General features: G+C 44.8%; 1 protein-coding gene across 1 annotated transcript; it reads right to left on the bottom strand.

The window, feature by feature from the left end:
* Positions 1 to 16,250: 16,250 nt before the first annotated feature.
* On the bottom strand, positions 16,251 to 58,961 carry DCN (decorin). Its single transcript, XM_054386580.1, has 8 exons — positions 58,936 to 58,961; positions 54,271 to 54,505; positions 34,370 to 34,482; positions 25,458 to 25,671; positions 24,079 to 24,192; positions 22,136 to 22,229; positions 18,125 to 18,263; positions 16,251 to 16,455 (listed from the first exon to the last, which is right to left on the bottom strand). The coding sequence occupies exons 2-8, from the start codon at positions 54,473 to 54,475 to the stop codon at positions 16,261 to 16,263; spliced, it is 1,074 nt and encodes a 357-aa protein (XP_054242555.1). The 5' UTR covers positions 54,476 to 54,505; positions 58,936 to 58,961; the 3' UTR covers positions 16,251 to 16,260.
* Positions 58,962 to 71,251: the final 12,290 nt, after the last annotated feature.

Here is a 71,251-nt window from a genome sequence, read left to right as displayed (position 1 = left end):
GGCAGGTCCTGCCTCACCAACCTGATCTCCTTCTATGACCAGGTGACCGCCTGGTGGATGTGGGGCAGGCTGTGGATGTAGTCTACCTGGACTTCAGCAAGGCCTTTGACACTGTCCCCCACAGCAAACTCCTGGCCAAGCTGTCAGCCTGTGCCTTGGACAGCAGCACTCTGCGCTGGGTTAGGAACTGGCTGGAGGGCAGGACCCAGAGAGTGGTGGTGAATGGTGCCACATCCAGCTGGCAGCCTGTCACTAGTGGTGTCCCCCAGGGATCAGTGCTGGGCCCCATCCTGTTCAATATCTTTATTGATGATCTGGATGAGGGGATTGAGTCCATCATCAGTAAATTTGCAGATGACAGCAAGCTGGGAGCAGGTGTTGATCTGTTAGAAGGCAGAAGGGCTCTGCAGAGGGACCTTGACAGGCTGGACAGATGGGCAGAGTCCAACAGGATGGCATTCAACAAGTCCAAGTGCCAGGTGCTGCACTTTGGCCACAACAACCCCATGCAGAGCTACAGGCTGGGGTCAGAGTGGCTGGAGAGCAGCCAGGCGGAAAGGGACCTGGGGGTACTGGTTGACAGCAGCTGAACATGAGCCAGCAGTGTGCCCAGGTGGCCAAGAGAGCCAATGGCATCCTGGCCTGCATCAGGCATAGTGTGGCCAGCAGGAGCAGGGAGGTCATTGTACCCCTGTACACAGCACTGGTTAGGCCACACCTTGAGTCCTGTGTCCAGTTCTGGGCCCCTCAGTTTAGAATAGAATAGAATAGAATAGAATAGAATAGAATAGAATAGAATAGAATAGAATAGAATAGAATAGAATAGAATAGAATAGAATAGAATAGAATAGAATAGAATAGAATAGAATAGAATAGAATAGAATAGAATAGAATAGAATAGAATAGAATAGAATAGAATAGAATAGAATAGAATAGAATAGAATAGAATAGAATAGAATGGAATCAAGGTTGGAAGAGACCTCAAAGATCATCGAGTCCAACCTGTCACCCTACACCTCATGCCTATCTAAACCATGGCACCAAGTGCCACGTCCAATCCCCTCTTGAACACCTCCAGGGATGGTGACTCCACCACCTCCCTGGGCAGCACATCCCAATGGCCAACCACTCTCTCTGGGAAGAACTTTCTCCTCACCTCCAGCCTAAACCTCCCCTGGTGCAGCTTGAGACTGTGTCCTCTTGTTCTGGTGCTGATTGCCTGGGAGAAGAGACCAACCCCTCCTGGCTACAACCTCCCTTCAGGTAGTTGTAGACAGCAATGAGGTCTCCCCTGAGCCTTCTCTTCTCCAGGCTAAACAGTCCCAGCTCCCTCAGCCTCTCCTCATAGGGCTTGTGCTCAAGGCCTCTCCCCAGCCTCGTTGCCCTTCTCTGGACATGCTCCAGCAATTCAACATCTTTCCTAAACTGAGGGGCCCAGAACTGGACACAGTACTCCAGGTGTGGCCTAACCAGTGCTGTGTACAGGGGTACAATGACCTCCCTGCTCCTGCTGGCCACACTATTGCTGATGCAGGCCAGGATGCCATTGGCTCTCTTGGCCACCTGGGCACACTGCTGGCTCATGTTCAGCTGCTGTCAACCAGTACCCCCAGGTCCCTTTCCGCCTGGCTGCTCTCCAGCCACTCTGACCCCAGCCTGTAGCTCTGCATGGGCTTGTTGTGGCCAAAGTGCAGCACCTGGCACTTGGACTTGTTGAATGCCATCCTGTTGGACTCTGCCCATCTGTCCAGCCTGTCAAGGTCCCTCTGCAGAGCCCTTCTACCTTCTAACACCTGCTCCCAGCTTGCTGTCATCTGCAAATTTACTGATGATGGACTCAATCCCCTCATCCAGATCATCAATAAAGATATTGAACAGGATGGGGCCCAGCACTGATCCCTGGGGGACACCACTAGTGACAGGCTGCCAGCTGGATGTGGCACCATTCACCACCACTCTCTGGGCTCGGCCCTCCAGCCAGTTCCTAACCCAGCACAGTGCTGCTGTCCAAGCCACAGGCTGACAGCTTGGCCAGGAGTTTGCTGTGGGGGACAGTGTCAAAGGCCTTGCTGAAGTCCAGGCAGACTACATCCACAGCCTTTCCCACATCCACCAGGCGGTCACCTGATCATAGAAGGAGATCAGGTTGGTGAGGCAGGACCTGCCCTTCCTAAATCCATGTTGGCTGGGCCTGATTCCTTGGCCATCCTTCAGGTGCGCAGTGATTGCCCCCAAGACAATCTGCTCCATGATTTTCCCTGGCACTGAGGTCAGGCTGACAGGCCTGGAGTTCCCAGGTTCTTCTGTCCGTCCCTTCTTGTGGATGGGTGTCACATTGGCCAGTTTCCAGTCTTCTGGGACCTCTCCAGTGAGCCAGGACTGGTGGAAAATGATGGACAGAGGCTTGGCCAGCTCATCTGCCAGCTCTTTCAGCACCCTAGGATGAATCCCATCAGGTCCCATGGACTTGTGAATATCCAAGTGACTCAACAAGTCTCGAACTAATTCCACATGGATTTCAGGAGTACAGCACTGCTCCTTGACCCCATCAACCAGCTCAGGAGGCCAGTTATCCTGAAGTCCTCCTGCCTTACTGTTGAAAATGGAGGCAAAGAAGGTATTTAGAATCTCAGCCTTCTCCTCATCCTTAGTTACAATGTTACCCTCCATGTCCAACAAAGAGTGGAGGCTCCTCTTGCCCCTCTTTTTAGCATTAATATATTTATAAAAATGCTTTTTGTTGTCTTTCACAGAAGCGGCCAGTTTAATTTCTAACTGTGCTTTTGCCTCTCTAATTTTTCTTCTACATGATCTAGCAACATCCTTAAACATATCACTAGTTGCCTCCCCCCCTTTCCAAAGGCGATAAACCCTCTTTTTTTCCCTTGAATCCTTCAGGAGCTCCTTGCTCATCCAGGCCAGTCGTCTTCCCCGCCGGCTCGTCTTACGGCATGTGGGAACTGCCAGTTAAAAGTTAGGAAAGATGTTGAATTGCTGGAGCATGTCCAGAGAAGGGCAAGGAGGCTGGGGAGAGGCCTTGAGCACAAGCCCTGTGAGGAGAGGCTGAGGGAGCTGGGGGTGTTTAGCCTGGAGAAGAGGAGGCTCAGGGGAGACCTCATTGCTGTCTACAACTACCTGAAGGGAGGTTGTAGCCAGGAGGGGGTTGGTCTCTTCTCCCAGGCAACCAGCACCAGAACAAGAGGACACAGTCTCAAGCTGCGCCAGGGGAGGTTTAGGCTGGAGGTGAGGAGAAAGTTCTTCCCAGAGAGAGTGGTTGGCCATTGGAATGGGCTGCCCAGGGAGGTGGTGGAGTCACCATCCCTGGAGGTGTTCAAGAGGGGATTGGACGTGGCACTTGGTGCCATGGTTTAGATGGTCATGAGGTTTAGGGTGACAGGTTGGACTCGATGATCTTTGAGGTCTCTTCCAGCCTTCTTGATTCTATGATTCTATGATTCTATAATTAAAGATGATAAATCATAAAATAACATATAAAAAAGATTATATATTTATATTTTGATAAAACATACCTTGATTTAATTGATAAAACATGACACTGACTCAAGTCTGCAAATTATTATTATTATTATTGTTCTTGTTGTTGTTGTTGAATTATATTGAATAATAACAATTGTTATTGATGTTATTATTCTTCATTATTATTATTCATTATTATCATATAACTATTATTATATTAATTATAACAATAATTGTTATTGTTGCTGTTGTTGTTGTTTTTGTTATTAATTTCTTTTTCAGCTGAAACCCTTCCATTCCTCCACATTGAGCTGTTGTTTGTTCAGCCTCTAGGCTGCACTTTTGCCTGTCAAATGGAAAGTGTTCCAGCACGTACTGCAGGCATTACAAAATTGGTGGTGATCCCAAGTCCTTTATTCCTAAAAAGGAAAGAAGAACCTTGGAAATTTACAAAAATGGTAAAAGTGGCTACAACCTCTGAGCAGACCACAGCAGATCCTGCAGCTGAGCATAAACCCTTGGGTTTGTCATGCTGAAGGGTTGCTCCCTGCTTTGTTTCAAGCTTGACAGGGTCCACAGCACCAAGAATCCTAGAATGGGTTGGGTTGGAAGGGACCTTAAACCTCATCCAGTTCCAAACCCCTGCCATGGGCAGGGACACCTCCCACCAGCCCAGGCTGCTCAAAGCCTCATCCAGCCTGGCCTTGAACACCTCCAGGGAGGGGACATCCACAGCCTCCCTGGGCAACCTGTGCCAATGTCTCCCCACCCTCACTGGAAAGAATTTCTTCCTAATCTCCAGTCTAAATCTGCCCTCCTCAAGCTTCAATCTATTCCCTCTTGTCCTATCACCACAAACCCTTGTGGAAAGTTCCTTCTCAGCTGTACCTTCAGGGACTGGAAGCCTGCTCTAAAGTCTCCCCAAATCTTTCTCTTCTCCAGCATGAGGAGCCCCAACTCTCTCAGCCTGAATCCTTTCCCTGCAGTGTGTCAGCTGCACCACACTCTGTGGTGTCTTGAGAAGAGAAGACTGAGAAGAGAAGATCTGATCAATGTCTATCAATATCTGAGGGGTGGGTGTCAAGGGGAGGGGGCCAGGCTCTTTTGGGTGGTGCACAGTGATCAGACAAGGAACAATGTGTTCAAACTTGAACAGAGAAGATTTCAGCTCAACATGAGGAGAAACTTCTTTATCGTGAGGGTGACAGAGTCCTGGAGCAGGCTGCCCAGGGGGGTTGTGGAGTCTCCTTCTCTGGAGACTTTCCAAGCCCACCTGGATGCATTCCTGTGTGGACTACCCTAAGTGCTCCTGCTCTGGCAGGGGGGTTGGTCCTGATGATCTCTTGAGGTCCCTTCCAACCTCTGATACACTGTGAGACTGTGATCCACAAACCAGCTGGAGGTGCCTCTGTCCACGTCTCTGACACTTGATTCAAATTGTCAATGGCAAAATACCTTTGAGCTGATTCAAAGCTTGCCCAAATCTCTTTTGTAAGGAGTGCCCAGACAAAGGCAAGCTGCTGTTTGTAGGACAGATCCTCATACACCAGACTTTGTGCTACAGCATTTAAAACATCTGATCTACATATAAAACTGTGTGGTCCTAGAATATGAACCAATTCCAATCATTCCCAATCATCATTTGGTGGACAAGAAGTTCTCCACGGGACAGCAATATGCCCCTGTGGCCAACAAGGCCAATGGGATCCTGGGATGCATTAAGGAGTGTGGTCAGCAGGTCAAGGGAGGTTCTCCTGCCCCTCTACTCTGCCCTGGTGAAACCACATCTGGAGTATTGTGTCCAGTTTTGGGCTTCCCAGTACAAGAGGGACAGGGAACTACTGGAGAGAATCCAATGGAGGCTGCAAGGATGCTGAAGGGACTGGGACATCTGTGTGAGGAGGAAAGGCTGAGAGACCTGGGGCTGGTTAGCCTGGAGAGGAGAAGGCTGAGAGGGGATCTGAGCAGTGCTTACAAATACCTGAGGGGTGGGGGGCAAGAATCAGGGGCCAGGATCTTTTCACTGGTGTCCTGTGACAGGCAATGGACACAAACTGGACCAGAGGAGGTTCCACCTCAACATGAAGAAAAACTTCTTTGGTGTGAGGGTGCTGGAGCCCTGGAGCAGGCTGCCCAGAGAGGTTGTAGAGTCTCTTTCTCTGGAGACTTTTAAGACTCTCCTGGATGTGTTCCTGTGTGACCTGCCCTAGGTGACCCTGCTCTGGCAGAGGGGTTGGTCTTCATGATCTCCAGAGGTGCCTTCAACCCCTACCATTTGTGGTTCTGATGTAAGAAATGTGAGAGGACCTCAAAGAGTTGTTGGATTTGTGGGAAAGTTGTGGGTACAGGTGACAATTATAGGAACAGTTCTGTACTTGGAACAGGAGAGATTATTTATGGGTAAAGAACTCAGACTTGGCAAGCCTGAGTAACTCAGTGCCTGTTGTTTGTATGTAGAGCAATGCTTTAAAATCATTAGGTGCTAACCCTCTTCCCATAATCTAAACATTAGCAATGCCTGGCTGCTTGCAGATCACTGCTGCTGAAGGTTAAAAGGGATGTTGCATGCCCTGCCTTGACCTGCTGTGTGACACAAACTGTTCCATCTAATCCTCTTGCTGCTGTACTGAGTTCAGCAAAACACTTTCAACCACTTATGCCCCAGACAGCACATAACCATCACCTAAGCCATGAAAAATTAGAGAGCTTTCCAGTTTGCTGCAAAACTCTGTGATTTTTGCCCAGGCTGGTTTCAGGATCTGCCAGCTCGTGATGGACACTCAGTACTTTCCTGTCTGTGGGCAGGTGGTGGCATCTTGCTGTAGCAGCCCAACTTCCTCAGTCTGTCCCCATAGGGGAGGTGCTGCAGCCCCATCATCATCTTCATAACCCTCCTCTGGACCTGCTCCAGCAGTTCAATGTCTTCTCCTACTGAAGCAAGCAAGCTTCTGGCTATATTTGGCCCTTTTTTGGGGTTGCAAAATCAATGGGGGGAAAAAGCAAACTGAGGACAACCTCTTAAATTCTTTTTAAAGCATAGTTACTCTCATTTTTCTTCTAAGTTTTTCCTCCCAGACAAAATTCCTCATCCTTTTCCTGTTTGAGGACATTGAGCTCCTCTGAAATAATGACTGCAAATATGCTTTTGACCAAATGAAATGGTCTCCTTTGGCTACCACCAGATTCCAGTCCAGTGATGAACTTGTCTTTATTCATCATAAGGAGGCCAGGAGAGGATTTTCCTTGGGTTGCACTCAGTATCTTTTCTGTTAGCAATTGTGCGGTGTTGACAATCTCTACTACCAGTTTGTTCTGGGCTGTGTGTCACTGCTAGCAGCACCTCACCAGACACAGTTTCCCATTAGGAAAGCTGTTTATGTGATAGTTTGTTCCATCTTGTATCACATTAAGTTTAGCTTCACTTGTCTGAGATGCAGATCATCTTTATATAAAGGGTCGCAGTTGCTGCAGCTCATAGAATCATAGAATTGTTCTGGTTGGAAAGGACCTCCAAGATCACTGAGTCCAACCAGCAACCCAACCACACCATGGCCACTAAACCCTGGCCCCAGGTGCCATGGTCACACATTTCTTGAACACCTCCAGGGACGGGGACTCCACCACCTCCCTGGGTAGCCTCTTCCAATCCCTGACCACTCTGGCACCAAAGACATTTTTCCTTCTCTCCAACCTAACCTTTCCCTGGCACAATTTCAGGCCATTTCCTCTCCTCCTATCACCTGAGACTAGGGAGCAGAGCCCAATCCCCACCTCACTGCAACCTCCTCTCAGGGAGCTGTAGAGAGCAATGAGGTCTCCCCTCAGCCTCCTCTTCTCCAGATTAAATGACCCCAATTCCCTCAGCTGCTCCTCAGAAGTATGGACCACTATAAGAAAATAAGAATTCAGCTCCTAAGAACTGCTGGCATCAGCTCATCCACACTTTGCACTTGATCAAATTACACTTGCACTCTTCTCACCATTCTCCCAACATTTCTGTGTGTGCATGACTCACTTGAGCTTTACACTGAACCTTCTCTCACCCAGTATCAGCTCACTGAATGAGAGGAACTGGCCTGAAATTGTGCCAGGGGAGGTTTAGGTTGGAGATGAGGAACAATTTCTTTGCTGCAAGAGTAGTCAGGGATTGGCACAGGCTGCCCAGGGAGGTGGTGGAGTCCCCATCCCTGGAGGTGTTCAAGAAACCTGTGGCCATGGCACTTGGGGCCATGGTTTGATGACCACAGTGGTGTTGGGTTGAAGGTTGGACTCAATGACCTTGGAGGCCACTCCAACCAAGGCAGTTCTGTGATTTTGTATATGTTTGGGGTTTTTTTTTATTATTTTCAAAAGAGAAGCAAAGGTTCCAGAATAGTTGAAGCTTGGAATCAGATCACAGAATATTAATTTAGAAGTGGAACTGTTGGTTTTGCACAGAACTGCTGACACAAACTTGGCTGCAGCTTTGGGGCCTCCAACACAAGAGAGACATGGACCTGATGGAGCAGGTCCAGAGGATGCAATAAAGACCATCAGAGGGCTGGAGAACCTCTGCTGTGGGGACAGGCTGAGAGAGTTGGGGCTGTTCAGCCTGGAGAAGAGAAGGCTCCAGGGAGACCTTAGAGACCTTTGAAGGGAACCTACAGGCAGGCTGGGGAGGGACTGTTCAGAAGGGGCTGTGGGGATAGGGTGAGAGGCAATGGTTTGGAATTGGAGCAGGGCAGAGTTAGGTTGGACATCAGGAGGAAGTTCTGCACAGTGAGGGTGGGGAGACACTGGAACAGGCTGCCCAGGGATGTGGTGGGGGCTCCATCCCTGCAGACATTCAAGATCAGCCTTGATGAGTCCCTGGGCAGCCTGCTCTAGCTGGAGCTGTCCCTGCTGAGTACAGGGGGGTTGGACAAGGTGACCTTTGAGGGTCTCTTCAGATCTGATGGGATCTGTGACAAAACTCTGAAGGATTACTCTGAGAAATAAATAAATCTTTGGAAGGACTTCAGCTGTCTAGAGACAAACAATATTTAGCATGGTTCTGCCTTTCATGTCAAGCTCATTTTATGCACTGTGAAAATCCTTTTTTACTTTTTCCCCTGAAATTTGTCTTATTCGTTATAGTCTTTTGATGTCCTACACAGATTCAATACCTTGACATGAAAAGATGAAAGGCTTCATCAGCAGAATGCTGCATGATTACCTCAATTGCTTCTGAGTTTTCTTGTTGAAAGGGCTGCCCAACGTGGGTTTAGCAGCAGACACAGGGCCCCTATTTTCCAGGGCTTTAGGTGGGGATTTGAGTGCTGCCACACAGTTATTGTATGGATCAGGCCCAGCCTAATGCATCTCAATTAAAGTCTTCATCTGGAAGCAGTAATGGAACTTGTCCAAACCTGAAGTTTGCACAGCTATCAGCAAAATCCTGAAGGCTTTTTCATTTGGGTATAATATGTTGTTTAAAATATTCCTTCAAAGCTGATAAAAGCAGTGAGAATGACTGATCACAAATTCACTGCTTCACAGATTGCACTGCTTTGGAAGGGAGTCTCAAAGGGCATCTTGTCCAACTCCCCTCTATTCAGCAGGGACACCTCCAACTGAATCAGGCTGCCCAGGGCCATATCAAGTCTGATTTAGAATGTCTCCAGGGATGGGGTCTCCACTACATCCCTGGGCAGCCTGTTCCAGTGTCTCACCACCCTCACTGTGCAGAACTTCCTCCTCATGTCCAACCTGAATCTGTCCTGCTCCAGTTTCAAACCATTGCCCTTCATCCTGTCCCTACAGACCCTTCTGAAAAGTCCCTCCCCAGCCTTCCTGTAGGTCCCCTGCAGATATTGAAATGTACTTACAAGGTCTCCCTGACTCCTTTGCTTCTCCAGGCTGAACAACTCCAACTCTCTCAGCCTGAGAAAAAACCCAAACCAAATCAACCAACCAAACAGAGCCCCCTGGAATTTTGCTGGATTTTATGTTAGATATGAAACCAAAAAGTTTCTGAATTGTAACAATTGATACAAAATAAAGCTGGACATATTCTGCTGCTCATTCTGCCAGCTGCTAGGAGCAACAGAAGCTGCCCAGCCCATCAATATCTGAGCCTATCAACCATTTAGCACCAGAAATCATCATTTGCAAGTCTTTCTTTCCTCTCCATCTAAGTGTGAACCAAGGACAACTCTTTGGATGAAACTGTTCTGGATGGAGGTGGCTTAGGAAGGCTTTTCATGTGTTTGTAGACAGTGGATGGCATCTTTTGTTTAATTCCCCTTCCAAATTAAGTGTCCCTCTGTAGTTTTCATTTCCTCTGTCTGAAAACATTGGAACCTTCCATGTGTGTAAAAGTTTGGTCAAGCATTGGGGATTGGTCTCTTCTCCCTAGTATCAGGTGACAGAACAAGAGGAAATGGCCTGAAACTGTGCCAGAGGAGGGTTGGGTTGGAGATTAGGAACAATTTATTTGCTGCATGAGAGATCAGGGATTGGAATAGGATGCCCAGGGAGGTGGTGGAGTCCCTATCCCTGGAGGTGTTCAAGAAATGTGTGGCCATGGCACTTTGGGGCATGGTTTGATGGTCATGGTGGTGCTGGGTTGATGGTTGGACTGGATGATCTTAGAAGTCTTCTTCAACCAAAACAATTCTATGATTCTGTGAAAGAAAATGTGTGGCCATGGTAGTTGAGGACATGGTTTAGTGGCCATGGTAGTCTTTGGAGTTGATGATCTTGGAGGTTTTATCCAACTGAAACTATTCTATGATTTTGAGTTTGCAGGTCCAAGCTCTATTGCCCAAAATCTTTGCTGTGTTGCTTGCTGAAGCCACAGATGTGGATTCAGAAGCCTGATCCTCACAGTGCAGATTCTCTGATTATGTTAGAATCTCGTTTTTTTCTTTTCTTTTTTTTTTTTTTTAAGTATGAAGTGATGATCTACAAAGCTGTGTGCATGTAGTTCTATCCATATATATCATTCAATCAATCCTATTTCTCAGAGCTTTGCCCCTTCTTTTTTTCCCACTGATTTAAATCCCACTTGAAGCAGGCAGGAACAGACCATTAACATTCTTCTGCTCTGCTGATTTAAGACACCCACATAGAGGTAATCCCCAAAGCTTTCCAGCAGCATAATGTACACACTGAGGAAGGGAAGAGCCTGACAAAGCAGTTTTAAGGAAGCCACATCTCTGTATGTCTCAGAAAGGACAATGTGGAGTTTGACAACCTCTGGAGTGCCTGAATCCAGGCTGATCCTCAAGGTCTTGTTGACAGCCCTGAACTTCCAGAGCAGGAGACCAAAGGCAGATTGATGCCACCTTTAAAAATGCCTTTTGCTGAATCCAGCTTTTTGAGTGTTTGTGTCAGTTTAATTCAAATATTAAACCAGCTCTTGGGCCTTTTTCAGGAGGTACACAGAAAAGAAAAAAAAGGAGGGGGGGAGGCATCTGGGGGGAGGAAGAAAGAAAGGAAAAAAGAAAGAAAGAAAGAATAAAAAAGAAAAAGGGAAGAAAAATAGGAAAAACAGGGGGAAAGGAGAAAATTTTAAAAGGAAAAAGAGGGGAATGGAGGAAAAAAGGAAAAAAGAAAATGGAAAAATGAAAAAATGGGGGAAAATGAAAAAATAAGGAAAAAGGGGGAAAGGGAAAAAAGAAAATATGAAATAAAAAATAAAAAAAGAAAAAAGGGGGAAATGAAAAAATAAAAAATAAAATAATTTTTAAAAGAGAAACAGAAGAAAGAAAAAAGAAGAAAATCAGGAAAAGGGGAGGGAAAGAAGAAAAAAAGAAGAAAAGGGGAAAGGGAACAATGAAAAAGGTGAAATAGGAAGAAAAAAATTAAAGGGAGAAAAGGAAGAATAAAGATGAAAAGGGGAAAAGGGAAAAATAAAAAGGGAAAAATAGAAAGGAAAAATTTTTAAAGGAAAAAAGGAAAAAAAAGAAGAAAAGGGGAAAAGGGAAAAATAGAAAGGGTAAAATAGGAAGGAAAAAAATTAAAAAGATAAAAGAGAGGGAAAAGAGGAAAACTAAAAGAAGGGGGGAAAGGAAAAAGTAGAAAAAAATTTAAAAGGGAGGGGAAAGCAAAAAAAAAGATGGGGGAAAGAGAAAAAATATTTTTTAAAAGGAGGAAAAAAAAAAGAAGGAAAAATTAAAGAGGGAAAAAACAGCGGGGAAAAGGGGGAAAATAGTAGCGAAAAAAGAGAGAGAGAGAGAAGTGAAGCAGCAGAGGAAGGATGTGAATTTATGTCACCTTTTTGCTTCCTAAGAGATCTTTGCTCCTGGCTTTTTGCAGGAGCAGCGAAGGTCGTTGCTGCCCCTCGGCGCCACCAGATGGCGCTCGGGAGTAGCGATGACACCAGCGAGGCTGCTGTGAAGCGTCCCCAGCGCTCCCGGAGCTGGCGCGGAGGGGAGGGATGAAATCAACGCTCGCAGAGAACAAAAACACTCAGCTCTCTGCTGATTCGGATGACTGCGACCTGCTTTAAAAAAGCAACGATCGAGCAGAAAGATTAAAGTGGTTCACTGCTAGGTCAAAAAAAAAAAAAAAAGAGGTGATGAGCTAAAGGCTTGTTGCTACGTGTTGTGTGTAGAGGATTTGAGAAGAAGTTTGTGGAAGGAACTGGGAAAAAATAATAATCTATAAGCCTGGAAATCAGAGCAATAGGTTAAACCCAGAGATTAAAAGTTGATCTTTTCTTGGAAATGGAATTAGATTTGCTGCAATTTATCCAGCAGCAATCAAAGCTGACTGGCCAGGACCTGGTGCACTCTGAGGGAAGCCAGGCAGTTCCCTTCTGACCTGAAAATGTTGACAAGGATCATTAAGGGGCCTGGTGGATTTGTAGTCAAGGGTTGGAAACTAACATTCTTCAGGAGTATAGAATTTTGCTAAGAAAATAAAAAGTGTATGCACTTTGGGGAAGCCTAAACCTCAGGCGTAGCAGTGATTTAAGAAATTAAAGTAAAATAAAATAAAATAAAGTAAAATAATAGTAAAGTAAATTAAAACAGAACAAATCATAACAAAACAGAGAAGCACAGAAAAGGAGGAGGGAAGGGGGAAAGAGATCAAGAGGGGAGGGGAGGGGAGAGGGGAAGGGAAGAGAAGGGAGAAGAAGGAGAAGGGAGAGGAGAGGGGAGGGGAGGGAAAAGGGAGATGGAGAGGGAGGAGAAGGAGAGATTCTATCCTCATACCCAAGAGATGGTTCCCACCCTTGCTTACAGTGACCCCTCTGTGGCCCAGGGATGTGGGAAGGGATGAGATGCCTTAGGCTGCACCAGGGAACAGTGATTTTAATGATTCTATTTATTTTATCAGCTCTGTAGTGTTTTTACACTTCATGGACATGCAGTGTTGGGTCCAAAAGCTTTCTGCTTTAACCTTCATTTCTTTCTGCTCGACTGTTTATGGTTTGTTTGGGTTGGGTTTCTCTTCTCTTGTTCCTCCTTCCTCCCTCCCTCCTTCCTTCTTTTATTCTTTCTTTTCTTGCCTCCTCCTTCCTCCCTCCCTCCTTCCTTCTTTTATTCTCTCTTTCTTTTCTCCCTCCTTTCCTCCCTTCCTTCCTTCCTCCCTCCTCCTTTTATTGTTTTTCTCCCTCCCTCCCTTCTTCTCTCCCTTCCTTGCTTTCTTTTAGTCTCTCTTCCCCTTTTTCTTCTTTCTTTCTCTCTCTCTTTCATTCTCTCTCTCTCTTCCTTTCTTCTCCTGTCTCCTTTCCTTCTCCTCTCTCTTTTTTTGCCCCTCTGTTTTTGGTTGGGTTGTTTTCAGGAGGCAGAGCCATCTGTTCTGCATTTACATGAGAAGCTGCCTTGAAGTCCTTGTAGATAACTGTGTGTGGATGGGGTCCTGTCAGTCAGACACTGCAGGTATGGCTGCAGAGTTTAGGGAAATCCAGCAGTGTGTTCACCTTTGGAATGTGCCGTGGTCCTGCTGAGCTCTCATCTTGCAGGGTTTGCTTCTTCTGTGTTGTTGGACAGGCCTGGGTATAAGCAAAGTCCTGAGATCTCTGCAGCCCTTGGTTGTTACTGGGAGTGCATTTCATGAGGAATAGCTTCTGCTTTAGCACAGAAGACAGAAAGTTTGGTATGGGACACACCATGGGGATTACAAAGGAGGACCAAGCTCAGCTCTTTTCTTCTGGACATGAAGTTGCTTCTGATTTGAAAGAGAAGACTCAACAGGAAGAGGTTTAAAGCCACGGCTGGAGAAATGGGAAGTGAAGTTGCTTCTGATTGGAAAGGAAAGCCTCAGCATGGAGAGATTTAAAAGCCATGGCTGGAGAAATGTGAAGTTGGGGGTTATGTTTAGATGAAGCTTTACGTAACAAGCAATTGCTCTTACTCATTTTGTAAACCTCTCTCCCTCTGTAAGCTGCCTCTGTAGCTGCTAATCTGCACCTTTGTGTGCACACAAACCCTGTGGAGCTGCCCAAGCTAAGGCAGTGCCTTTCTTCCCTTACTAAACTACCAATCTTTAGCTTTCACACGAAACCTCTCTCAGAATAATAGCAGCTACTCAACCAAGACCCCAAAAAGACCAAACTCTAACTGCTAAGGTTCTGGAGGATTTTCCTCCAGGGTCTCAAGTATCACAGCATCACATCAGAGGTTGGAAGGGACCTCAAGAGATCAAGGACTGACAGTTTAGTTTCAAAATGACCCTCAGAAGATGTAAGACCCAGAAGGAAAACACAGATGCAAACAGGGGAAGGAAATCATTGAGTCTATAAAGACAGATAAAAAATAAACGCTCCAGACACCTTTTCTGTGCAAGGCATTTAGTAATTCATAAGAATTTCCAGTTATTTATTACCTAAATAAATGACAGCTATAAACAGAATATAATAATTTCCTTTTTTAAAAAAACAAATACCTGTGGGTGCTAAGCATGAAAAGCTTCCTTAAGGCAAGAGAATTCCACACAACTTTATCTGCCCCCCCTGCCAAAAATGGTCAGTTTTGAAGGCTGAATCAGAACCCAAGGTTTTTGCTAGGTCATGCTGTGCTATCATCAAAAAAAGAGTAACACCAATAAAGACAAACACTGTGGGGGGGTTGCCTGTATTACATTAGTCTTTAATATAAATGACATATAAGTTTTACAAATTAGAGAGACTGACCTTGGAGCATTAAAGAGGCTGCAGAAGATTCTTTGAAGGTGACTTTTTTTTTCTTTTTTTAATTATTACTTATGTTTGATTATTGAGTATATGTTTAGCTTGGTAGGTTGACAGGAGGAATGGGCAGCCTACCTTTGATGATGTGCTTGCCACCCAATGGTATGGCTTTGAAGAATCCCAGCTGGCAGAGGGCTTCAAATCACTCTAAGGAGACACTTTGCATGGATCACGTCCCAGCAATGTCCAGCTAGGCCTTGCAGTTATTTCACTTCCTATTTTGCTATGCTTAGAATCTACACTCCACTAATTCATCCGAGGGGGAGCCTGAATAGCTCTACTTGAGTGGAAAATGCTGTTTGAAACTCCAGAGCAGTGAAGGCTGCTGGCAAAGGGGCACTGCAGAAAGAAGGGACCAGGGAACTGCTATGATGTTTGGGGTTAGATATATACATGGCTTGAGGCCAAAGACTAAACCCTAATGCCACACTCTGCAAGGCAATCTCCCTGAAGCCAGCACAACTGCCCTTGTGACTAAGGTGAGAGGGATTTGCCTTTCCAGAGGCAAGCTCCAGACATAGGCTACAGGTTTGGTATTTTTTTCAGTTTGTACTGCAGACTACTCCTTACTTTGTTCCATAGGATTATGTTAGGCTAACCCTGGACAGCATTGCTCTAGAAGAATGGCAGACTTTAAAGAACTAGTGATGAGCACAAGAGGAAATCCTTTTCTTCTTCCCCAAGATAATGCCATTAGCAACAATTTGATTTTTGCCTCTGCTAAATAGATTACATTCAGAATTAGCTTAGTGTTACAGTGGATACCTTAAACCTCCAGGGCTTGAAAGAAATGCCAAGGAGGTCACTCTCACCTTCTCAGGTTTTAAGATGATCTGAGAGTCTTTTTGCCCTCTACTCTTTTGTGTGTGTGTGTGGCTATAAAAATAACCTCAATCACCATCTTTTCTTTTCCTTTTTTTTTTCTTTCTATATCATATTTGGACATATCTACTTTTTTTGTATGTGTGTGTGGCTATAAAAGTAACCTCAATCACCATCTTTTCATTTCCTTTTTTTTCCTTTCTATATCATATTTGGACATATCTACTCTTCTGTGTGTGTGTGGCTATAAAAGTAACCTCAATCACTATCTTTTATTTTCTTTTTTTTCTTTCTATATCATATTTGGACATATCTACTCTTTTGTGTGGGGGGGAGATAACGTCAATCACTCTCTTTTCTTTTCTTCTTCTTTCTTTCTATATCATATTTGGACAAATATTTACTCCAAATCTCACATCCATTGGAATCTGAGAAACCTGTAGCATTCAGCAAACTGAAAAACAAAACAAAACAAACCAAACCAACAAAACAAAACCACCACAGAAAGCATGCTGGGAAAAGAAGGCTGAGATAAGTCAGTTTAAAGCACAGTTGGCCATGGGGTTGTTTTTTTTCTTGGGGTTGTTTTTTGGTGGTGTGCTTGACCTTTGTTCACCTGCACTGATTCCTTTATTCTACATCAACGGATTTGCCTCCGCTTTAAAGCGAAGCTTCTGGTACTTGGCACTCACTGTTAGCAACAATTTCTCTTTTTGGGGACAGGCCTAAGAAGAGAGACTTCAGCTGCAAAACACCAACTGACCCCCGACCCTCCCCCCTCCCCCCCGGTCTTTAGAGCTCTATTTGTAGTTCCCGATCTGTACTGCGGAGCGTTGGTGGATGCATCGGAAGGCAGAGGGTGGGATCTCCCAGTACTGCACAGGGTTGCTGAAGAGGCTGACACCAGAGTAGCTGGCCTTCTTGGTGTTGTAGCCAAGGGGGCAGAAGTCGTTGATGCCAATGGAAGCAATTTTGTTGTTGTGAAGGTAGACCACCTGGGGAAAGGATGGAAGGGACAGAAGTGAAGCGCCGGAGTGAGGTGGACCTGCCCGAGCGGAGAGGCACAGAGATGGGCAGAGGCTTGGAGCTCCTCTCCTGTGGGGACAGGCTGAAAGCATCGGGGCTGCTCAGCATAGAGAAGAGGAAGCTCCTGGGAGACCTTAGAGCTACATGGATAGCCAAGTGGGATGTGGCAGCTCTGTACTACAATAGTAGGTAAGTTGACTATGTGACAGAGTAGTAGGCTTAGGCTTATGCTTCAGCTTTTGCTTGTGCTTAGTACTTTGCTTAGTTGCTTAGGCAATAAATGCTTTTGCCTTTCACAGTAAGAGTCTTTTCATCTTGTCTTCACCTGGAAACACCATGACACAGCCTAGGAGAAGAGCACTACTGCTACAGTTATAGAGGAACTGTTCAGAAGGGCCTGTGGGGATAGCATGAGGGACAATGGTCTGAAACTGGAGCAGGGCAGAGTTAGGTTGGACATCAGGAGGAAGTTCTGCACTATGAGGGTGGTGAGACACTGGAACAGCTTGCCCAGTGTTGAGGGCTGAGGCCCTGTCCCTGGAGACATTCAAGACCAGATGTGATGTGGCCATGGGCAGCCTGATCTAGTTGGAGGTGTCCCTGCTGACTGCAGGGGGAATGGCCAAGATGACCTTTGAGGGTCCCTTCCAACCCTATGCCATCTGTGAAAAGCTGTGGCAAAGGATAGAAATGAGTTGGTGTCCAAGGTTCTGTATGGATTGTGAAATTCTGCCAGGGCAGCTTTAGTTTGGATATTAGGAAATTGTACTGAAAGGGTGGCATTGGAACAGGCTGCTCAGAGAGGTGTTGACTGATGGCCAGCTGAACACCAGCCAGCAGTGTGCTCAGGTGGCTGAGAAGGCCACCAGCATCCTGGCCTGGAGCAGCAATGGTGTGGCCAGCAGGAGCAGGGCAGGGATTGTGCCCCTGGACTGGGCAGTGGTGAAGCCATACCTTGAATACTGGGTTCAGTTTTGTGTCCCTCAATACGAGGGCAATGAGGTGCTGGAGCAGGTCCAGAGAAGAGCAACTAAACTGGGGTAGAACCTTGAACACAAATCTTATGAGAAAGGGCTGTGGGAACTGGGGGTGTTTAGTGTGGAGAAGAGGAGGCTGAGGGGAGACCTCATTGCCCTCTGCATCTCCCTCAAATGAGGCTGGAGCCAGGTGGGGTTCAGTCTCTTCTTGCATGCAACAAGTGACAGGACAAGTTGTGCCAGGGGAGGTTCAGACTGGGCTTTAGGAAACATTTCTTCCCAGATAGGGTTCTCAAGCACTGAACAGGCTGGCCAGGGAGGTGGTGGAGGGATTTCAAAGCCACATGGGTGTGGTGCTGAGGGATGTGGTTCAGTGGCAGTGGCTCAGCAGCAGGGCTGGGATTGTGAGCTCTAGGTGAGCTGTTGGACTTGGTGATCTCAGAGGTCTCTCTCAACCTCAACAGTCTTATGATTCTATCAGCAGACCTCTGTGACCACATCCAAACAGAAATCAGAGTCTTCCTGTGACATGCAGCTTTCCCCTGCCTGTTCAAGAGATTATGAACCCTGCATCCAGCCACTTTTTGCACAAGCTCTGAATATGCTTCTGCTGGAGACTGCATTAGCACAACACAAACACCAACTGTGTGATAAACCTTACCTGGACATATTTGTGGTCACCCAGCCCACCAGGTATTCTGACAAGTTCATTGTTGTTCAAGTGGAGCTCTCTCAGATGAGGAACATTGTTGAGAGAGCCATTTTCAACTGAAGAGATGCTGTTGAAGCTCAGACCCAATCTGAAAACAAACAAACAAACAAACAGTCTTAAACTTGCCCAGATATTGAGGTGGGGGAAGGCTGGAGTACCTCTGCTAGGAAGACAGGATGAGGGAGCTGGGGCTCTATAGCCTGAAGCAGAGAAGGCTCCAGGGAGACCTCAGAGTGGCCTTACAGTATTTGAAGGGGCTGCAAGAAGGCTGCAGAGGGACTGTTTCCAGTCCCTGCAGTGACAAGATGAGGGACAATGGTTTGGAATTAGGGAACAGCAGACTGAGGCTGGATATTAGGAACAAGTTCTGCACCATGAGGGTAGTGGAACACTGCAACAGGTTGCCCAGGGAGGTGGTTGAGGCCCCATCCCTGAAGATATTCCAGATCAGGCACAACAAGGCTCTGAGCAACCTGATCCAGTGGATGATGTCCCTGCTGCCTGCAAGGGGTTGGACTAGGTGAAGTCCCTTCCAATGCAAACCACTCTGTGACTCTATAACCACCTGTCTTGGGTTCCTTGCTTCTCTCCATTACCACTGCAGAACAGATCAGGATACTTTTCAGAATTATTCATGAACTTCAAAGTCCCCATGGAGAAGAAGCTTAGATAAACTAATTTCCATAAATCTGACAGCTAAACCCAACTATTTCCATCACCACTACTCAACTTGTGCCTGTGGTGCTGCTTCCTTCCACCAGCTACATGACTAAGCCCCCTGTAAACACCTGCTGTGGACCTCCAAAGGCACCAGTCTGCCTTCAAAAGCTGCATTAGATCTTCTTGCATGACTTTAGGAGCTTTAGTTACTGGCTGTAACTCTTTTTTTTGTCCAAACTACACAACCCAGCGTGCCTAATGCTGTGAAGCTGAAATCTTCACCACATCCTTCTGAGATATTTAAGCAGTTAGAGCCACGTTACAGACCGGAAACAGGGAGTCATGCAGAATGATTTGTTCAGCAGGACACAGAAGTGGAGCAGGCATTTTGCTCCTAGGTTCCAGCCCAGAGCTTTCATCACAAAAATCACCATCCACATTCTGGGTTTACCAGTACAGGTTTTGTTCACTTTGGAAAAATCTGGTCCTATGGACTCAGAGAATCATGGAATTATTTTGGTTGGAAAAAACCTTTGAGATCAAGTCCAACTGCCAACCTAACACCACCATGGCCATCAAACCAGGTCCTGCTACCTGTGTATTTCTGTGTTAATACAATCAGGGAATAGTTTGGGTTGCAAAAGACTTCTAAGATCAAGTCTAACTGCTAGCCTCAGATCACCATGGCCATCAAACCATGTCCTGCTACCTGTGTATTTCTCTGTTAATAGAATCAGAGAATAAATCTGGTTGCAAAAGACCTCTAAGATCAAGTCCAACTGCCAACCTAAGACCACCATGGCCACCAAACCATGTCCTGCTACCTCTGTATTTCTGTTAACACTGTTTTGGTTGTAATTCCCAAACTACAGAATGTTTTCAAGAGGCTCTCCTAAGTCATAAAGCTCTGTGTTGCAGTTCAGGAATTCAGTGGTGATTCTGCAGGGGTTGTCATCACCAGGAGTGTTGTCCTTGGAGGAAATTAGTTCTATAAAGGTTAAACCTGGACAAGATGACCTTTGTGGAGTCTCCCTCTGGAGATGTTCGGCTCTGGATGAGTTCCTGTGTGCTCTGTTCTAGGAGATTGTGAGGAGTGGGGAATCATCTAAGACAAGACTATTCTGAGTGGTCCCCAGGGGCAGAGAAGAGGTAATGAGCATAAATTTGAACAAGAAGTTCCAATTAAACATGAGAAAGAACTTATTGACTTTGAGGGTGACAGAGTAATGGAGCAGGCTGCCCAGAGAGGTTGTGTAGTCTTCTCTGGAGACATTCCAAACCCACCTGGATGCATTCCTGTATGGCCTGCCCTAGGTGCTCCTGCTTTGGCAGGAGGGTTGGACTGGATGATCTCTGGAGGTCCCTTCCAGGTCCTAACATTCTGTGATTCCAATCTGATGCACTCTCTGAATATGACTGTGTAAAATGCAGGGTGATTAAGTGTTAGGAAAGAACATGGTCTTTATCTCTTTTCTTTTTCCCATGGGAATTAAAAAAAAAAAAAAAGAAAAAGAAAAGAAGGAAGACTTCAAACCCATTCTTGGTTATATGAGCATAAATAGATATTTTGTTTAGTCTGGAGAAGAGGAACCTGAGGGGAGACCTCACTGCCTTAAAAGACGTTGCAGTGAGGTGAGGGTTGGTCTCTTCTCCCTAGTCTCAGGTAATAGAAGGAGAGGAAAGGACCTGAAATTGTGTAGAGGAGATTTAGGTTGGAGATGAGGAACAATTTCTTTGCTGCAAGGATTGGAAGAGGCTGCCCAGGGAGGTGGTGGAGTCCCCATCCCTGGAGGTGTTCAAGAAACCTGTGGCCATGGCACTTGGGGCCATGGTTTAATGGCCATGGGGGTGTTGGGTTGCTGATTGGACTGGATGATCTTAGAGGTTTTTTCCAACCCCAACAATTCTATGGTTCTATTCTGTGAGTCTGTGATTCTATCAGTCTATCCTTACCGCACTAAATTGCTGCCCAAGCCACTAGAAACAGTCCTAAACTGACTGCTCAGTAATCTTCCTTTGATTCTGATTTCTGCCTTCAGTAAGCTAAGAAGAATGGTCAGATCCAGGAATCTGATGAATGACCTTTTAAATCAAATGCATTTCTATTTTGATCCCAAGTCAAATACTACAATGCCTTGATAACATTTTAGTATGTTATCTCATGAGAGTTAATTTCCCAATCATTCTGAAAGCTTACAACTCCTCTGTGGAAATTTTTTTTACATTTTCCTACACTTAGTGAAACTTCCTCAGCAATCTATGCAGAGATTCACAATTTACAACCAATCTGAGCAAAACTGGCACTTTTTCATTTATATTCTATGATTATTTGTTGGTGATCTTCCTGGACGCTCATTGAAGATTTGCCTTCCTTGGGCAACAAAGGAAATTGCTGCAAGCAGTTTTGGTTCCCATCTGCTTTTACTCCTCATTTCCTCAGGCAAATTGCATGAGCAATGAAGTGTCCCAAGGAAATGACCTAAAGCAAAGATGGAAATGCAATGCAAGAAGCATGGAATGATTTAAAACTCTGATTGCTGTCTTTATCTTTTCCTTCTCTTTGTTTGAACAAACAGATCAGAGGAACACTTGTCCTGGGCATACCTCACTCTAAAGTGGAAACAGCTGGAAAGTGTTGTTAGAAAAGATCCAAAGTGTTTTGTTCTCTTAAACCAACACCCAAGCCCTTCAAAGCTTTTCCTGCTAGGTACTGCTTCACTGGCTCAAAGGATGTTAGGGGTTGGAAGGGACCTCCAGAGATCTTGGAGTCCAACCCCCCTGCCAGAGCAGGATCATAGAATCCAGCACAGGTCACACAGGAACACATCCAGATGGGGCTGGAAAGTCTCCAGAGAAGGAGACTCCACAACCTCTCTGGGCAGCCTGCTCCAGGGCTCTGTGACCCTCACAGTGAGGAATTTCCTCCTCACGTTGAGGTGGAACCTCCTGTGCTGGAGTTTATATCCATTGCCTCTTGTCCTATCCCAGGGTGCAGCTGAGCAGAGCCTGTCCCCTCCCTCTTGACCTCCAGCCCTCAGCTATTGATAGACATTGATCAGATCCTCTCTCAGTCCTCTCCTCTCCAGACTAAACACCCCCAGGGCTCTCAGCCTTTCCTCATCAGAGAGTGTTCAGCATCCTCAAAGCCCTCCCTTGGGCTCTCTCAAGTAGATCCCTGTCCCTATTGAACTGGGGAGGAAGTTTATTCAGTAAAGATAATAAAAACATAGAATTCTGTTTTCTAACTGTGTTGTGGTTACAATTTCAACTAAGATTTGAGGAGAAGGCATAGATTCTTACTTTGCCAAGTTAATGAGTCCAGACAGGCTTTCAGCATCAATTTTGCTGATTTTGTTGCCATCAAGGTGGAGCTCAGTAAGGGATGGGGGAAGGCCTGAAAGAGAGAACACCATCCAGGTTACTTTTTGGCAAAGCTGAATTATTATACTCACTATATTTAGTATATCATACATTTATTAAATATTATTTCTATTTATTACTACATATAGCTATTATTATATTCACTATAATACATGCATTGTATATTTTTTATACAATAATGAATATAAATTCATGTATATTCCTTATATCAATAATGAATACAAATTCATGTATATTCTTTATATCAATAATGATTATAAATTCATTATTGATATTTATTAGCATATATAGTTGCTATTATTATATTTAATATATCATATTTATATTATTATGTTGTGCTTGTCTCCTACTGAGACTTTTCCACAGTAACAAAAAGAATTTTTACTTAGGCATGGCCAAGACCCATTCAGTGAATGAAGCAAGGAACTTTCACAATCAGGGAAACTGAGAACAGCTGGGAACAGTTCCTTTGGCATGAAATAAGAACAAGCTCCTAAAGTCATCACAGAAGAGTTGAATCATTTAAAAGAAAAAAAGAAAAGTTAAATTGGGAAAAAAAAAAGTGACTTAAATTCTTCTCAGGTGTGTATTCCAGTCTTCAGAATCATGCAAAGGGAACACCATCAGGGTAGTGGAATACTGGAATAGGTTACCCAGGGAGGTGGTTGAGGGCCCTTGAGGAGATATTCAAGGTGAGGCTCAACAGGGCTCTGGGCAACCTGATCTAGTTGAGGCTGAAGGCTTGGACTGGATGACCTCTGGAGGTCCCTTCCAACTCAGACCATTTTGATTCTATAACTAGTGGAAGAGCAAGAGCCTTCATTTCAGCCAGGCTATCCAAATGCACAAATCCACAAACATTTTGTGCCTTGATATCTAGCAAGTAACAGCAGAAGAAAATGAGATTTATAAAGCTGAAGCAAAATAATTTTGCACCTAGATATTGAACAAGTAGCAGCAGAAGGAAATTACCTTCATAAAGATGAGGTAAAATCATTGCAATGTTATTTTAGGTAAGGCACACACCAGCTTGTAAATTCTGTTTATCAGGGGAGGGAAACAAAAATAGGAACTAAAATTTTCAATTAGCTGATGTCCACTCAAAGGAACATCCCAAAGAGGAAATGTGGAAAGAATGAAGCAATAACTAATAATAACTTTCAAAAGGATTTCAGCCATTTCAAAACGATCTACTGGCTGAAATATAAATAAATTCAATATAATTTCCTCCTAACTGGAACCATTCTGGTTTGGTTTTTGGTTTTTAATCTTGTCCAGGGAGGTGGTGGAGTCCCCATCCCTGGAGGTGCTCCAGAAACCTGGGGCATGGTTTAATAGCCATGGTGATGGTAGGTTGGTGGTTGGACGTGATGATCTTAGAGGTCTTTTCCAACTGAAACAATTCTGTGATTCTCTGCTGAATTTGTTCTTATTTTTATCAATTTGGAATGAAATATTTTTAACCCCAGCACATTTCTCTTTTGTATAGCAAGAGCGTTTCTTGGCTTCCATGTCACAGGCTTGTGGATGGTTGATTTGCTGCTTGTAGAACCTCAGTTACTCCTACTTGAGTTTCCATCTGTGTAATGTTGATCACCAACCAGAGTTTCTATTTCAGCTATGAGCCTTGAAAGCAAAATGACATAAAATGGCTTACTTTGGAGAGTGCCTTTCATGCAGAGCTTCTCATAAAAGGAAACCAAAGTTTTCCAAAGCAATACAACCCAACTGAGCATCAAATAAAGCAGTCAAGTAATGGGTATGCTAAGGACTTGAGGCAAAGAGCTTCCTAATCATCTCTTTCCAGTTGAGCAGATGTCACTCTGTTGTAAATATACATATATATAAACTGAATTTCTTGCCTTTTGGGATGCTGGTAATGTTGGTGTCTGCAATACGGATGTAGGAGAGCCTCTTCATCCCCTGGAAAGCTCCATTTTCAATGCCTGAGCTCTTGATGGGGTTGGTGCCCAGTTCTGCCAACAAAAGAGGGTGGTGAGCTGTGCTGCAGGAGGGGGCACCTACCTCCTTTAGGTCAAAGTTAGTGAGGAGGTACAATTTATTGGAGCATTTCTTGGCTTTCTATACAAAACCACTGAGATGAGGAGAGGAAGAAGAAGAGAGGAAGAAGAAGAGAGGAGGAGAAGAAGAAAAGAGGAGAAGAAGAGAGGAGTAGAAGAAGAAAAAGGGAGGAGAAGAAGAAAAAGGGAGGAGAAGAAGAAAAAGGGAGGAGAAGAAGAAGAAGAGAGGAGAAGAAGAAGAAGAGGAAAAGAAGAGGGGAGAAGAAGAAGAGAGGAGAAGAAGAAGAAGAGAGGAGGAGAAGAAGAAGAGAGGAGGAGAGGAAGAAGTGAGGAAGAGAGGAAGAAGAAGAGAGGAAGAGAGGAAGAAGAAGAGAGGAGGAGAGGAAGAAGAAGAGAGGAGGAGAGAAAGAAGAAGAGAGGAAGAGAGGAAGAGGAGAAGAAGAGGGGAGAAGAAGAAGAGAGGAGAAGAAGAAGTGAGGAAGAGAGGAAGAAGAAGAGAGGAAGAGAGGAAGAAGAAGAGAGGAAGAGAGGAAGAAGAAGAGAGGAGAGAAAGAAGAAGAGAGGAAGAGAGGAAGAGGAGAAGAGAGGAGTAGAAGAAGAAGAAGGGAGGAGAAGAAGAAGAAGAGAGGAGGAGAAGAAGAAGAGCAGAGGAGAAGAAGAAGAGAGGAAGAGAGGAAGAAGAGAGGAAGAGAGGAAGAAGAAGAGTGGAGGAGAGGAAGAAGAAGAGAGGAAGAGAGGAAGAGAGGAAGAGAGGAAGAGAGGAAGAGAGGAAGAGGAGAAGAAGAGAGGAAGAGGAGAAGAAGAGAGTAGAAGAAGAAGAAGGGAGGAGAAGAAGAAGAAGAGAGGAGAAGAAGAAGAAGAGAGGAAGAAGAGAGGAGGAGAAGAAGAAGAAGAGGAGAAGAGAAGAAGAGAAGAAGAAGAGAGGAAGAGGAGAAGAAGAGAGGAAGAGGAGAAGAAGAGAGGAGTAGAAGAAGAAGAAGGGAGGAGAAGAAGAAAAAGAGAGGAGAAGAAGAAGAAGAAGAGAAGAAGAGAGGAAGAAGAGAGGAGGAGAAGAAGAAGAAGAGAGGAGGAGAAAAAGAAGAAGAGAGGAGGAGAAGAGAAGAGGAGAAGAAGAGAGGAGGAGACGAAGAAGAAGAGAGGAGGAGAAGAAGAGAGAAGAAGAAGAGAGAAGGAGAAGGAGAGAAGAGAGTTGATTTTGTTTTAATTTCTCCTGCTCATACCTAGGACAATCACTTGGTTGAGTCCATTGAAGACAGCTTTCCTCAGCTTGGAGATCTCGTTCTCATGAGCCCTTATTTCCTGCAGAGACTTGGGCATGTTCTCTGGGAGCTCCTTCAGGTTGTTCTTGGAGAGGTAAAGTCTTTCCAGTTTCTTCAGAGGAGCAAAAGCCATTGGGCTGATTTTGCTGATTTTGTTGTTAACGAGGATCAGAGCCTGGGGAGTAATAAGGAAGGAGAGAGAGAGTTCAGGTGATCAGTAGGCAAATTACTTAGGAATGAAACAGCTCAAAAGCATGATTCAATGTTAGTGTCTTTTGATGGTCCATCTGGTGAGCTGAAATGCATTGCAGTGACAAAACAGCTTAAGAACTCCTGAAACAGTGCAAGATAACCAAACCCCACATCACAAATACAAATCCCTAAAGTAATTGCAGCTCCTGTTAACATTCATAATTCATAACCCAGTACAAATCTCCCATTTGAAAGCTGTGAAGAGCAAAACAGTCACACAAAACATTCACACAAAACAAACATTAGCAGTTTTACGTGATTTATTTGATTGTATTTATTTTACTTTATTTTTAAACTTTATCTTATTTTGTTTCATCTTATTTAATTTGATTTATTTTATATTCTTTTATCTTACATATTTTTAATTTGTCTCATCTTATTTTATTTTTCTTATTTTATTTATTTCATCTTATTTGATTTTATTTATTTTATATTATTTTATTTTATCTTATTTTAGATATTTTTAAATTTATCTCATTTTATTTTACCTCATTTTATTTTATCTTATTTTATTTCATCTTATTTGATTTTATTTTACATTATTTTATCTTATTTTAGATATTTTTAAATTTATCTCATCTTATTTTATTTTATCTTATTTTATTTTATTTCATCTTATTTGATTTTATTTTACATTATTTTGATTTATCTTATTTTAGATTTTTTATTTATCTCATTTAATCTTATTTTATTTTATTTATCTTATTTCATCTTATTTGATTTTATTTATTTTACATTTTTTTATTTTAGATATTTTTTAATTTACCTCATCTTATTTTGTTTTATCTTATTTTATTTTATTTATCTTATGTAATGGTTTTTTATTTTATTTATTTTATATTACTTTATTATTTTCTTATTTTATATACTTTTAAATTTATCTCATTTTATCTTATTTTATTTTATTTATCTTATTTCATCTTATTCGATTTCATTTATTTTATATTATTTTATCTTATTTTAGATATTTTTAAATTTATCTCATCATATTTTATCTTATTTCTATTTTACCTTATTTTATTTGCCTTGTATTTTTATTTCCTATTTTATTTATTCTGAGGATACTCTTATACCTGACCCACCATCACACAACTATCTTAACCACTTATTCCTGAAGAGAACATTCTCCACCTCAGCACATCTCAGCTGAATGAATATATCCACATCATCACCACTTTCCTGCTGCTCTTAGAGACTGCAGGGAGTAGATTACTTTTTTCCCCACAAGGGCTCATAGTGACAGGATAAGGGGGGGATGGCTTTAAGGTGGAAGAGGGCAGACTGAGACTGGAGATTAGGAAGAAATTCTTTGCAGTGAGGATGAGATGACACTGGCACACGTTGCCCAGGGAGGCTGTGGATGTCCCCTCCCTGGAGACGTTCAAGGTCAGGTTGGATGAGGCTTTGAGCAGCCTGGATTAGAGGAAGGTGTCCATGGCAGGGGAGTTGGAACTGGGCCATCTTTAAGATCCCTTCCAACCCAAACCATTCTATGAATCTCTGACAAAATGCTGCAAGTTTGATGTCAAGAGCCTCTCTGTGCAGACCAGTTGTGATGCACCTCTGGGCTTTTCCACACTATTCCATGCAAGAAGGAATTTTGTGTGGTCATTTCTGGCTGAGGTGATTCCACCTAGTAAAAGAAACAGAGGTGATGTCTCCTCCCTGGAGGTGTTCAAGACCAGGTTGGATGAGACCTTGGGCAACCTGGGCTGGTGTGAGGTGTCTGTGCTCACGGCAGGAGTCTTAGAACTCTTTAAAATCCCTTCCAACCCAACCCATTCTGTGATGCTGTGCTACTTTGATTCTATGCTATCCAAAACTTTTATTTGATCCAAATATTCAGGAAGTGTCTCACTTAGAAATGTTTGCCTCTATGAAAAGTCTGTTCAAAAGTCCTGCCTTCACAGCATCATTCTGTGGTGGCATAGGATGGGAAGGGATCCCAAGCCTGCATGGGTTTTTTTTGCACCTCATTACCATTTCCCACTCCCCCCCTGCTCTGTAAAGCCCTGCTCCTGATATTTTAAACCTGCATAATTTTTCCACACTGCTGTGCAGCTGTAAAGAAAAAAAAAAATAGGAAAAAAGGAAAACCCCAACACATCAGACTCTGCAAGAGGAGTTTTGCTGTCTCCTGGAGCAACAGCCAATGATGAGGATAACAAACCAGCAGAGCACCTGGCAAGCCATCCCCCCCTGAACTCCTTTCCCACCTCACAATAACTCTCTTATATGCAAGCCTTAAAGAACCAAGTTATTAGCCTTGGAGCAATGCTGTTTGCTTTCCTCAGAATGTGCCCCTTATGGTTTGCATGTAACAAAAGTTAAACCAAAACAAAATAAAAAGAAAATTAGAACAGCTCAGGGGAATTTAGAGGTCAGTGAAAACAGGAACCAGAGGAGAAAAACCCAGGGAAAACATCTGCAGGCAGAGCTATTGACAAAAGGATGTTAGGCCAAAAAAAAAAAAAAAAAAGAAAACCAACATGCCACATGGTCTAGCTATCCTGAATAAAGCCCAGATGCCATGATGGGGCAGTGGATTAAATCTTCTTCAAGGCCAACTAAAAGTTTTAGACAGGAAAATAAATAAAGGAAAAAAAACAACAAAGAAAGGACTTTTTTTCTCCCCCATGCTTCCATTTTTAGTGGACATAAAAATCTATGTCTCCTAAAATAAATGTACTCCTCTTGCATCCTTCCTCCCCACCCTGACCCCCAGAAAAAACAAAGAACCAAGAGCTGAAGCATGTCACCAGTGCATGATACAAAAGGCTCAGTCTTCAGCATGGGCTGGCATGGCTGCAAAGGTATTTAGTTATAGACAAGACAAGAGGCAAGGACAAAACACAAGAGAAAATCAAGAGGTAAAAGCATTACAGACATCACTTAGGCTTAGAGAATTCATAGCTATTTTCTATGGACAAGAGCAAAAAATTAGCTTCTATCTTTTTTTTTTTTTTTTTTTTTTCTGAGGTAGACTTTTCCCCTTGTGATATACGGCCTGTTAAACACTGACTCTATTCCAGATGTGAGGCCACATCTGGAGTACTGTCTCCAGTTCTTGGCTCCCTGGCTCCAAAAGACCAGGGACTTGCTGGAGAGGGTGCAGCAAAGGGCTGCAAAGATGCTGAGGGGCCTGGAACAGCTCTGTGATGGGGACAGGCTGAGAGCATTAGGGAGAAGAGCAGCCTGAGGGGGATCTTACCAGTGCTGATCAATACTTCAAGGGTGGCTGTCAGGGGGGTGCAGGCTTTGCTCAGTGGTGCCCAGTGACAGCACAAGGGGTAACAGGCATGGATTGGAACAGAAGAAGTTCCATCTGAACATGAGGAGGAACTTCTTTAATTTGAGGGTGAGGGAGCCCTGGAGCAGGCTGCCCAGAGAGGTGGAGGAGTCTCCATCTCTGCAGACATTCAAAACCCACCTGGACATGTTCCTGAGTGACCTTCCCTGGATGATCCTGCCTTGGTAGGGAAGTGGGACTAGATGTTCTATAGAGGTCCCTTCCAACCCCTACCATTCTGTGATTCTGTTGTAATATTGCACTGTGGTAACACCTACAGACCACCTTACCATGACCAGCAGTTTAAGCCATGCTGAGAGGGGAAAACAAAGAAGAAATCCAAGCTTTGCTCCAAAGCTGTTTTTTTTTTTTTTTTTTCACTGCAACACCTCTGGTATTAGTGTAGTCAGGAAAAAGTAAAAACTTAACTGTAAGACAGGAATAGATCCTGGCTCTGCTCAGGGCAGGCAGTCAGCGGGACTCTTGCCATTTTAGCTCCCTTTGGCCTGGTTTCTGCCTCAAATATTTATTCCCAAGACAAAAAGGAGGATTCACAATTCAGGGAAATTTTGGAACACTTGTTGGCAGGCTTTTGTCAAAATACAACCTGACAAGCTGCAGAGAGAGCGTGTGGCAAGCATGTAGGAGGTGCCACAGAGCTGTTCTGCTTGGGGTTATCCAAGCTTGCAGTCTTTGCCCTGGGCATGGGCAGCAGAAGATTGTATTTTCTGTTGGCTTTATTTTTTGGTGTCATTTCATTATGAGAGAATCTCAGAGGACTCTTCTGAGGCTGCACTGGAATGTTGTGTCCAGTTCTGGGCCCCTCAGCTCAAGAAGGACCTCAGGAAACTCCTTGAGAAAGTCCATCCCAGAGCCACAAAGGTGCTGCAGGCAGTGGAACATCTCCCTGTGAGCACAGCCTGAGGGACCTGGGGCTTGGAGCTTGGAGCTTGGAGCAGAGGAGCCTGTGGGATGCCCTCATTGCTGGGATTAAGGGATGGAGCCAGGAGCTTCTCAGGGATATCCAATGATAGGACATGGGGAAATGGGAGCAAGCTGGAGCAGAGGAGATTCCATGGGAACAGAAGGAAAAATTTTTAACTGTGAGGATGACAGAGCCCTGGAACAGGCTGCCAGGAGTGGTTGTGGAGTCTCCTTCTCTGGAGACTTTTAAAACCCACCTGGCTGTGTTCCTGTGTGACCAGCCCTGGGTGATTCTGCTCTGGCAGGGGCAGTTGGATTCAATGATCTCCAGAGGTCCCTTCCAACCCCTACCATTCTGTGAGGGGTTTTCATCCCTACTTCTGTCCTTCTTAGTTTAGGACAGTTAGAAGGCACCAGAGAGGGTGATCCATCTGGAGTGCCAGCTGGGGATGGCACTCTTACCTAACTCAAGCCATTAATGATGTATGTGTCCCTCAGGGTTGAAACTGAAAAGTCAATCCACTGCCCCAGTGGAATTTCTTTAATTTCCTGGGTTCTGTAGGACATTATTACCTGGGTTTTATTAAAGTTCTTCTACAAACAGAAATGCTTTGAAAATTGCAAGCTCAGAGCTCTGGCTTCAAAATGAGAATGAGAATAAATTTCATCCTTTTTGTTTGCTTTATGTTTTCAGTTGTTCAGTCAGACTCAAGGTTGGAGGGGCTGAGGGAACTGGGGGTGTTTAGTCTGGAGAGGAAGAGGCTGAGGGGAGACCTCATTGCTCTCTACAGCTCCCTGAGAGGAGGTTGCAGTGGGATGGGGGTTGGTGATGGAAGGAGAGGAAATGGCCTGAAATTGTGCCAGGGGGGGTTAGGTTGGAGATGAGGAGAAATTTCTTTGCTGCAAAAGTGGTCAAGGATTAGCATAACTCTATGGTTCTATGGATGTACACAGAGGGGAAAAAAAACAGAATAATCAACAAAGAACACAAAAAATATAAACCAGCACTTGACTGTCTTCTCCAATTATGTTCTACTGGGAGACAGGATTCTACAAAAAGAAGTATTCAGTTTAAAATTCATTTTAAACCATCATAAGCATTGCTAACCTTGGAGGAACCAAGAGTCCCTGAATTCAAGGAGGTCTCTGAACATAATTCCAGAGGTTGTTGAGACACTGGCACAGGCTGCCCAGGGAGGCTGTGGATGTCCCCTCCCTGGAGGTGTTCAAGGCCAGGCTGGATGAGGCCTTGAGCAGCCTGGGCTGGTGGGAGGTGTCCCTGCCCATGGCAGGGGGTTGGAACTGGATGAGCTTTGGAGTCCCTTCCAACCCAGCCCATTCTGTGATTCTGTGATATGATCGTAAGTGAAAAGTTTAATTCTTTTCTTTCTTTGTGCCTCTCCTGCCATGGCTTTGCAGAGCTCTGCTGCTTTACACTCAGCAATGCTCCATTTCATTTCAGGCCAGTGATGCATTTGTCTCCTTTTGCTGTACTGAAACCCTGCCATTGACAAATTCCCATTGGAAAAACAGGATCAATTCCTGCTGTTTGTGCTGTTCTTGCAGTGATCTAACCCAAAGCAGTCTCTCCTACCTCTTTTTTTCCAACTGCCAGGCGTCCTGCTGGTTTGCTTTGGCTTTACCACACAGCATCCAACTCCTTGTGGCTGTTTTTGCAGACTCCTCCTTACACCCTGCATGAGAGCTTACTCATGGAGTATTTTTTCTCCTGTGCATGAGGTCTAAGTACTGTACTCTATCCAGAAGTGTCAGGCTGCCTGGAAAATGCTGAGAGTTTCATAGAAACCTTTTATTTTTTTTTCCCTTTTTCCTGGGTATTCCAATAGTGCCTTTCTGATTGTTTTGCCACAGGTCTAAACCCTAAGCAAGTTGTTTGGTTTTGTTTGTTTTTTTTTTTTTTTTAACATAATATCAGGCAGGTTCCTGAAACTGCAAAACTCATTCCTCAGCCCTAAATAAAAGAGTGTCTCTAATTTCCCCCCCTCCCCTATTCTCAGAAGTCCTCTGGTGAGAAAACAAAAGGCAGCACATCAATAAATTCTGCATGGGACAGCAATGTGCCCTTGTGGCCAAGAAGGCCAATGGGATCCTGGAGTGCACTAAGAGTGTGGCCAGCAGGTCAAGAAAGGTTCTCCTACTCCTCTTCTCTGCCCTGCAGAGATCTCATCTGGAGTATTGTGTCCAATTCTGGGCTCCCCAGTTGAACAGAGACAGGGACAGAGTCCAATGGGCTGCAAGGATGCTGAAGAAACTGCAACATCTGTGTGATGAGGAAAGGCTGAGAGCCCTGGGGCTGCTTAGCCTGGAGAAGGCTGAGAAGGGATGTGAGCAATGGTTTCAAAACCTGAGGGGTGGGTGTGAAGTAGGCAGAGGTCACTGAGGACAGTGCTTTTCATCTGCAATACCATTTCCTCTGCTCTGACTCATTTCTTGCAGTGTCATGAAGGATTGTGAAAGATTCATTTCACTGACAAGACTTTGCTAGTTTTGAACACCTGGCAGAGGATCTTCACTGAAAACACAGCAGCCTCTCCAGGGTGGAAGAAAACCAAACTAAGTGGGCAGGAAATAGGCTCTACAGTCTGTTCAGTAGCCAAGCAGAGGAAAAAAAATGTTCTGGGGCAAAAGTTCTCTCATTCAAAAACCAAATCAGACCACAAGTGATGTAGAAGGACCCACTTTGTTGATTGGAGAAGTTATCTATGTGGATAGCTCAGGCAGCTATACTAAAATTAGATGACATGAATCTCATCATGGTTTTTATCTTCTTTTTATCTTCTTGTGATCCCTAGGTGATACTGCATTGGCAGTGGGGGTAGATTTGATCTCCAGAGGTCCGTTTCAACCTCTATCATTCCATGATTCTAGGATTCTGTAATTCTAGGATTCTGTGATTCTGAGATTCTGTGATTTTATCATTCTGTGATTTTATGATTCTGTGATCCTGAGATTCCATCAATCTGTGATTTTATGATTCTATGGTTCTGTGATTCTATCATTTTATGATTCTGTGATTTTATGACTCTGTGATTCTGTGATTTTATGATTCTATGGTTCTGTGTTTCTGTGATTTTATGATTCTGTCATTCTCTGATCCTATGATTTATTCCTGCATCTCCCTCACCAATGGACCACCAATGGACCTGTGCCTAGTACTAGGCATGTTAAAAATCTTTTTCTTCTGGATATTGCATTAAAACAAGAATTTAAGAGGAAATTTGGAAGCAATGAAGGAGATACTTACAGGATTATTGCTTTTCCCCAAGTATAAGTGGATGAATGCAGAATCCTCTCTCAAATGCTGATTGCTTGGGTGGTGGTATTGGCATCATAAATGGATAAAAAGTGGGGAGTTGCCTTCTTGGTTGTGAATGAAGACAACAGAATAGAAAGAAGCTATGAAGAGGCAGGAGAGCAAAGTCAAGTAGTTTAGGCTGGTTATAATAAAAAAAGGAGCAAATGGATTAATGCAGAGAAGAAATTGGCTTGGTGAAAGGTATGGAAAATAATCTTCTCAGAAATAGGCCTGAGTTTGGGCATTACTTTCAAAGGCAGAGAAGTGAATAGTCTTTTTTCTGATCTGGAAAGAAAGAGATGCTGCACCAAAACTGAGGTATGACTATGAGGTGTGAATTTTAAGATGTCAATAAAATGTATAGAAATCTGGGAGGAGAACCTCAGACAGAGCAACAAAGGTTTGGAAACACAGGAAGGTAGCTGTCTGATGGAAACTTGGACAAGAAGAGGTGAACCAGGGGAAAGGAAAAAAAAAAATAAAAAGCAGTCACAGAAACCAGGGAAGGAAAATATTTCAGCAGAGAGGGAAACAGACCACAGCCTTGGAAGAGACAGGCAGGTAAAGGAGGATGAGGATGGACTTTTGCTAGGAGAAGGTTTCTGCTAAAACACCACTACAGGGGTGCAGAAAATTCATCTGATTAGATTCTGGAACTAAAATTGGTAGGGAAAAACTGCTGACAGAGAGGGAATCTCCAGAGATCCCCATGAGCTCAGATGTGGGAGGGGAAGGAACACAGGAATAAGTGAATGAGGTGGCACGGATGAGGTGGTTTTGCCTTTCAAACAGAAATACCCAAGTCACTGCCCCAACAGGGCTGAAAAATAAAGAGGTGAGAGAAGCTGTGCTGGAGAGCAGGAGACTGCACAGATGGGAGAAAAGCCTGGGGAGCTGAAAAGAGATGAGACAGTGCTGTGGTGTGAGAAGAGAGTTTGCAAGAGAGGAATGGGAAAGCAAATAAATAAGCTGGGCTGGTGGAGGCAGATCACAGAGTATTTCCTCAGTCTGCCTGCAGACCCTGAGTGCCAGGCCAAAGCCACACTCTCTCCCCATTTGTTTGGGCAGATGCTGCTTCGTCCCAACACTTACGTGGAGATTCTTCAAGTTCTTGAAGTCTCCTTCTTTAATTTCAGTGATTTTGTTGTTCTGCAAGTCCAGCAGGGTTGTGTCAGGAGGGAGATCTTTGGGCACTTTTTCCAGACCTAGGGAGAGGGAAGAGAAAGAAGAAGTTTGACTCTGAATGAAAACTTTCAAGTGGGGTCAGTACTTTGTGCTTAGCAGCATCCACCTCTCGGTAAGCACCGTTCCTAGAACTCATTTCCTGACGAAGATTATGGAGACTTATCTGACTATTTCTGTCTCCAGCCAGCCAAAAGGAGTTTTAGTTTGCTATGTCAAAGCAGAAGTTATTTATTCAACTCACCATTATGCCCTTTTCTCTGAGAATATGGCTGAGTTCGAGCTTGAAGCAAAGGATTGAGTTGGGAGGTTGGGGAGCAGTGGTGGTAGAGGGGAAATAATTTCCAAGACATTTACTTCCACTGAACTGTGTGAATACAAAACTGCTTTGAGAAAGAAGTATGGGACTGATTAATTTCACTAGGTCTTAGCTTTTGTGGACAGGGAACACTTCCTGCTATTTAAAAGGTAGGAGGCATTAACTACAGTTAATTATAACCATTTCCAGAGGGGGGGGGAAAAAACCCCAAACAACCCAGCCCCAGTTTGTTTGACTGCAGGATTTGAAGTCCACCTTAACAAGCCCACAGGCCACACACTCCCCTCTTTTTCTTTTCCCTTTCATCTGCAACTATGTCCAAGTTTTCTGGAGAACAAATCTCTTGGTTTCACTACAAGTGCCAAAAGAACATCAGACAGTTTAAATTAAAGACTCTCTCTGGGACTATTTTCTTGACTAGCTGATATGTAAGTCCGATGAAGTCATGGAAATGAAATAATTTAGTGTTAAATAACACTTGCCTTACCCAGCTTGCCTCTCATACTGGGACTTGGAATAGAGTAAATCTTTCACAGTCATTCTGATTTAACCACAAAATTAAAACTTTCTTTCCTAACTAATCTTTTTAAGTAATTATTGGTTTTATTTTATTTATTTATTTGCTTATTTATTTATTAAAACAGAATGTGAATTGCTAAATGAATGGTTGGTAGGGGAAAAAAAATGACAGAATGTAATAAACCCTCTAGATGTACAGAAATGGACTTCTCTGGGTAGAAGAAGCTTTTTGCCAGTAAAGTTTTCAGCAAGCATTTCTAAAGCTCTATTTGAAGTCTCCTGGGAAAGATGTCTCTCTGCAAGTGTCAGCAGTGTCTCCCCACTGTGATGCTCCTCTTTTCATGGGGTGCTGAGGGATGTGGTTTAGCAGCAGGGGTGGGGTTGTGAGCTCTAGGTGAGTGGTTGGACTTGGTGATCTCAAAGGTCTCTTTCAACCTCAACAGTTCTATGATTCTATATATCCCTATATACATAGAGATAGAGATATAGTGATAGAGATAGAGATGATAGATAGAGATAGAGATAGAGATAGAGATAGAGATAGAGATAGAGATAGAGAGATAGAGATAGAGATAGAGAGAGATAGAGAGATAGATAGAGAGAGATAGAGATAGAGATAGAGATAGAGATAGAGAGAGAGATAGAGATAGAGAGATAGAGATAGAGATAGAGACAGAGATAGAGATAGAGATAGAGATAGAGATATAGAGATAGAGATAGAGATAGAGACAGAGATAGAGATAGAGATAGAGATAGAGATAGAGATAGAGATAGAGATAGAGATAGAGATAGATAGAGACAGAGATACAGATACAGATATAGATATAGATATAGATAACCTATTTAAACCTAGATATTTTTAGCTGACACATGGCATTATAAACACAGTGAGGCATGCTTGCCCTGAGATAAGTTATGCTTTGCCCATAAAGGCTATGGAGTCCCCATCCTGGGAGCTTGTAGAGCCACAGAATGGTTTGAGTTGGAAGGGACCTCCAAGGGTCATCCAGTCCAACACTACTGCTGTGTGCAGGGACATCCTCCACTGGATCAGGTTGCTCAGAGCCTTGTCAGCCTGAATATCTCTAGGGGTGGGGACTCCCTGGACAACCTGCTGCAGTGTTCCACCACCCTCATTGATCCTAGCATCCAATCTAAATCTGCTCTTCTCTATTTTCAAGCCATCGCTCCTCATCCTGTCCCTGCAGGCCTTTGCAAACAGTCTCTCTCCAGCCTTCTTGTAGCCCCTTCAGGTACTGAAAGGCTGCTCTAAGGTCTTCTTGGAGCCTTTTTTTCTCCAGGCTGAACAGCCCTAGCTCCCTCAGCCTGTCCTCATGGGAGAGGTGCTCCAACCCCCAGTCATCTTTGTGGCTCTCCAGTTAGGAAAACTCCCTTCTCTTTCCATTCTCATAGAATGGTTTGGATCGGAAGGGACCTTAAAGATCATCTAGTTCCAAGCCCCCTGCCATGAGCAGGGACACCTTCCACTAGCCCAGGCTGCTGTAAGGTGTCATCTAACCTGGCCTCGGACACCACCAGGGAGGGCACATATAGCTTAACCTGGCTGAGTTTTCATCACAACAGCATCCATCTTGGGATGAATTAGCAAAAGCTTCTACCAAACATAAAATGACAAAAGCCAAAGCTCATCTCTCACCCTGTTTACCTTCCTGCTGTTCAGTGCAGGAAGATATGATACAGACCAAGATGCTTCATTTTCTTAAGCTAATTTTTCCTCATGCAGACGTGGACTTTGTTTCTCCTGCAGGCTGTCTGCAAAACTCTCCACAGGGTAGGACTAGAGTTCCAAATATGTAAAAATATGATAGTGTGTAATTTCTATGTTGGTTGCCTTTGGACATGTTTTTGTCCTCAGCAGACAGGAATTATGTCAGCAGCTAAAAATTCCTTCCCCAAAAGCACCACTTTTTCCTTTCTTTTTTTTCAAGGCCATCATTTTTTTACAAGAAGTTCTTACAACCTAGCAACTTGTAGAGCATTTTTCACAGGTAAATGCAAAAGCAGCTGTGGATTATTTGTGCACAAAGTAACATCACTCAGTCCTGGTTCAGTGCATGCATAGTAACAGACTGGTGCCTGTAAACAAGTGCTGACAGCAGAAATTAGGGCACCTAAGAGCTATAGAGCTGGGCCTCATGTGATGCTCTTGGAGCATATTTTGTGCTGCCACCAAAGGGATAATTTGCCAGAGATTAAATTTCAAACTACATTTCCAACTGTACATGTCAAGCTTCAGATGGAATCACAAAATTGTCCTCTGGCCATCTGTACCATGAGTCATTTGCACCTTCATTAGATGTCCACTAATGTGCACTTCCTAACATTGTAAAGGCATGATCAGGGAATCAGAGAATTGTTTGTGTTGGAAGGGACCTCCAAGACCATCCAGTCCAACCAGCAACCCAGCACCACCATGGCCACTAAACCATGGACCCAAGTGCCATGGCCACAGCTTTCTTGAAGCCCTCCAAGGATGGAGAGTCCACCACCTCCCTTGGCAGCCTGTGCCAATCCCTGACCACTCCTGCAGCAAAGAAATTTTTCCTCATCTACAACCTAAACCCTTCCCTAGCACAGTTTCAGGCCATTTCCTCTCCTTCTACCACCTGAGACTAGGGAGCAGAGCCCAACCTCCACCTCACTCCAACTTCCTTTCAGGGAGCTGTAGACAGCAATGAGGCATTTTTTAACCCTGTACACCTACATAAAGAGCTCTGTAGTTAAGAGTATAAAGAGTTCTATAGTTAACTACTATAACACTTGACCATAAACTCTAGAGAGGTCAGGGTGAGCAATGAGCAATGTTTAGTACATTCTCCAGGTCAGAGAGAGCAATGAACAATGTTTACTACCTTCCCCAGCTGAAAGCTGCACCAGCTCTCCAGTGGAGGAAGTGTTTATAAGTGGATGGACCTGGACACTGTCTGGTTACATCAGCAGCTAAATAATTCAGGACTGAAGTGCTTTGGAGGTGTGGACTGGATCCAAGTGTTTCACCACTTGTCACATCTGTATTGGCTTCAGGAGCTGTGCTTCAGCTCACAGGTCCAGGTGTATCTACAGATGGAAAGAGGTAGGAGGAGCATTGGAGCAGTGCAAATCAGTTCCTGTGCTGGAGACGCCGTGCCTGGAGAGCAAACCTTCAAACTGCTCATGTCAGGACAGGGCAGCAGACAGTCAGTTGAGATGGATGGAGGAGCCTGGAGTCACATGAGAGCATGACAGGGGTTGAGCTGAGTCAAGAAAATTGTAATCCTAGAAGCTGAAATGGCTCTTGGCTCCCAGGGTAGAATTAGTGATTCCCAGGAGAATCCTTGGATTCCTCTGTCTGGGGGACTGAGCAGATCAGAGAGGAACTACTCATTTCTGAGAAAGCCCTGGGAGTGTCATACACTTCTGAAACCATCTTGTACAGTATGACTGCCTTCCAGTGCCTGCCACTGCTTTCCAGTGAGGTTGATGCAATACCAACTGGAAGGGGAAGTGGTATTGGGAAATGTCAACTGAGTCACTTCTCCATCATTTTAAGAACAGTTTGCTCAAGGATTCCAGCTCCTGGCTGTGATTTTTCTACTCATTGAGGCTTCCTTCTTAAAAAGCCATATTAAAAAAAAAAAAACTCTCCTAGCTGTCTGTCTCTGAGCTGTTCAGTCTCCTGGAAATGTTTCAGGTTGTGAAGCATTAACTTAGAGCTGATATTTCAGGTTCCTAAGATTAACTTAGAACTGATTGAAGACTTAAATTCTTCTGCTTTTCCCATTGTATGTTAAATGGAAAATACTTCTTTTTCTGGCTATTTTGGCTGAATAAAACTATTGTCAGTTATTCTAAAATACACTATCTATAGAGAAATAAGGAGAAATTGTAAAGCTCTACCCCTCCAAACTCCAGGGTTGGACAGAGCCTAAAAGTTCTGGAAATATAAGGAACTTAACCCCCAGATTTACTCAGGCTGGGCATAAGGAGGAAGTTCTTCTCCATGAGGGTAGTGAAATAGTGAAAGAGGTTGCCCAGGGATGTAGGGGAGGCCCCATCCATGAAGACATTCAAGGTTAGACTTGATGGGGCTCTGGGCAGCCTGATCCAGGTGGAGATGTCCCTGCTCATCCCTGGATCATGAACAGATTTTCTTCCTACAGATAAGGGCCCAGACTCCCTTGTGGAAGCACTGAAAGGCTCATCTACAGTCTCCTAGAAGATATTTAGTGGAGAGAGGTTAAAAGAACTAGGAAACTGTCCTTAATGGGAGGGTTGTGAAGAAAGTACATCTGCAGAAATCAGGTTTGGCTCTGTGGGATCCTCTCTATGTGGAGGGTAAGTTTTTTCCTGATAATTTCTTAAGCAAATTAGGGTGTCAGGCTGGTCAGCTGTGATTGCCTCACCTCATAAAATCATTGAGCTTTTGGGGCTGGAAGAGACCTTTGAGATCATGAGGTCCAAGCACATAAGGAGAGAAGGCTCTAGAGGTCAGAAGGTTGATGGATATGCACTTGGGTCACAACAACCCCACGAGCAACACTACAGCCTTGGGGCAGAGGAGCTGAGGGAAGACCTCATTGCTGTCTACAACCCCCTGAGGTGGGAGTGGGTCTCTTCTCCCTAGTCTCAGGTGATAGAAGGAGAGGAAATGGCCTGAAATTGTGCCAGGGGAGGGTTAGGTTGGAGATGAGGAACAATTTCTTTGCTACAAGAGTGGTCAGGGATTGGCACAGGCTGCCCAGGGAGGTGGTGGAGTTCCCATCCCTGGAGGTGTTCAAGCAACCTGTGGCCATGGCACTTGGGGCCATGGTTTAATGGCCATGGTGGTGCTGGGTTGCTGGTTGGACTGGGTGATCTTAGAAGTCTTTTCTAACTGGAACGATTCTGTGATTCTCTGATAGTATTAGACTGGAAATCAAGCAGAGAAGAGACAAAGCTGGTATCATTCAGCTCTTCTGCAGTCCCTGAGAGACTGTCACTCAGTGGCTAGCAATCTGTGGAGCACCAGTCCAAGCAGCAGCCTCCCACTGAGGCAGCCAAACAGGTGTAGGAGATGTAGCAAGGATTTGGGAGCAGTGTGAGGAAGTGAGGGAGGCTGGGGTCTGGGGGTACAAGACAGCCTTTGTTACTTTGCAGCTGGGGGAGCAGCTTGCTCAGCTGCAGGAGCTGTGATCAAGTTGGCTGTGGAATTGTTTAACCTCCAGAAGGAGAAGGGTGAGGGTGGCTTTTGAACCTTCCTTGCTCTGAAGGAGTTTTACTCCAGTGCTCCAGTTTCTGAGAAGTGAGAGGCACAAGTTCCTCTGCAGCTTGGCACGGAGCCATCCTTCTGCTGAAGCCATACGACTAGGCAGAAAAGGAATGCAAGATTTATGGGGCCAGGGAGGGAGACTAAGCAAATGGGAGTCTGAGTCTGCAGCCCAGAGATGAGGACACTTCCCTGAGAACTGCATCTTTGCAGGGCTGTGAGACCACAGAGTCAAAATAATCCTATGTGAGCAGTGCCAATTATAAACAACTTTAACAACACAACACAGCTTGTGGCTTGATTTTTTTTCCCCTTTCTTTGTTTGTTTGGAGTATTTTGGTATTGTGCTTTTTTTTTTTTTTTCCCCTCTATTTATCCAGTTTACAACAAGCAGGGATGGGGCTTATTCTTCTGGAGAAACCTTCCCTTCCCCAGCTGGAGAGAAGGGGCCAGAAGGCAGGAAGACATCTGAGCACTGTAGCTCAGCTACATGTGTTATTATATTGCAACACTCAGGATTATTATCACAGGGGCCATAAAATGGGGCTCTTTTCAAGACTCCTTCAGTTTCCACAAACAGCTGCTGCCAGCTGAGGAATCTGGGCTGAGCTGCATGTAATTCCCAACCCTGATCATCAGCAGAGCAGCCTCTCCAGCAGCTGCCTGCATCACCTCTGCTCACTGCTGGGTGCTCTCCCCTGCTCCAAAGCCCAGCTCTGCCTTATCCCACTGACAGGCAGCAACCCTCCCGGGGGTGAAAGTGGACTCTGAGTGGACCCTGGGGTGAAGGAGGCAAATGGAAAGCTTATGGGGTCGGGATACTTAAGTCATGGAAAATAACAGTACTCCAGGGCTGTTTTCTGGAAGTAGAGCAAGAAGCTTAACTCGGCTTTGAGTGCTTTGACTTAGAAAAGTTCCCTGATGCTTTCCCAGGCTATGTGCTTCAGTATTTACTGGAAATTTGTTCTCTGGGGGAGGGAATTGTCAGCTAGGAGTGTTCATTATTTGCATCCTACCATCCATAAAATAAGAAACAATTTTCTTTCTCTGCAGAGAAACATCCACGCAGCTCCCTTCTCTCTCCCACTTTCAAAGTAAAAGTTTGTTTTCCCCCTTGCCCTTGCTTGCTAGGAAATCAGCAGTGCTATTTTTTTTTCCCTTAAGAGATACAAAACCAGCTGTGTCCATTGAAATCCACCAGACTCTTAAAATACATCTTCTTAAAGATGATTCACAACCACTTGTCAGACTTTTTTATTTTTTCCCCCCGCTTTTCGGTCTCATCTCCCATCAAAATCCATTTTGGACTTATTTTAACCACAGATGATTATTTTTGTAGGCTTCTGACCCTTCCCACAGGAAAGAACAAGAAAATTATCTCCATCCCCTGCTGAGGTCACCTCTCACAAAGGTAGACCTATTGAGAATGTTGCTCCACTGGACTGGTTTTTCTCCCCCAAACATTTGCAGCATCACTTCTCAGAACAGGGAGAGGGACAGGGGAAAACAGAAACAAATTTCCATCCCTGGAGACATCCCCAACCCTGGAGACATTCAAGGTCAAACTTGATGGGGCCCTGAGCAACCTGATCCCCTCACTGCAGGGGGATTGGCCAAGATGACCTTTGAGGTTCCCTTCCACCCTGGTGCATCCTGTGTGAAATTCAGGCACAATAATGATTTCCTACTTCTCTCTTATGGTATTATTAATAACTACAAAATCACAGATTCACAGACTGCAGTGGGTTGGAATCCCTAGCAAAGGTTTCAAACTGAAGGGCTAGCTTGAACTGTTCTTTTCCCCTTCCACCCACTCTGTGTAATGAGCACATATTTCAAAGTACAACAGCTCCTTGCAAGCTACAGATGTTATGGATTATTTTGGAACCCTAGTCACATTTTTTTGGTACAGATAGATACAGCCTCCTGGCTCCAAAACCTAATTCCTAACAGTAATGGTCTATTCCTGAAACTGAAAACCAAGCAGCTTCTGGTCTATTCTTGAAACTGCAAATCAGGCAACTTCTATTGCTGTGTCCTTTCTGAGTTCTGATTTTAAGGTCTGCAATCACAGAATGGTAGGGGTTAGAAGGGACTTCCAGAGAACATGGAGTTCAACCCCCTGCCAAAGCAGGAGCACCCAGGGCAGGGCACACAGGAACTCATCCAGGTGGGTTTTGAAAGTCTCCAGAGAAGGAGACTCCACAACCTCTATGGGCAGCCTGCTCCAGGGATCCAGCACCCTCACAGTAAAGAAGTTTCTCCTCATGGAGAAGTTTCTCCTCCTTGTCCTATCACTGGGCACCACTGAAAAGAGCCTGGCACCTTCATCCTGACACCCACCCATGCAGATCCCCTCTCATCTTTCTCTTCTGCAGGCTAAACAGCCCCAGGGCTCTCAGCCTTTCTTCATAGCAGAGATGTTCAGATCCCTTCATCATCCTCATAGCTCTCCACTGGACTCTCTCCAGCAGGTCTCTGCCTCTCTCGAACTGGGGAGCCCAAAACTGGACACAGGATTGCAGCTGTGGTCTTGCCAGGGCAGAGTAGAGGGAGAGGAGAACCTCCCTAGCCCTGCTGGCCACACTTTTCCTGATGCACCCCAGGATGCCCTTAGCCCTTAGCACATTGCTGTCTTCCTGGAGAACTTGCTGCCCACTAGGTTTATACTTTCCTAAGAGACACTGAAGCATTTTAGGAAGGCAGAATAAATATTCTAAAATAAACAGCAGACTTCAGAGATTGAAATAGTAGGGGGAAAGAACCAAATATGAGTTTTCTCCACTCCTAGTGTCATCAGTGTTGCATTTCCCACTGTCATGGTTACAGACATAAACCACCTTCATTGGAGAGCAGCAACTGTCCCGTGTGATTCCTGCAATCTGCCAGCACCCTGTGCAGAATGACTTGAGGCAAAGAGGATGCAAAGCAGACCTCCTTCCTGTCCCTGAGTACTCCTGCATTAAGGTGAAACATTTGTTTCTTGCAAGTGTTTTACAAGTAGTCAGAAGAGAGCATTTCAGTGCCCAGGAAAAGTCAAAGTTCTTTAACAGGTTATATTTTGAATGATCTTTTGGAGTAATAAAAACTGATTCACAGATTACAGTGGGCTAGAAGGGATCCTCAAAAGTCATCTTTGCCCAGCAGTCAGCAGGGACACCTCCCAGCTACATCAGGCTGCCCAGGGCTACAGCAAGTCTGATCTTGAATGTCTCCAGGGCACATCTCTGGGCAACCTGTTCAGTATTTCACCACTCTCATTGTAAAGAACTCCCTCCTAGTATCCAGCCTGAATCTGCTCTGCTCCAGTTTCAACCCATTGCCCCTTGTCCTATCTCTAAAACCCCTTCCAAACAGTCCCAGCCTTCCTGTAGGTCCCTTTCTGATATTGAGATGCAGCTCAAAGGTCTCCTTGGAGCCTTCTCATCTCCAGGCTGAACAGCCCCAACTATCTCAGCCTGTCCTTGCAGGAGAGGTGCTCCAGCCCTCCAACCATCTTTGCTCAGTTGATGTTTGCCTGATCCACAGTTCAAACAGCAGGCAACAGATGACAGTTCCAGACTAGCTCCCTTCATCTTTAGCATTTACCATAATTAGCACTAACATCTGGCAGCAGCCATGAAGAGTCATTTGCAGGGGGAGAGATCTTCTCTGGTTTCATGTAAACTCAGCCCTTCCTGTTCTGACCACATGGCCATTGCACAGCCCTGGCTTTATTATGACCCGAGGGCAGAGATATGTTCCTGCTTATTTTGGGTCCTTCTAAACATAACAGGGACATTTTTTTTTTTTTCCTCCCCTAGATGCAGGATTGTTTTCAACCTGCTTGCCTGCAAGCAAGCAATGGCAGGACCTGCTGGGAGTCAACAGAGGAGCCTGCAGATCTGCTCATTGTCTTTCTGCTAGATGAAGTGTTACATATAGCCTTCTACTCTGAGATACTTTTGGGTTGCTACCTGTTTACTTTGTTAATTCTTGAATGACAGACCTTCCCCAGATCAGCTTTCACTGCAACAGTCATTTCCAGCCCAGCGATTCTAAACTTGCAGCCACAGGGTTCACAGAATGCCATGTTGGAAGGGACTTCAAGAATCATCTGGTCCAATCTTTCTAGGTCGTAGTAAAGTTGCAGCGAGCTGGCTCAGCACCCTGTCAAGCTGAGTCTTGAACCTGTCCAATGTAGGGGAATCCTCCACTTCCCTTGGGAGCTGATTCCACTCTCTAACTGTTCTCATGATGAAAAATTTTCTGCTGGAGTCCAATGGGAATCTCCCCAGCAGTAACTTGTCACCATCATTCCTTGTTTTCTCCATGGGACTCCTTGTAAAAAGGGAGTCTCCATCCTCCTGGGAGCCACCTCTTATGTACAAGTCCATAGTAGTAAGGTCTCCCCTAAGCCTTCCCTTCTCAAGGCTGAACAAACCCAACTCTCTCAGTCTTAAAGAGCAAAGGAAAGAGAATAAATTTTACCCCCTAGCCCTGAAAACAGTTAGATTTTCATTCAGTTCTTAAGTTCCTTCTTCCTTTTTCCTTTCCAGAATCTGAGATTTTCTATAGATCTCTCTTTTTTAAGGCAATCACTATTATAGCTTGTCTTGAAAAGCCAAGATGTTCCATTTTATATTCATAGAATCATAGAATTGTTTGGGTTGGAAAAATCCTCCAAGACCATCAAGTCCAACAGTCAACCTACAACCACCACGGCCATTAAACCATGGCTCAGAGTGCCAAGGTAAAGAAGTTTTTCCTCATGTTGGGCTGGATTCTAGATTCCTGGGATCTAGTTAGTATCCATTGTCCCTTGTCCTGTCACAGGACACCACTGACAAGAGCCTGGCCCCTTCTTGCCACCCACCCCTCAGATATTCATAAACATTGCTCAGATCCCCTCTCAGCCTTCTCTTGAAGCTCCCCAGTTCAAGAGGGAGAGAGTACTACTGGAGAGTGTCCAATGGAGGCTCTGAGGGTGCTGAAGGGACTGGAAGAGTTGTGTGATGAGGAAAGGCTGAGAGCCCTGGGGCTGTTCAACCTGGAGAAGAGAAGGCTGAGAGGGGATCTGAAGGGTGGGTGTCAAGAAGGGGCCAGGCTCTTTTCAGTGGTGTCCTGTGATAGAACAAGGAGCAATGGACACAAACTGGAACAAAAGAAGTTCCACCTCAACAGGAGGAGAAACTTCTTTGCTGTGAGGGTGCTGGAGCCCTGGAGCAGGCTGCCCAGAGAGGTTGTGGAGTCTCCTTCTTTGGAGAATTTCAAGAGCCACCTGGATGTGTTCCTGTACGAGCTGCCTTGGGTGATGCTGCTCTGGCAGGGGGGTTGGACTGGGTGATCTCCAGAGATCCCTTCCAACCCCTACCATTCCATGATTCCTGTAATGGCAGGGATTCTGAAGCTGAAGGCATCATATTAAATACTCCTCTCTGCTCTCTTGAACTCACGAAACAACTGAGACTGATCACCAATGAGGTTCATATTATTCTCTTTAAAGAGATTTGATGTTGACAGCAGAAGTTCAAACCAAGGTAGATCCTAAAGGAGGTATTTTGCTTTGTAATGAGACATGAGCTTCCCAAATGGAATCAGGATCAGAAAATGAGCTTTCAGGTGTTTCTGGAAGCTTTTAGGCAATGAGATTAATCAGCTTTTGTCAACAAATCAAGGGTTCAGGTATTGAAAAGCCATTAGTTAATCCAGGCTAGACACTGCATGTGTTCAGATAAGCCTCATGTTGCCAGATCCCTTTTACTTTTTTTACCAGTTTTTGACCTCTTATTCCTTTATTCTTTACATATCTGTGAGCTTCTCACCCACTCACCTCCAAGTGCTTTCCCAGCACACCCTCCAACACTCATGCTGAGCTGCAAGGCACCTTCCTTCATTTTACAGCTGGAGAACCTCTGCATTTCTGAGCTGTGAGCAAAGTTCCATTTTGTGCTGTAACACTGCTGGAGCTTTGGTTCCTGACATCCATCTCTCACACACCTTTTGGAGACCACAAAACCTCCATGGATGTTCATAGCAAGAGGGCTGGAAGGACTTCCGTGCATCCTGTGAAGCCTCCAAGGGAGGTGATCTCATGCACCCTGCAGGACACTGCTCACTTCACAAGGGGCTGCCAGACTTCTCTGAAGTTGAAACAAAGCCCTGATCACCACCTCTGAATGCACTTCTGGAACATTCTGCATCTGCTGCAGGGTTGAGTAATCACTCATTTGTCCTCCTGCCTACCAGAGAGCTCTAGGAAGAAACTTTTCTTGAGACTCCCTGTGGGAGGATGTCTTTAAATGGTACAATTCATCCTTGCTAGGACTTTTCCAAGGCTTGGCCAACAGACTGCTCCTCTTCCCTGTATTGATTGGTTTAGGACATGAAGAGCTGCCCCTAACCAGCTAGATCAGCTACTCCCCAGCTGCAGTGGGTGCTAACAACAAAGATGTTTGCACCCTCAGGAAGTTTGCAGATGATACCAAGCTGAGTGGTGTGTTTGATAAGATGGAAGCATGGGACAGGTGACATTCAGAGGGACCTGGACAGGATGGAGAGGTTGGCTGAGGAGAAGCTCATGAGGTGCAATAAGGCAAAGTGCAAGGTCCTGTACCTAGGGCAGGGCAGTACTCAATATCAATCCAGCCTGGGGGATGATGAGATTGAGAGCAACCCTGCAGAGAAGGACTTGGGGGTGCTAGGCGGGGGGAGAAGCTGGACAGGAGCCAACAGTGGGCACTGGCAGCCAGAAGGACAATGGCAGCCTGGGCTGCATCCAAAGCAGTGTGGCCAGCAGGTCAAGAGAGGTGGTTCTGCCCCTGTGCTCTGAGGAGACCTCTCCTACAGTACTGTGTCCAGCTGTGGGACTCCAAATCAAGAGATGTGGACCTGTTGGAACAGGTCCAGAGGAGAACCCTGAGTGTGATCAGAGGGCTGCAGCACTTCTGGGATGAAGACAGGCTGAGAGAATTGGGCCTGTTCAGCCTAGAGAACAGAAGGCTCTGGGGAGGTCTTATAACTACATTTCAGTATCTGACAGTGACCTCTAGGCAGGCTGGGGAGGGACTGTTCAGAAGGGGCTGTGGGGACAGGATGAGGGGAGTGGTTTGAAACTGGAGCAGGGCAGAGTTAGGTTGGACATCAGGAGGAAGTTCTGCACCATGAGGGTGGTGAGACACTGGAACAGGTTGCCCAGAGGTGTGGTTGAGGTCCCATCCCTGGAGACATTCAAGATCAGACTCGATGTGTCCCTGGGCAACCTGCTCTAGTTGGAGTCGTCCCTTCTCCTGCAAGGGGAGTTGGACAAGATGACCTTTGAGGGTCCTTTCCAACCTGATGCAATCTGTGAATGTTTGTGATCCCTGTGGATAAAGTTTGGCTCTGGCACAGCAATGCCTTCTGCTGAGCCATGATCAGAAAGTGAAGCTGTGGCTCCCTTTTAGCAACAGGAGGCAGATTCAGAAAAGGCAATGAGGAAGATGCTGTGGTGGCCTTCCTTGCTGAGCCCCTGGAGCCTGCAGCACCAAGACAATGCATCTCAGAGCAGGCAGGCACATGGGGCTCTGCTCTGGAGCTGTCAGTAACTGCAGCTCAGAGAGAATTCTTCTCTGGGGTGTAGAGGACAGCGTTCTGCTTCCTGCTAACTCAGCTCTTGGCCTGGAGGCAAAAGAAATGACTTCTGAGTTCTGTGCTTAGGAAGATGGGACTGAAGCTCAGAAGTACAGGAATTCAGCTGACAAGGAGGTAACTGGACCACTGAGCACTGTGTTTTTTTTTTCCTCCCCAGTGTTTTTACTGAATTTGGGTTGTTATTTGCTTTTATTATTCCCCTCCAGTGCTCATGACACAAGGGGGCTAAAGCTGATCTCTGGCCCCTGGATGTGATGATTCCCCTGGTGTTTAGTCCTGTAACTCAGTTATCATTTTCCTCAAGCAGCAGGGCTTTACAAAGGGCAAATGTCCCTTTGGCCACAAGAGGAAGCAGGGTGAGGAAGAGGAGACATAAGCAGACCACGTTAGGATCCCTCACCTGCCTTGCTCTGGACATGCCCTCTGTACCCAGGGACTGGAGGCTGCAAAGAGCTCTCCTTCCACCCCACGGAGTGAGGAGAAGAAGGGATCCTGATCCAGATTTCCACTTCCCTGTGGAGGATTTGTTTTTAGTAAGCTTTTACCTTACTAAAGGAGGAGTCTTCTAGAAGAAAGGATCCTGATCCAGATTTCCACTTCCCTATGTGGGATTTGTTTTTAGTAAGCTTTTACCTTACTAACGGAGGAGTCTTCTAGAAGAAGGGATCCTGATCCAGGTTTCCACTTCCCTTTTAACTTTTTTTAACTTACTAATGGAGGAGTCTTCTAATTGCCTGCAAGTTTCCTTCAGTTCGTGCCCATGGGACTAGGTGCCTAAATCTGATCCTTTTGGGGGAGGGAGGAAGCTAATTGAGTTGAGTTGGAAATGCCTGGGCTGAATGGAGAGGTGATGGTTAGCAGAGAAATGGAACTGTCATTGGTTTCATGGCTCCTGTGTGCACACTGCCTTCCCAAGCACCCTTCATCCCACAGCCCAGGAACATGCTAGGGTCATCCTGGCAGGAACAGAATTTTGAGTTCTTGTGGCCAGCTCCTGGCTTTCCTCAAGTCAGTAGGTAAATCTGACCTTGCCCCAGTCTGAGTCACTCAGAAATAAATTCAAGGTCAGAATAGAGGAGAGCAGGGGACAGATCTGCTTGCAAGAAGGCTGCACACACAGCTATCCTATCCCTGCCTGCAGGGGTGGTCATTGAACCTGCACCCTGGTGAGCCTCCCACTTGGGCCACAATCCATCAGGGGTTGTCACAGTCCCACCTGACAAGAAGGGATCAAAGTTCCTGGCAAGGCTGCTGAACTCTGCATCGAGCACAGAATGGAGAATCATAAAAATAATAGAATGGCCTGAGTTGGAAGGGACCTTAAAGACCATATAGTTCCCACCCCTTCCATCAGACACTTCCTCCTACTACAATATTCCTGCTCCAATATTCCTGCTGTGTTGGGTATTTGTGGTACTGGTCCAGTGTTCAGGAATGAGAAGGTGAAAACACATCTCCAGTAAACAGACTCATTCAGCTGAGACTGTTTTGGATCAGATCTCATCTCAGAGTGTGGTTTACAGGTTGGATCTAACTCCAGCTGGAGCTGGGAAGAAGATTCCCCTTGAATCCAAAAAACCTGGGAGTAACCTAAGTAACCTTGTCCCTGTGTTCATTGCTTTGGAAAACTACTGGATGTCATAGTGAGGAAGGTGGCAGGACAAGGGGGAGAGGGGACAGCTTCTCAGTGATACAGAAGTGCTGGTGAACCAGAGCTGACACAGCATGGCCATTTCCACCCCACCTGCCTCATCTTCCTCTTCAAACCCCAGAGCACCTGGGCTCTGTTGGAGTCTCCTCCCACCCCAGGTGTGGCCACTTTGCCCTCCCCATCCACTCCCCTCTTTAACACCACCACCACCCCCCCCTCCAAGAGAAGCAGAAGCTTCAAGCTGAGCCCATCTGGGCTGAGGATCCTCCTCCTCTCCTCATGGTGAGGACCCATGGTGCATGCCATGTGACTGGGGGGGGACAAAGGCTGGGGGGCCTGGTGGCCCCCTGGCTAGGTAGGGATAGGGTTGATGACTTCTCCAATATCATCCATGGATGCTGGCTGGGCCTCCTTACTGGGGCTCAGCTCCTCTGGGTGCTAGCTTGGGTGGTTGAGGGTCTTGCCCCTGGCTCTGGGATGGGTGCAAACATGGTGGTGGTGGAGCAGGAGCTGCTTTGGGAAGAGGAAGGTTGGTGGGGAGAAGGGAAGCAGGAGCTGCTTTGGGGAGAGGGGGAGCAGGAGCTGCTGTGGACATTTCCCTATGAGGAATAGAGAGTTTGAGTGACAAAATAGGTGTAGGGAGGAACTTATGGCCATGAGAGTTGCCAGTGGAAGGGTAAACCTTCTATGGATTAAGTGCTTTGTGCAAATGATCTTCTAAGCTAAATCTCTTGTTTTTAATAGCAGAAATGCATTTTGTAGCTTAGCCTGCCTACATTCAAAAGGAAAGTCTCTGGGGAGACCTAATGGCAGCCTTCCAGAACCTGAAGGGGGCCTGGGAGAGGGATGAGGAGAGACTGTTTGCAGGGGCCTGTGGTGCTGGGATGGGGAGTGATGGCTTTGAACTGGACAGGAGTGGATTTGGATGGGATGTTGGGAACAGGCTCTGTGCCATGAGGGTGGTGGACCCCTGGAACAGGTTGCCCAGAGAGGTGGTTGGGGCCCCATCCCTGGAGATGTTCAAGGTGAGGCTCAGCAGGGCTCTGGGCAACCTGATCTAGTGGAGGATGTCCCTGCTGACTGCAGAGGGGGTTGGACTGATGAGCTTTGGAGGTCCCTTCCAGCCCAGACCATTCTATGGTTCTAGCCCAGGTTGTTCAAAGCCTCATCCAGCCTGGTCTTCTAAAACCTTTCCAGGGAGAGGAGCATCCATAAGTTCCCTGAGCAACTCCTTCCGGTGCCTCACCACCTTCATGGTAAAGAAATTCTGTGACTGTTACTTCCTTGAGCTCTGCCAGGGAAATATTCTTTCTTTTTCAGGGCTGCATATTTTAAGCCCTGGGAGATGTCATCTCTTCCTTCGTGCCCAGAGGCTGGGTGTTATCATCCCAGCCACTTCAAAAGCACAACCTCTTCATTTGCAGTGCCTGCAGCCTGTGGCTTTCAACTAAGCTCAAAATAGATCTCTTTCTTATCAGCCCTCTCAAAACTAGCAGAGAAACACAGTCCTGGGACTTTGATTGCTGTATTTTCTGAGGCTCTTCACCAGGATGGGGACTCCAGGAACCCAGAAGCAGGAGGCTGCAATGCTGCCCTTTGGAGTACAGCAACAACAGGGCCCTGTGTGGCTATCTCTACTTTTTTTTTTACCAAGTGAAAGCTCCTTACGCTCTGCAGAATTGAAACAGACTGGGGACAAGTTCCCCAAATAACTTAAATTCCATCAGCATTAGCCAGTTTAACAACAATAAAACCTAAGGCTCTCATGGCATGGGGAGTAACCTCTTCCCCACTCCCTGCTCCATGTTTGCTACTGTCTAGTACCCAGATTGTGACCTTCCAGTATCTGAAGGGGGCTACAAGAACACTGGGGAGGGACTTTTGAGGGTGTCAGGTAGTAATAGGACTGGGGCAATGGAGCAAAAATAAAGGAGTAGATTCAGATTGGATGTTAGGAGGAAATTCTTCCCCATGAAGGTGGTGAGACACTGGCACAGGTTGCCCAGGGAGGTGGTGGAAGCCTCATCCTTGGAGGTTTTTGCAGCCAGGCTGGAGGTGGCTGTGAGCAACCTGCTGTAGTGTGAGGTGTCCCTGCCCATGGCAGAGGGGTTGGAACTGGTGATCCTTGAGGTCCTTTCCAACCCTGACAATTCTGTGACTCTAAATGTTCAAAGAAAATAAAAATAAAAGCATCTTTTCCCAGGGACAGCACGGAGAGCTTTGTGGATGCATGTCTAGGGTAGCCCCTGCTCAGTTGTGAAGCTTGCCTTGCATTGTTCACAGGGCTTTTGCCAAACACATCTGCTGGGTAATGATGTGCCTTGCTTCAATAAATTCGCAGAAGTTTCTAGAGATGTAACTAGTGTTTCTCCCTCATTTCTGAGATGGGATGACATCCACCACGATGAGAGCCAAGTCTGTGATCCACAGTAAATACAGAATCACAGAATGGTCTGGGCTGGGAGGGACCTCCACAACTCCTCCAGTCCAACTCCTCTGCATTCAGCAGGGACATCCTCCACTAAATCAGGTTGCCCAGAGCCCTGCTGAGCCTCACGTTGAATATCTCCAGGGATGGGGCCCCAACCACCTCCCTGGGCAACTTACTCCAGTGTTCCACCACCCTCATAGCAAAGAATTTTTTCCTAACATCCAATCTAAATCTGCTCTTCTCTAGTTTGAAGCCATTGCCCCTCATCCTGCCACTCCAGGCCTTTGCAAACAGTATCTCTCCATCCTTCTTGTGCACCCTTTCAGATACTGGAAGGCTGCTCTAAGGTCTGTTTGGAGCCTCCTCCTCTCCAAGCTGAAAGCTCAAGCTATAGCATAGGAGAACAGAAACACCCAGTTAGACATTTAAACAGCTGAGAGAAGCTCTTAGTTTAAAAAAACTGGCTTTCTAAAATCAGAAGAGAAGTTATTTGTCTGTCCAGTGAATAAAACTGCCTGACTTCCTTGTGAACAAAACCAACTGTAATTGATTTTCTGCACTGCACACTGGCTTAGACTGAATAATGCTGGCTTAAACCAAGAGCAGTCCCCCTGAAGTCATCTTTATTACTTGAGAACTCTGCATGGGAAAGTCAAATACAGCCATGGCTTCACATCCTGCTGCTCTGACAGGGGATGTGAGGGAGGAAGGGGACTTTGTGAGAAAGGTTCTCAGGGTTTTAGCTTGAGCAGTGTCTAAGAAAGATTTTTTTTTTTTTTCTTTCTTTCTTTTTTTAATAAGGAGCTCCAAAATGTGTTCATTGTTTTGGAGTCCTTCCAAGCCTCGAACTCCATGGAGCTGGTTCCAATATATATGATTCAGAGGTGGTTATTCCATTCTCTTGTATTGCAATGGAAAAGCGATGATTTCTATGCTGAGGTAGCAGGCAGCATGATTAAGAGTCTTACAGCTTGGGCCATGCAATTTAGAGCCATTTGAAGTGTTTCCATCCACACATCTGACCTCACTTCAATTTACTGAGTAGGCATTTGAAGGAACAGCCTTGTAAAGGCTCTTTCTTTATAACAGAAGTCTGTGGCCTTTCAAGGAAGAAATGAAATGTACCTACCTAGGAGATACATTAAAGGAACAATCAAACCTTGTTTGTGATCACAACAAATCTCCACCTTGTCAGGGCTTTGTGGCCTACTTCATATAGTACATTCCACTTAAGAGAACACATAACTCCTTGACAAAATCCCAGTAACAGACTGGGAGGGCATAGCAGCCTCCCATAGAATCATTGAATCACAGAATGGTAGGGGTTGGAAGGGACCTCTGGAGATCATTGAGTCCAAATCCCTGCCAAAGCAGGAGCACCTGGGGCAGATCATGCAGGAATACATCCAGAAGGGTCTTAAAAGTCTCCAGAGAAGGAGACTCCACAATCTCTCTGCAGCCTGCTCCAGGGCTCCAGCACCCTCACAGTAAAGAATTTTCTTTTCATGTTGAGGTGGAACCTCCTGGGTTCCAGTTTGTGTCCATTGCTCCTTGTCCTATCACAGGACACCACTGAAAAGAGCCTGGCCCCTTCTTGACACCCACCCTTCAGCTCTTTGTAAACCTTAATCTCCTCTCAGTCTTCTCTTCTCCAAACTAAGCAGCCCTAGGGCTCTCAGCCTTTCCTCATCATGCAGAAGTTCCAATTCCCCCCCCCCCCCTTTTCTTGGTGGCTTTCCTGCTACTTCTCAATTACTTGCCATCTCTCACTGTGGTCACCTAGACCTGGTTCTGAATTGTCTTCTCATGACTTCCAGAATCCAACTTTCCTCCCCATGCACAGGGAAACAGCAGCAATCCCTGCTCACCACATAAATGCTGCTAATTCTCTGAGCAAGGAAGGGAGGCTGCCCAAGGGTTGAGCTTTTTAAAGCCACCAGAAGTTTCCCAGCCAGATTAAAGTCACAACATGCCAGCTGCAAAGCCCTGGCTGGAACTGCAAACACAAATCCTCCAAAGACAGTCTTGGGCTTACCTAGGTCAGAGCACTGTACCACGCGGAGGTGGCACTGGCAGCGGAAGGGGCACACTGGTCCAAATCCAGACATGACCAAATCATCTGTTGAAGGCAAATCAGCTGAGCCTTCATCTTCCATCATAAAGTCAAAGAGGCCTTGCTGGTGGAAAGGCTTGGCCAAGCATGTTGGCAGTAGCAGGACAAAGAAAAGAGCCAGCTTCATGGCTTGTAGTTCATCGATTCTGGGCAGGACCTAGGGATCAAAACAGGAGATTTACAACCAAAGCAGCAGAATCCCATAGCTGCACAGTTCCTGCTGGAGGAGGTCCAGCACATCCACCAATTGCATAACTGTTCCTTCCTATAAATGAAAACTCAACTGTGGAAAATAGGGCAGTTATGAGATAGGGGCTTAGGAACTGCTTGTCAATAGTTTTTGCTGTTGTTGTTGTTACAAAGCAGTATAAAGGCAACTGTAAACACATCTGTTTGCATCCTTGGAGTAAGAGTTATTAAGAACAGGCAGTGCTGTCAACTTTGTTATGCAGAACAGTTCAAACAATAAGCCACATTTTCCATGTGTCTGTGTCCTGCCAATGTCACAGTTGATTTGGGTTCATTAGCATTTGTTTCATAGTGAGGAGCTTGTCCTCTGGGGAGGAACCTGAGGTTCCCAAACTCATCCTAATGTAGTATTTAATGTCTGGAGAAATACATATTTATACATATATATATATATAAAAATTATTTTTAAGAGCCAGCATGCTGTGTGTTTTAAATTATAGCCTGGCTGAGAAACAGTAGAATTTAGTGACAGGGTGGAGAGAGAGAGAGACAGAGAGACAGAGGGGGGAAGATCTTTGGTTGCTGAAATGAACTTCTTAAACAGCACAATAAAATGTTGTGTTCCATGGGATATTCTGGACTTGCTTTCCACATTTTTGGCCAGGAGATTTTGTGATAGCAAAGGATTCACCCTGAAAATCCTCTCCTTTGCACATTTTAATTGATGCTTGTAGGATTTCCAGCACACTTCCTACTGGGACTTCAAGGTTTCGTCCTGCAGGATTTCATGCTGAGGAGCCACTTCATGCACATATATTTTGTTATAGATATTAACAAGGACAGCTTCTTCAAGTTGTCTTCTCAGGATCTAGCCCTAAATGAATTTTAACTCCTTGTATATTCACTGAGGAGAAATTGCAACCCAGCTGTTGGCAGGCTGTGTAGATCAATTTTCTGAGCATCATTTTCTTTCACCACTCATTTATTGTATATAAGGAAACTGATCTTTTACAAACCCTTATGGATCCATAAACAACCCACAAAAAAAATAAGGTAGTAAGAAACCTGCTTTTAAGTTGCTAAGTGACAGAAAGATGAACTTCTCACTTAGGCAGGAGCCTTTTCTTCTAACAAAGGCAAAATGTCTACTTGTCAGCTTCTGAAGTGTCTTCTCTAGGTGCTACCTGGGATTAATTTTTTTTTTTCCCTACGGGACAGGCTGAGGGAGCTGGGGTTGTTCAGCCTGGAGAAGGCTGCAGGGAGACCTCAGAGCAGCCTTCCAGTACTTGAACAGGACTACAGGAAGGCTGCAGAGGGACTGTTTGCAAAGGTCTGCAGTGACAGGACAAGGGGCAGTGCTTTGAAATTAGAGAAGAGTAGATTTAGATAGGATGTTAGTACCCAGTTCTGTACCATGAGGGTGGTGGAACACTGCAACAGGTTGTCCAGGGAGGTAGCTGACGCCCCATCCCTGGAGATCTTCAGGGTGAGGCTTGATAGGGCTCTGGGCAACCTGATCTGGCTGAGGATGTCCCTGCACACAGGGACACCTCCCACCAGCCCAGGTTGCCCAAGGCCTCATCCAACATGGCCTTGAACACCTGCAGGGAGGAGGCATCCACAGCCTTCCTGGGCAACCTGTTCCCATGTCTCACTACCCTCACTGAAAAGAATTTCTTCCTAAGACCCAATCTAAATCTACCCTCTGAACCCCACCAACATCTTCCCCTACCTCCCACCAGCACTGGGGTGTGTTCCCCTGCAACATCCCTATGACTCCATTGCCTCCCTGGGCAGCCTGATCCAATCCCTGATCACTCTTGCAGCAAAGAAATTTTTCCTCCTCTCCAACCTAACCCTCCCCTGGCAAAATTTCAGGCCATTTCTTCTCCTTCTATCACCTGATAGTAGGGAAAAGAGACCAACCCCCACCTCACTGCAGCCTCCTCTCAGGGAGCTGTAGAGAGCAATGTGGTCTCCCCTCTCATAGATCATTATGATCCATGAATTAGTGTACAATAACAATGCAATTTATTCACAGTCTGCAATGGGAAGACCAATCTGCTGAACCACCACCATTCATTACAATAAGATCAACTTGAAAACAGTGGTAAATAAAACATCATCCCACCACTAATTATTTTTCAGCATGTACCTTAATACCAAGAAACTGTGGCAGTGCTGCACAGCACACCTGGCATGGCAATGGCAGTCAGTACTTTGCAAAGAGCTTCTTCAGCTCTTTTTTTATTTATTTTTTAAATGCATTCATATATTTAAAAGATTTTTTTTAAAACCCTTAAAAATGCTTCTAAGCATATCCATCCCAAAAGAGGATCTGATTCTATGATCTTATCCTGGAGGTAAATTACTACCCTGCTCAACCCCCTCCCCCAGACAATACAAAGCCACTTTGGAAGTGCCTTCACACTTCTGGTTGAAGCTGATTTTGATGGCTTCATTTATCTCAGTTAAATCCTGTAGTAGGCCTTTTACTTTGGTCCCTGCTTTGTCTAAATTGGAAAACAATCAGCAAAAGCTGTGTCTGAAGGAAAACTGTAGGACAATAAAGGAGAGAAAGGTCTCATCTGATGACAAAGCAGAGAAAATATCACCCAGAAGCTGCATATTAATCAGGAAAGAGGAACAGGTATGTGTCTGCATATCTGTGTTCCTATACATACTCTGTTCCTGTTGTTTGCACATGTAAAAGAATATAAGCAGAGAAAAATATACACAGAAAGCAGTGCTGGGGAAAAGGGTTTACATTTCACATACCAAAAAAACATAGTAAGAGGAGGAAAAAAATACTAAAAGGGGAAAATATACTAAGGGTGGGGGAGAAATACTAAGGGTGGGGGAGAAATACTAAGGGGGGGGAGAAATACTAAGGGGGGAAATAAGAGGTGAGAAAAAAATAAGACGAGGAACAATTTTTAAAAAAATAGAGGAGGAAAAATGCAAGAGGGGAAAAAAGCAAAAGGAGGAAAAATGTAGGAGGAGAAAGAAATGTAAAAGGAGAAAGAATACAAAAGGAAGGAAAAATGTAAGAGAAGGAAAAATACAAGAGGGTAAAAAAATATAAGAAGGGAGAAAAATGTAAGAGGAGAAAAACTATAAGAGGAGACAAAAAGTGTGAGAGAAAAAAACAATCTGAATTCTTAAAGGTCTATGACACAATATTTATGTCTGCAGGACCTAGCTGTTTAAATTTGCTTTAATGGTGTGTTTACACTGAGGAAGACTTTTCCACAAACAGAGGAAACTATAGCATAGAGCTGGCCACATTTCCAGGCTCAGAGACCACTGGCAACAGGCTTCAGCAGCTCACGTCACTGCTGTACTGGTGGTCTCCTTGTCGCTTCAGCTTAGTGCTGAGCTTTCAATTAGTTACTTCTGAGCTCACCTACTGTCAGGAATCTCTCAAAATGCCACCAAGTGAAACAATAGGTGCAGTTGCAAAAAAAGACAACAAAATCAAAGCCACTTCAGCCGCCCCTGAAAGTCTTCAGCAGCCCCTGAAACACTTTAGCCACCCCTGAAAACCTTCAGATACCCCTGAAACACTTCAGCCACCGCTGAAAGTCTTCAGCCACCCCTGAAACGCTTCAGCCACCCCTGAAACACTTCAGCCACCCCTGAAACGCTTCAGCCATTATTTAAATATCTTAGCCAATACTTAAATATCTTACCCATCTTTGTGTAGTATGCACATATAAAAGTGCCCCCCCAAGAGATTCAAACAGGAGTTTTCTACTCCAGGAATTTTCTTTTCTATTTATTTCATTCATAGAAACTTCCTTTAAGTTGAGAGTTTCCAAGAAGAGTTAAATGAGAGTCCCTTGTTTCCTACGCTGTAAGATAGAACTAACATTTCAAAGCCATGCACTGAGCCCCTTTTTAACTGCCCCAGAAGTGGGGGGTTTTAACCTGAAATTAAATATATTCGCTAACAGTCAGAATCTAGCTGTAAGAAATCCAAATGAGAGGAAAAAAAAGAAGAGACTCACAGAGTGCAGCTTAAAAGAGGAACGTAACAACTCAGCTTTTACACTCACTCTGCAAACAGAGAATCTAAGTGCTGCAAAAAAAAAAAAATTAAATAAAAAAAAAGAGGAAAGTTTACAGCAAGGTAAATAGAAAGGACTATAGCAGCGCTTCTCCAAATCCAAACAAGAGATAGAACAGACAAATAAACAGTAGCAAATCTGCAGAGTCCTGGAGAATGCCTTCTCCTCTTCCCCAGGAACAAAAGTGCTGGATCCAAAGCTTACCACTGCTAAACATTTAGTAGGAGTTTTTAAACTCTCCCTTTCAAATTCAGCTCTTTCTTGCCGGAGCCTTGCCCTGAAGTTTTATGAGTGCAGCGTAGTTGAGGAGAATTACTGAAAACCATACCTTTTAATCCAGGGATTTGCAACAGGAGCTCTCAAAGCTGAGATGTAATTAAACTAAATATTCAAGCCAGGCAAAAAAAAAAAAAAAAAAGGGGGGGAAAAAAAAAGGGGGGGGAAGGAAAGAGAGGACTTTGCAGGTGTGGAAAGGAGGAGGGGGGAAGTTCAGCTCAGTGACTGTCACTTGGTGGAAAACCCTCCTGCTTCTATTCCATAGCACAGTTAAAAACTAAGGTTTCTCTCAATGAACACAATCCAGGCTGACACCCACATTAGATCATATGGTAATGATATGTCTCCTGTATTGTAGCCAGGAACTTTATCAGCTCTTTTGCTTTCTTTTCCTCCTTTTCCTTTTTTTTATTTTTCTTTTTTTTTCTTTTTTAGAATCCCAAACTATTTTTCTTCTTTTTTTTTTTTCTCCCCACTAGAAAACAGATGCTTAGCTGCAATTCATCTTAATTCTTTTTTATTTATGTCCCTACAACATAGATTTAGGAAGGGTTTTCTTTGGTTTTTGTTTTTTTTGGGGGGAGGGGGGGCTGGGGGGGGGGGGAGGTGTTTAACCCTGTGGGGTTGTGGTTTTTTGTGGAGGGTTTTTTTTTTTCCTGATTCATTACTGAGGAAAAAACATGTTTGGCTGTTCCTCTTGTTCCTAAGTCTTTTGCAATTCAAGGAAATGATAGAAAAATTCATCTTGGAGGTAGTTAAAGTGGAGATTAATATCAGAGAGAAAATAAAAAAGGGGGGGTGGGGAAGGAGGAACTTCAGGTAAAACTATTTCAACAGATATCAACCTGCCTTTGCTTATGGCTCTAATCCTTGTCAAGTAGTCTGGAGTGTAATCTACAATTATCCTGGCTAATAATGGGGGGTGCAGGGGGTGTTAAAATGTATTTCTTCCAACTGCAGCATGGTTTTCATGGAGATGAAAATCCTGTTTCCATTAGGAGAACCATTGCTAACGTTTTGTGGGCAGAACTGCCTTATATAAACTTTGCTGCTTTTGCTTTTTTTTTTTTTTTTTTTTCCCTTTTACTGCTTTCTCACCAGGACAACAAAGCAGAGAGGAAATTAGCTTTAAATGTTTTTTGTTTTTTTTTGGGGGGGTGGGCTTTGTAGTTATTTTTATTATTTTTTTTTAAAGACAGTGGAGTTTTGGAGGGTTTTTTTAATAGCATGAAAGAAAAACTGTCTCTGACTCATTTATGTTTTATTTTGCTAATGTCTGTTTTGATGCAAATAGGAGTGGAAACCAAGCTGCATTTCCTCTGTTTAAAAGGAAAACTGAGCTTCAATTCCTCTATTAAAAGAAAACCAAGCTGCATTTCCCCTATTAAAAAGGAAACCAAGCTGCTTTTCCTCTATTTAAAAAGGAAACCAAGCTGCTTTTCCTCTATTGGAAAAGGAAACTAAGCTATATTTTCTCTATTAAAAAGGAAACTAAACTGCATTTCCTCTGTTTAAAAAGGGAACTGAACTGCATTTCCTCTGTTTAAAAAGGGAACTGAACTGCATTTCCTCTATTAAAAAGGAACTAAACTGCATTTCCTCTGTTTAAAAAGGGAACTGAACTGCATTTCCTCTATTAAAAAGGAACTAAACTGCATTTCCTCTATTGAATAAAGGGAACTAAAGTGCATTTCCCCCATTTAAAAAGCCTAGCAAGCTGAAAGGAGAGCAAATCTAATAACTGCTGTTCCTTGAGCCATCCCCAACACCTTGTGAACATGTGCAGCTCCCCTCTGCTCTTAGCTGTCATACCTAAATCCTGGAGGCTTGTGTCTCTCTGTGTTTTGACTTGTATCCTTTTTTCTTTCTGCCCCTAGGCTAAGGCCAGGTGCAAACCTTGAAATTAAAGCCTGTAAAAATGGGAAACTGTGCTGAAACAAAGGCTGGATTTGCAGAAACACAAGGAAATGGTAGTTTCAACTATTCTCCTCATTTGATTTCAAGGAGGGCCATTGGAGCAGCCTTTAGTGTTGTTCTCCTTTGGTGGAATAAAATCTGGTAGAATAATTGATTGCTGGTTTTGGACATCTTAAATTATGGTTTATTTATGCAGTTCCTCCTAAAATTTGAGGCTCATTTTTTTTCCACCTCTAGTCTTGGAGTTAACTTCTTTCCCCTGCCTCTTCACTGGATTCAAGACTGCTGATGACTTCAGTCCTAGCAGTTCTCTTGGTGTTCCAAGCTCTTCTGCTTACAACAAAGCCTTGTCTTTGTCCAGAAGTATTGCCATGAGGCTTGCTGAAATCTTGGCTGCATCTTAGACCTGTCAGTTGTGTGAACCTTGGTCACCAGCTGCATCTGGTGTTTAAAAACATTTCAAAGCAAGATTTGTGATGAGGGACGGGTCAGGGTAAACTTGTCAGTTTGCTTCACAAACCCCATTCATATCCTTGCCCAGTAAAATCAGGATGCCTTGGTTCTGTTATCCCTTCTGGGGTTGAAAGGTGTTATTACTGCAGAGCTCAGTCATTTCTTTGGAGGCACAGGAGGGGATGGACAATCACCTCTCTTCTTTTTTTTTTTTTTTTTCTTCGGTATTAGGGAGAGTCAAATAAAACCATGAAGATCAAGGTGAGGAGAGCACAGAGTGCCTGCTTGGTGGACTGGGAGTTCCCAGAGGAGCTGTTGTCCATGGAGGGAGAATTTTCCTTCTTGTTTTGGTAATAAAGTCCATGCCAAGAAGCTCAGAGAGGAAAAGATGTTACCACCTTATGGGAATGATGAAAACATTTATGCTGCCTTGTCTGCTCTGCTCTGGTGAGACCTCACCTGGAGTACTGTGTCCAGCTCTGGGACCCCCAACACAAGAGAGACATGGAGTGGGTCCAAAGGAGAGCCAGCAAGATGAACAGAGGCTGCAGCATCCCTGCTATAAAGACAGGCTGGAAGACTTGGGGCTGTTCAGCCTGGAGAAGGCTCCCAGGAGACCTTGTAGCTACACTTCAATATCTGAAGGGGACCTACAGGAAGGCTGGGGAGGGACAGTTTAGAAGGGTCTGTGGGGATAGGATGAGGGGCAATGGTTTGCAACTGGAGCAGGGCAGAGTTAGGTTGGACATCAAGAAGCAGTTCTGCACAATGAGGGTGGCGAAATACTGGAACAGGCTGCCCAGGGATGTGGTTGAGGCTCTGTCCTTGAAGACATCCAAGGTCAGACTTGTGGCCCTGGGCATCCTACTCTAGTTGGAGGTGTCCCTGCTGAGTGCAGGGGAGATTGGACAAGATAACCCCTGAGGGTCCCTTCCAGCTCAATGCAATCTGTGAAGCTGTGGATTATCACAAAGGGGACCTCAAAATCTACCTCTTTTGGCAAGACCAACCCTCACATTAGTTCTACAAAAATTAAGTGAGACCTCATCACCCTCCACAACTGTCTCAAATGAGGCTGTTCCCAGGTGGGGTTTGCTCTCTTCTCACAGCAGTAAGTGACAGAAAAAGAAGAAATGGCCTCAAATTGTGCCAAGGGAGGTTCAAGTTGGATATTAGGAAAAAATTCTTTCCAGAAAGGGTTCTCAGGAACTGGGAGAGGCTGCCCAGGGAGGTGGTGGAGTCCCCATCCCTGGAGGGATTGCATGGATGTGGTGCTGTGGGACGTGGTGTAGTGGTAGTTGCTTTGTGGGATTGTGCTGTTGGACTTGAGCATCTCAAAGGTCTCTTCCAACCTCAACAGTTCTATGATTCTAAGTAGTCCTTCAAGCCAACTCTTTGCTCCCTGCTCTGTCACTCAGAGGATCAACAACTTCCAACAAAAGCAAACACCCCACCAGCAAATGAGGCCAGCCTGGCATTTCAAGGCTCATGAGCACACAGAGGGCCTGGCATGGATGAGTTCTACTTCCAGGTATGACCTATTTTGATTGCAGCTTAGTTATTATTAAAAGAGATGATGATTAGAACAATCTTGGTTTCTAGAGGATTCTATTCCTCCAGTTCAACAAACAGGGCTGCATGCTGCTCCAGATACTGCTTCCCAGAAAGTTGCAGGCAAGTGCATGTTAATGGTAGTTATGTAAGATCCTTTTATTAAATTTTGATGGGTAGCATCTGCTTCATCTGCTCACAGCTTATTTGTGTGGACCTTTCAAAGTGCAGTGGCAGGAGAGAGGACAGGAAGCCTGCCTACTGTTGACTGCTCTGCCTGGGTCCAGTGGAAGTCTCTGCAGGAAAGAGAGGAGCAGCTGCCCTGTAAGGAGCAAACATACCTTGGGGGAAGGGCTGCTGGAGCGTGAGACTGGGCTGGGTGAGAGGCACATCCACAGCAGGCACCCAGCACTCCCAGTACAGGTTGCAGACTGCTCAGAAGAACAGGGAGCCAACAAAATCTCCCCCTGGGGAGGAAATAAAAGCTTTTCTTTTTCAGGAGCTTGGGAAAGAAAGGGTAGCATTTATTGCAATCCAGAATGTTGCTGGAATCTGACCTGGAGAATGATATCTGGAGAACAGAAGGCTCCAGGGAGACCTTAGAGCAGCCTTCCACTACCTGAAAGGGGCTGACAAGAAAGCTGGAGAGGGATTTTTGCCAAGGGCTTGTAGTGGCAGGATGAGAGGGAATGGATTGAAGCTGGAGGAGGGGAGATTTAGGCTGGAGATGAGGAAGAAATTCTTTCCAGTGAGGGTGGGGAGACACTGGAACAGGTTGCCCAGGGAGGTTGTGGATGTCCCCTTCCTGGAGGTGTTCAAGGCCAGGTTGGACCTTGAGCAACCTGGGCTGGTGAGAGGTGTCTCTGCCCATGGCAGAGGGTTGGAACCAGATGATCTTGAAGGTCCCTTCCAACCTAAAGCATTCTATGAATCTATGAACAAAACTAAAGCAGGAGGACAGGATCTGTCCTGTAAGAACCTGGTGGCCCAGAGATTCAGATTGTTTCTTCCTCTAAATTTCCACTACAGAAAAAGGCATTTTACTTGGGCTGCCTTCTAGCAGATCCCAGCTTTGATGATCAAGGACTGATTATCATTGTTGTGGTGAGGAAGAAGAGCAGGAGAATCTGCTTGAAAGTCTTCATGAGCCAGCTAGGTAAGTGCCAACCCCCATTAGGAAGGGATGACACCAGATCCACTCTTTGGCTGCCTCTCAAGGGCCTTCTCCACCTCCTCTGTCTTTCTATCTCATGCTTGGGCTTTACTAGCATGACATTCTCCATGCCTACTACATTCTCTTACATACTACTGCCTGTCTCTCCTCTCCTTTCTACTCCATGCAGAAGAATTTCTTCCATTCTCCTGTAGTAAACTGCTCTTTCCAATAGCAATGGAGTTCCTCTCCTCAAAATGTGAGTAAATATTGACCCAAGCTTAGTAAACACTGATGCTGGTAAATATTGACCCAGGCACAGCCTAACAAGGCAGCCAAAGAAACAGAAATGTCATTTCTGGATGTTCTGAGTATCAAAGTTTCCTTCAGAGCTCTGTGGCCTCAGCAAGGATAATCCTCAACTTCTTGACGTTTCTACAGATCACTAATTAATGAAGAAAACAGAAGCAGATGCTCTCATACAGACTGATAGGTTTCTGTAGTAGTGCTCAAGTGGCTCAGTTGTTGTGTTTCAGGTGGCAAATAGCTCCTGCCTGGCTCTGTGTGAGTGTCAGCAGTCTCCTGCCCTTTGGAAAAATCTCCTACCTGAAGGAAAGAATGTGCTGGCAGATGGGTCCTGCATCTGGGGCAGGGCAATCCTAAACTGGGCAGGGACTGGCTGGAGAGCAGCCCTGAAGAAAAGGCTTTGGGGGTGCTGGGGGATGAGAAGCTCAGCAGGAGCCAGCAGTGAGCACTTGCAGCCCAGAGAGCCAAGCAGAGCCTGGGCTGCAGCAAGAGAAGTGTGGCCAGCAGGGCCAGGGAGGGGATTCTGCCCCTCTGCTCCACTCTGCTGAGACCACACCTGGAGCTCTGGGTCCAGTTCTGGAGCCTCTGTTCCAGGAAGGCTCTGGGGGGGCTAGAAGGTGTCCAGAGAAGGGCCACGAGGATGAGCAGAGGGCTGGAGATGCTCTGCTCTGGAGACAGCCTGAGAGAGTTGGGGTTGTGCAGTCTGGAGAAGAGAAGGCTCCCAGGAGACCTTCTTGTGGCCTTCCAGGATCTGAAGGGGGCTACAGGAAAGCTGGGGAGGGACTTTTTAGGGTGTTGGGTAGAGATAGGACAGGGGAGAATGGATTCAAACTAGAGGAGATTTAGATTAGACATTAGGAAGAAGTTCTTCCCCATGAGGGTGGTGAGACACTGGCACAGGTTGCCCAGGGAGGTGGTGGAAGCCTCATCCCTGGAGGTGTTCAAAGCCAGGCTGGAGGTGGCTGTGAGCAACCTGCTCTAGTGTGAGGTGTCCCTGCCCATGGAACTGGATAACCTTTGAGGTCCCTTCCAGTGCTGACACTGCTGTGATTGTGTGATGTTGCCCACCAAAGACAGCGGGAAGCTACAAGCTCTCATGAAAGAGGCATTCTCAGGACAGTGTTACTCTGGGAGCATGGGACACAAAGGAGGGAGTGATGACTGCAGAGGACACAGGCTTAGTTCAGGCAAGAGGAAACAAAATTTCAAGTGAGCAGCTGCTTTATCAGATTTTGGCCTTTCTTTCTGTTTTGCAGTATCTGGAGTTGGAGTCCAACTACTTGCAAGGTTCGGGGGGTGGGGGGGGGTGGGGAATAAAAAATCAAACCCTTAATTCTCAATTTGATGGCCCTTAGATCATGCTCTGGACAAGCTTCATCACCCCAGCTGGATTACACAATGCCCTAGAAAAGGATGACAGTAATTCATGCAAAGGTTGGAACTCTCCCCCTTGCATGTCTTCTGTTACTCAGGGGTTATGAACCAGCATTCAGAATGAGACACATCCTGTCCAGCTCTGAACAGCCTATTCCCAGATTATGAAACACATGTGAACAGCCAGGTCATCCTTCACTTCCAGTTTACTCATCACAGAGAAGAAACTTTTTTCAAGAGGAGCTAGTGACTGTAATGCTGAAGAAAGTCCTGGAAAAAAAGGAGTGGAAGAACAAAAAAGGAGCCTTTACAAAAGGGTTTGTACCTCTACCTCTGCATTTGGGGCTGTTCAGCCTGCAGAAGGTCCAGGGAGACCTTAGAGCAGCCTTCCAGTACCTGAAGGGGCTACAAGAAAGCTGGAGAGAGACTTTTGACAAGGGCTTGTAGTGTTAGAATGAGGGAGAATGGATTGAAGCTGGAAGAGAGGACAGTTAGACTGGAGATTAGGAAGAAATTCTTCACAGTGAGGGTGGTGAGACACTGGCACAGGTTGCCCAGGGAGGTTGTGGATGTCCCCTCCCTGGAGGTGCTCAAAGCCAGGCTGGATGAGACCCTTGAGCAATGTGGGCTGGTGGGAAATATCTCTAACATCCAGCCCAACCTCTCTGTGTGTTTAGGATCTTGCAGTTTATCTAACTTGGTCAGACTCCTGCCTTTTCCTATGAGTCTGTAGCAAAAATATACATGGACTGAACTGGCAGTGCTGTTGTGGCTGAGTTCTCCTCCTCACTGGTGCAATAAAAAAACGTGGCTGCAACGTGCTCCCATTCATTACAATGCTACAAAATGTAAGACATTCCAGCATGAAAAAAATGAATCCCTTGAATAGCTGGAAAAAAAAAAAAAAAAAGTCATGTTCCAGCTATAAATACTAAATGGTATCTGGGAATGAAGGGGGGAAAAAAAAGAAGAAATAAATGAATGTCACTTGTAGAAGATTGAATGGGAATAATAATAAAAATAATAATAAAATACATACTAAAAGAGAAAATTTGTAAAAGAAAAATAAGAAAAAGGAGGAAGGAGAGTGCTAGATGGAGAAAGATTAAAATTCAAGCTCCAGCTATTGCTTGCCAGACTGAATCACTTAAAGTTTTCCTTCCCTAGCTCATATATTTCTCTGACATCTTTTCCCATTATTCACCAAGGAGGCTTAAGAAATATGTACATTGAACACTCCCACAGAGTTCTGCCCCTTTCTACTTTTCTCTCATGCTGAGATTTTTTTAATTTTTTTTTCCTTTAGTCCTGTCTGGAAAGAGGAACCTGCATGGTTCTGAGGTAAAGTCTCTGTTCCAAGCTTCTTCATTTTAAAAAGAGGGCTTTGAAAAAAAGGTCAGAGTGACAGGTAGGGAGGACTGAGCATGAGAAGAACAGCACTGAGCACTGGACTCATGTTTGTGCGTGGCACAAAGCCCACTGAAAGCAATTTTGCTGCTCACTGACCTATGTATTTGTATTTACCTACACGTTCACCCACATATTTAGCTATATATTTATATTTAGCTATGCATTTACCTCCATATTTACAACAGATTGAAAATTAGATAGATTTAGATTTAGATTTACCCACATATGTACCTATATATTTATGTTTATATATAAATATTTATATTTACATATATATATTTATATTTACCTGTACATTTATATTTACCTATACATTTATATTAACCTATACATTTATATTTACCTATACATTTATATTAACCTATACATTTATATTTACCTGTACATTTATATTTACCTATATATTTATATTTACCTGTACATTTATATTCACCTATATATTTATATTTACCTGTACATTTATGTTTACCTGTACATTTATGTTTACTTATCTATTTATATTTACCTGTACATTTATAATTACCTATACATTTATATTTGCTTGTATATTTATATTCACCTGTACATTTATATTTACCTATACATTTATATTTATCTATATATTTCATAGAACCAGTCAGGGTTGGAAAGGACCCGAGGATCATCCAGTTCCAACCTCCCTGCCATGGGCAAGGACACCTCACACTACATCAGGTTGCTCAGAGCCACATCCAGCCTGGCCTTAAACACCTCCAGGGATGAGGCTTCCACCACCTCCCTGGGCAACCCATTCCAGGGTCTCACCACTCTCATGGTGAAGAACTTCTTCCTCACTATATAAATTTCTATTTACCTACATATATTTATATATATATTGGAGCAAGTTATTCACCAGGAGGTTCAGCAAACAATTCAGTGTGAGGTTGAGTAAGTAACTCGATGTGATGTATTTTTCCCCCCTCTCCAAATTCATTCAGCTTTGCACATCATTTAAAAGCAAACTGCTTTCTTTTATGTTTTTTTCTCCCCTCCTTTTAAGGAGAAGCAGGAAGTTCTAAAATGCTTATTTAAAAGGGGGCAATGAACGCTTCCCAGCATGATGTAAAAGTAAAACAAACACCATTCTCAGTCACATATTATTCAGGCAGACAGAGTATAAATAGATTACATGAGAGGTCATGAGAAAACTGCCAGAATTAATAGGCTGAGATATGAAAATGGTTTGATTATCATTACAATGCATTGACTCAAGAGTATTTGCATTTTTCTTCTTACACTTCTTTTGTTTTCTTTAGATTTCTTGACATTTTTTCCTTCTACTTCTTTTGCTTTATGAGAAAACATTGAAAAATAAGAACTGGGTTTCTCCTTTTTCCCCAATAGTTTGTACGGAAAATGCTGTGTGATATTTTAAATAAGAAATATTGCTATCACAATGAAAAATTAAATCACTCTCTGGGTTTTTATCCAGCTTGTTTCTAATCCTGGAATAAAACCTCTCTAGCATCACTTTAAAAAGTGGTTTATTTCCCTTTCATGCAATGTAAAGCATAAAGGTTCTTCCCCTTCTCTTGAAGCTGGGAGAGGAGAGATTTAAACTGGATACTAGGAAGAAATTCTTTCCAGTGAAGCTGGAGAGACACTGGAACAGGTTGCCCAGGGAGGTTGTGGATTCCTCCTCCCTGGAGGTGTTCAAGGCCAGGTTGGATGATGCCTTGAGCAACCTGGGCTGGTGGAAGAGTGCTGGAATACTGTGTCCAGGTCTGGAACATTCAATACAGGAAGGATATGGACCTGATGGAGTGGGTCCAAAGGAGGGCCAGGAAAATGCTCAGGGGGTTGGAACACTTCTGCTACAAGGACAGGCTAAGGAAGCTGGGGGTGTTCAGCCTGGAGAAGAGAGGGCTCCAGAGAGACCTAATATCGATCTTCCAGTAGCTGATGGGGGCTACAAGAAGGATGGAGAGAGAGACTGTTTGCAAAGGCCTGCAGGGACAGGACAAAGAGCAATGGGTTCAGACTAGAGAAGGGCAGATTTAGATTGGATGTTAGGCACAAGTTCTGCACAAAGAGGGTTGTGGAACACTGGAACAGGTTGCCCAGGGAGGTGGTTGGGGCTCCATCCCTGGAGATATTCAAGGTCAGGCTGGGCAGGTCTCTGGGCAACCTGATCTAGAAGAAGTTGTCCCTGCTGACTGCAGGTGGGTTGGACTGGATGACCCTTGAAGGTCCTTTCCAACCCAGAGCATTCTATGATTCCATGATTGTATGAAGATGTCCCTGGTCCCTGCAGGAGTCTTGGAACCAGATGACCTTTAAAGGTCCCTTCCAACGCAAAGCAATCTTTGCCCATTACAAGCTTCCTCTGGAAATGTTTTGCTACTAATCCCACTGAACCTCTATGAACATCATGGATATGAAGAGATACAAAAGGAAACTGTCTGAGTTTACTCACTAGTGTCTGGATTTACTGACTTCATATTAGCATTCTGTATGCTCCTTCCAAACTCCTTTGAGAACAGAGAGCTGATGAGATAAAAGTAAAGCTAGAAATGTAGGAACTACTGACAGCAAAATGAAAGGCAGTTTTTACTCCTCCCAACTATGGAGAGTCATCAAAGACAACCAGGAGGTTGCTTAAATGTTTAGCAGGGGCATGCAATTTACGCATGAGGGAATATAAATACAAACACAACTGCAGCCAGGAAATTGGACAACAAGGAAAGAAATGAATTTAAATTGAAGCCAGAAGTATGGAGATGTTCCAGTGCCCTCTTTTTACAGCAGGGGGTTGTTTGGAATATGTGGATATCAGCAGGAGGCCTTGGCCTCTCCATGGCTCTAGGGGTCTGCCCCATTCTGGCATTTTCAGGCCTGGTGTCATAGGAAGAGAACTATTTCATCATTTACACCAAACACTTTTGGTAGTGATTAATGATTCAGAGTTTGCTGTCACTAAATGCAAAATTTCATCGTTTCAGCTTTTCCACTGTGTACACACAGAGAGCTTCTCCTTGGTTTGTGTTCAGTTTTGGCTCAAAGACGGACATTGAGATACTGGAGTGTGTCCAAAGAAGAACAACCAAGCTGGTGAGGGACCTGGAACACAATTCTGGTGAAGAACAGCTGGGGGAATTGGGGCTGTGTAGCCTTCAGAAAAGAAGGCGAGGGGAGAGCTCATCACCCTCTACAGCTCCCTGAAAGGAGACTGGAATGAAGTGGGGGTTGGTCTCTGCTCATGTGCAACAAGTGACAGGACAAGAGGAAACAGCCTCAAGTTGTCCCAGGGGAGGGTCAGGTTGGGTATTAGGAAAAATTTCTCCAGAGGAAGTGTTCTCAAGTATTGCAACAGGATGCACAGGGAGGTGGTGGAGTCCCCATCCCTGGAGGGATTTAAAAGATGTGTGGATGGGGTGCTGAGGGATGTGGTTTGGTGGCAATAACTTAGCATCAATGGTGGGATTGTGAACTTTAGGCAAGCAGTTGGACTTGATGATCTCAAAAGTCTCTTCCAACCTGAACAGTTCCATGATTCTGTAATTCTATGAGATAATTCCACTTTTACAGGTATGGAGAAGACCAACACTTCTTAAAAATGGAAGGGGACTGAAACTTATTTTGACTTTGTGAAGCTGAGTCGACTTCAAATGAATATTGCCTCTTTAAGGCCAATATTTTCAGACAAGGAGGAGCACCAGTAGTGGTTAATGTAATGAAGCAGTTCTGAAGGGCTTGTGCTGTGTTTCAAGTGAATACCATGATCAAAGCTCCCATTTAATCCTCACTGAGAAAAGAGTCAAGATAACAGCACTGCTACCCAACTCCACTTTGCTGCTCAAGAGGAGACTGATTTGCATTCTTGTGGCAAAGAACAAAAAAGCTGTTAAAGAAACTTCTCTCCCACAGCATTAAAAAAAAAAAGCTTCTTGCAGAATAAGGCCAAGGGCACTTTTTGAGTCTGTGGGAGGAGTGACAACCACTGTAAAAACCTCCTAACCTGCCACGCCATAGCAGTCAGCTTTGGTTTTCTTTGCAGCTACCTCAGGCTTCATCTCTAATTGCACAAGCTTTTCTTCTGCCTTCCAGAAGCACAACATCATATTCTGCTTAAATTGTGTGAACTGAGGATAAATTGGCACTCTGATTGCTTTGAAATAGTTCCTGAAGAAGTATAAGGACATTTTGTGCCTCAGTTGCATGTGCACAGTGCTCATTGCTTTGATGA

The sequence above is a fragment of the Indicator indicator genome, chromosome 14 (assembly GCF_027791375.1).
Source record: "Indicator indicator isolate 239-I01 chromosome 14, UM_Iind_1.1, whole genome shotgun sequence".
In the NCBI taxonomy this organism is placed as follows: Eukaryota; Metazoa; Chordata; class Aves; order Piciformes; family Indicatoridae; genus Indicator; species Indicator indicator.
Note: the sequence above shows the minus strand (reverse complement) of the source record. Positions and strands in the feature narration are given on the sequence as shown.

Bases quoted from the DNA above. Each gene is read 5' to 3' on its own strand.
- DCN (XM_054386580.1), bottom strand. From the start codon at position 54,475: ATGAAGCTGGCTCTTTTCTTTGTCCTGCTACTGCCAACATGCTTGGCC. The intron at 34,483-54,270 runs GTAAGCCCAAGA...CCCTCTCCCTAG, and splicing joins GGTACAGTGCTCTGACCTAG to GTCTGGAAAAAGTGCCCAAA. The intron at 24,193-25,457 runs GTATGAGCAGGA...TTTTGTTGGCAG, and splicing joins CAACCAAGTGATTGTCCTAG to AACTGGGCACCAACCCCATC.